This window comes from Apodemus sylvaticus, chromosome 7, assembly GCF_947179515.1.
Source record: "Apodemus sylvaticus chromosome 7, mApoSyl1.1, whole genome shotgun sequence".
Taxonomy (NCBI): Eukaryota; Metazoa; Chordata; class Mammalia; order Rodentia; family Muridae; genus Apodemus; species Apodemus sylvaticus.
The window spans coordinates 92,296,268-92,368,356 of record NC_067478.1 but is presented as its reverse complement, the minus strand read 5'-3'; the positions used below and the strand labels follow the sequence as shown (position 1 = coordinate 92,368,356).

The 72,089-nt window shown below is 38.2% G+C and overlaps 1 protein-coding gene and 3 pseudogenes across 1 annotated transcript; 1 reads left to right on the top strand and 3 right to left on the bottom strand.

Annotated features, from left to right (window-relative positions):
* Positions 1-133: 133 nt before the first annotated feature.
* LOC127689780 (olfactory receptor 147-like) lies at positions 134-1,083 on the bottom strand (annotated as a pseudogene).
* A 25,066-nt stretch (positions 1,084-26,149) lies between these two features.
* On the bottom strand, positions 26,150-27,082 carry LOC127688738 (olfactory receptor 143-like; annotated as a pseudogene).
* A 15,796-nt stretch (positions 27,083-42,878) lies between these two features.
* LOC127689779 (olfactory receptor 8B8-like) lies at positions 42,879-43,565 on the bottom strand (annotated as a pseudogene).
* A 9,225-nt stretch (positions 43,566-52,790) lies between these two features.
* LOC127690049 (olfactory receptor 150-like) lies at positions 52,791-53,732 on the top strand. Its single transcript, XM_052189610.1, has one exon. It carries the CDS (start codon positions 52,797-52,799, stop codon positions 53,730-53,732), a length of 936 nt encoding a protein of 311 aa, XP_052045570.1. The 5' UTR covers positions 52,791-52,796.
* The last annotated feature ends 18,357 nt before the right edge of the window (positions 53,733-72,089 follow it).

The window sequence follows — 72,089 nt, the reverse complement described above, 5'->3', positions numbered from 1 at the left end:
ATTAGGTATGTTGGAGTTACAGAAACAAAATGAAAATATTCATATTTCATAAAGAGAGTTTACCAACCTATACACAGACATAAAAATTCATCTCTACTGAAAATACCAACAAAAATTTAGATGCTTCAATTTCTTACAGATTTATTGATTCCAATTTCAATCTGTCTTTTGTCTGAAACTTAATCAATGATTTCCTTAATGCTATTTTGACATCTTTGTTCCCCAAACTATAGATCTGATGGTTGAGCATGAGCCCACAGTAGTGAAGAAAACTGAAGATATTTTCCCTTGTTCCATAGATCCAGAAGTGTATATAAGATACATGAATGCAGCTCATCTGAAGAAAAGAGAAATTGCCATGATGTTAGAACTACAGGTGCTGAAGGCTTTTGATCTTCCTTGTTTGGATTTGATGTTAGGAATGTTGGCAAGATGAAAACATAGGAAAGGAGGATGGTAAAGCTGGGGACTGTGATGTTAATAACCACAACTATGCGAACCATGACCTCATTGACATAGGTGCTGGCACAGGAAATTTGGAGGAGAGGGAGAATGTCACACAGGTAATGGTTGATGACATTGGCCTTACAGAAGTTCAATCAGAGCATGCAGCCTGTGTGGGCATGCATCCAGCAAACTCCATCTCATAAGCTGCAAAAGATACCAGAACAGACCTAAGGGTACATGATAACCTTATGCAGCAGTGAATTACTGATGGTCACATAGCAATCCGAGGCCATTGAGGTCACCATGTAGAATTCAGACATGACAAAAAAGAGAAAGACCTGAGTCATGAACGCCTCTGGGTGATGGAATTGTCCTGAGAGACAAAGTTCATCAGCATTTTGGGGCTGAAAAGAGAAGAGTAACAGAGATCAATGAAGGAGATGTTGAAGAAAAAATTGTACATGGGGGTGCGCATGTGAGGATTGAGGACAATCAGTTAATCAAATCAAAGTTTTCTACCACTGTGACCATCTAGATTGTTAGAGATAGATATAATAGGGACAGCTAGACCTCTGGATTATCTGTCAAAACAGCAAGGACAAGTTCTGTCATAGAGGAGCCATTTCTAGTCAGCATGCTTATCATTGCAAATCTAGAAGTAAAGAAATTTTTATTAATGAATGGACCAGCTCTGTACCAAGATGTTAACATCAGCAGAATTTATCACAATGGACAAAAGATATGCTTTATAATCTGATTTTCACACTTTACCATGAGTGAAAATGTGGGTTAACCCATGTTCATTCTAATAACCTGCCTACTACAATAGTGTTCTTTTATTCTTGCCTCAACCTATTATTGTAGTGTTCCCGACTTGCACACATATCCATTAATAGTCTTAGGTAGGGATGTGGTTTGCAAAATAAACTCTTTGATCTGGTCTTTCATGTCCTAATCCTTTATTCCATTAGACAACCTAGATCTTCTGTGATATACATAAACAGCTGTTCTGGTAGGCATCAGCTGTACAGATTCATTCCTCAGAGTGTGTGAGGTTTCCATAGCACGTACAACTCAATTCTCTGAAGCTAACAATTGATAGCAGGTATAGAGGATATCTATAACAAGTTTTATCATTTTAATAATATAATATCAATTATATTTTCAGTGTTTCTTCACATTTTCTTTTCCTCTGTACTAGCTTTGCTCATGGATGAAAAAAGAATTTTCTTTCAAAGGTTTATGAAATTATGAAAGAAAAAATAATAACTAATGAGGGTGTAGTTTTGATTAATGATACTTATTTTTAATGGCCAAACCCTAATCTTACTACAAATAAAGTCTTTCTGTACATGGCACTTTAGTATATAGTTTAAATAAATACCAACTCTTTGTTATGGTAGCTTTGTATTTCATGTGTCTCCTGAAACTATTAGCTTGTCCTATAGTCCGACTGAAGAAGAAGCCAAAACAACCAAGTAGAAACACATACAGACAAGAAAAGTGTCTGAGTTCCATACTAGTGATTTGCTGTTTGTTGTTGTTATTTGTTGTTTGGTGTATTTACAATCAAAGGTAATTGGTGACTTAGAAAGACAATGAATGCTATATATACCTCACCTTTACCTTCCAGGCTGTAAGGTGACCAGATGTCATAATAAAATCCTTTGGGGCAAAAGTGGTCTCACAATCTGAATGTTTCAGAATTCACTCTGAGATGTGAATAACACTTCTAACTAGCCATTTCCCCAAAAACCTGTAAAGAAAAGCCATGTATATCACTCCAGATCCACCATTTAAATACAGCACATGTTCTGCTTATAAGTTTTGGAGCTGATGAAAAATTTAGGAATAGGTTCCCCTAAGGAAAACTCTATGATGATCAAGTAGGAAGAAAAAACAAGGTCTATGTTTAAATCTCATGTTGTCATAGTATGCTTAATATTTTCACCAGGGATTTTCTAGTCTACTAGGTATAAACTTTGAAAGATGTTTACAAATAATACCATAAAATTTTTCACTAATTCAGGAGATTGTCTTCTGGGCCAATGCATTCATGGGTATTTCCCACTTTCTCTTCTATGAGGTTTAGGGATCCAGTTTCATATTGAGGTGCTTGATCTCCTTGAGCTTAAATTTTGTACAAAATAATAAACATGAATCTATTTTAATTCTTTTACATGTAGACATCCATTTAGACCACTACCATTTGTTAAAGATAATTTCTTTTTTCCATTTTATGAATGTGGCTTCTTTATCAAAAATAATGTGTCCACAGATGTGTGGCTTCATTTCTGGATCTTGTACTCAATTCCATTGATTAACACATTTACTTTTCTACCAGTACCTTAAAGGTTTTTTTTTTTTTTTTAATCAGTATTACTCTATGTAGTACAGCTTGAAGTCAAGGATAGTCATTCTTCCTAGAGATTTTTTTGTTCAGGAATGTTCTGATTTTGTTTGTTTGTTTGTTTGTTTGTTGAATGAACATGAGAATTGCTTTCTCATGGACTATAAAACTTGTTTGTTTTGGAGTTTTGAAGGGAACTGCATTGAATCTGTAAACTGCTTTTGGCAAGATGGCCATGATATGTACTCCCCTATAAGTGAATATTGCCATAAAATACGAGTTGAATACTGAACTCTGCAGACCCAAAGAAACCAAGAAGAATGAATGTCTAAGTGAGAAAGCTTGAATCTCATTTAGAAGGGGGTATAAAATAGACATATGAAGCAGATAGAGGGAAGGAATTGTCAGGGATCAGAAACCATAAAGAGAATTGTGGCAGGGGTTCAGGATCAGGTGTGACGAAGGACAGGACAGACTGATAGTTGGCCATGAAAATGAATGGAAATCTGAAACTGACGAAGTTGAAGAGGTGACGGGCATATCAAGGAAAAGTCCATAGACTTAGCAAAAAAGAGGTACCCAAGAATCAATGGTGGTGACCTTAGCTATAATTCACAACATTGTGATATTGAACCTGAAGATGCAACCTCTTCTACGAGGCAGGAAACCCTGTGCAATGGTAGAGACATTAACACTCCCACAATACTTTGTAAAAGGTATCATGTCTATAAGTAATGAAGACACAGAGATGGAGCAAACTCTGGGGGGATGGCCATCCAATAACCAAACCAACTTGAGACTCATCTTATGTGCAAGCACCAACGCCTGACACTATTAATGACCCTTTGTTTTGCTTGTGGGTAGGAGCATGTGGTGCTTAGACAGACTCAATCATGCATCTGTCTCAGAATAACACATTCACAGCCTAACAGTGGATAGAATTTGAGGACTCTAATGGGAGAATGTCAGGAATGTTTCAGAACCTGGATTGGGATAAAGACCAACAGTGTTAACTACCATGGAAACGTGAGGCTCTCAAAGACTCAACTACCTAAGTCTAAGCCTCCCCATGTATATGTAGGTAATGTACAGCTTGGTCTTCATGTGAGTCCTGACAGCGAACCAACGTTTAGATAACCCTATGAAATCCAGGTACAAAAGAAGAGACCAAAAATGAAAAATGACATCGAATGATATTCTTCTATACTCACACATTTTCAAGAGTTTCTTCCTCCTTCAACAGATTGACCACACATTACAAAGATGATTAAGATACCACAATATTCAAATGCAATATGTGAAAAGAATTGAACAAAGTCTTACCTGAAACCATAGACAACAGGGGCTAGCTTTCATGGTACTACAAATTGTTATTTGCCAAAGACATTCAATCAATAGTCCAACTCAGTAATGACACCTATGAATCACAATGACTAATATGGCAAGACACTCCTAAAATGAAAAATAGTGCCTCATATCTAGGAGTCAACCAGCAGTTGTCTAAATGGACTCAAGGTCAGTTCAATAGAAGCAGATTATGCTAGACACCGGAAAACTTACCAATACCCAGTGCTAGTGAGGTTATAGATACTAAAGCAGAACATACAATGACCACTTCACTAAAAGAGCATAATTTTTCTTACCTGCATTCTAAATACTTAACTGTGCATGAAATCAACAGGTACACTTCACACCACCCATCAATAAAGCTTCTCTTTTCAATAAATGAAGTATCCTATACAGGTGGTCAAACTGTAAAGAACAACTGATCTTTGTTTCCAAGTCCCAATTTATAAATCTGCAACACAATGTCTATACCTAAGTTCCAAGGAATATCAGAAAAGACAGAATAGTAAGATTATGAGACAGTACAAGGAAATCATTTGAGATTGAGTCACATAGAAAGGACACACCTATGATATTTCAATAGTATTTATGCTAGGTAAGACCTTAATAAGGAAAATACCTTGCTAATAAAAATGTTGATGTGGGAGAAATTTCTTGAGGCATTACTTCTAGACAAATTAGTGCTTACAGTGAAAAAGAATTCATCTTCCCCCAAAATAGACAATTTTACTGGTTCCCAAATTCCAACTCATCTACCAGGCAAGCAGATTTTGTTATCATGAGATCAATGCTACACTTAGAGCAGACAGGTTGTATCTGTATCCTAATTACGGTATTTCAATTTTTTTGTACATATTTCTTTTGAATTGAAACATTCTTTCCTAGGTAGAGGAGTTTACTAAGATTCAGTTTTTATGTAAGTCTGAAGCTCAAAATACTAGTCATAAATATTATTTAATAGGGAGTTGATTTAAATACAAAAAGTATTTAATTTTTCCAGATCAATTAAAGCAATTAAACTTGTAAAATAAACCCATTTACTAAGATGATAGTTTAATAAATAAAGCACTTGTGATGTAAGAGTGATGACTGGAGGGCACAGCTCTGAATCTACATAATTTCCAGGTGGGTACCTTGATCTGCCTGTGGCTGCAGTACTCAGAAGAGAGAGACAGGCTATTTTTGGAGTAAGCTAGTTGTCCCGACTAACTATATTGCTGAGCTTAGAAATCAACTGAGAGACTCTAACTCAATGAATATATGGATAATCATGGTTAAAGTCTCCTTTTTTTATTCGATATATTCTTTATTTACATTTCAATTGAGTTTCCCTTTCTTGGATCCCTCCTCACCAAAGGTCCCATAAGAATGCTTCCCTCCCCCTGTTTCCCAATCCACCCACTTCTCTGTCCTGGTATTCCCCGAAACTGTTGCACTGAGCTTTTCCATGACTGGGGGCCACTCCTTCCTTCTTCTTGGGCATCATTTGATATGTGCATTGTGTATTGGGTATTCCAAGCTTCTAGGCTAATATCCATTTGTCAGTGAGTGAATACCATGAGTGTTCTTTTGAGACTGGGTTACCTCACGTAGGATGATGTTCTCCAGTTCCATCAATTTGTCTAAGAATTTCATGAATTCATTGTTTCTAATTGTGTACATATAGTGCGTTTTCTGTATCCATTCCTCCATTGAGGGACATCAGGATTCACTCCAGCTTCTGGCTATTATAAATAGGGCTGCTATGAACATAGTGGAGCATGTATCCTTATTACATGCTGGGGAATCCTCTGGGTATATGCCTAGGAGTGGTACATCAGAGTCCTCTGGAAGTGTCATTCCCAGTTTTCTTACTTTCTTTTTTATTCTATATATTTTTGATTTACATTTCAAATGATTTCCCCTTTTCTGGCCCCCGACTCCCTGAATGCCCCATAAACCCTCTTCCCTCCCTCTGTTCTACCATCCACCCTTTCCACTTCCCTGTTCTGGTTTTGCTCTATACTGTTACACGGAATCTTTGAAGAACCAGGGGCCACTCCTCCATTCTTCTTGTACATCATTTATGTGTGGATTATGTTTTGGGTATTCCAATCTTCTAGGCTAATATTCACTTATAAGTTAGTGCATATCATGATTAATCTTTTGAGACTGGGTAACCTCACTTAGTATGATGTTCTTCAGTTCCATCCATTTGTCTATGAATTTCATGAATTCATTGTTTCTAATGGCTGAATAGTACTCCATATATACCACATTTTTTGCATTCATTCTTCCGTGAGGGATACCTGGGTTCTTTCCAGGTTCTGGCAATTATAAATAGGGCTGCTATGAACATAATGGTGCATGTATCCTTATTACCTGCTGGGGAATTCTCTGGGTATATGCCCAGTAGTGATATAGGAGGATCCTACGGAAGTGATGTGCCCAGTTTTTTGAGGAACCACCAGACTGATTTCCAGAGTGGTTGTACCAATTTGCAACCCCACCTTCAGCACCTCATGGTATCTTCTCCAAAATCGACCCCATAATTGGTCACAAGACAGACCTCAAGAAATATAAGAATATTGAACTAATCCCATGCCTCCTATCAGATAACTATGGAGTAAGAGTGGTCTTCAATAGCAACAAAAACGACAGAAAGATCACATACACATGGAGGCTAAACAATACTCTACTCAATAACACTTTGGCCAAAGAAGAAATAAAGAAAGAAATCAGAGACTTTTTAGAATTTAAAGAAAATGAAAGCATAACATACCCAAATCTTTGGGACACAATGAAAGTAGTGCTAAGAGGAAAACTCATAGCCCCGAGTGCCTCCAAAGAGAAATGGGAGAGAGCATACACTAGCAGCTTAATGGCATACGTGAAAGCTCTGGAACAAAAAGAAGCTAATTCACCCAGGAGATGACAGGAAATCATCAAACTCTGGGCTGAAATCAATCAAGTGGAAACAAAGAGAACCAAACAAAGAATCAACGAATCCAGAAGCTGGTTCTTTGCGAAAATTAACAAGATAGACAAACCCTTAGGAGACTGACCAAAGAGCACAGAGAAAGTATCCAAATTAACAAACTTAGAAATGAAAAGGGGGATATAACAACAGAAAATGAGGAAATCCAAAAAATCATCAAATCCTACTACAAAAGCCTATACCCAACACAACTGGATAATCTGGAGGAAATGGACAATTTCCTAGAAAGATACAAAATACCAAAATTAAATCAGGATCAAATAGCTAAAACTATTTGCAACAACAAAAGAAATTCTGGCTTCAAGCAATACTACAGAGCAATAGTGTTAAAAACTGCATGGTACTTAGGTAGACTATCAAATCATCTGCAAATAGTGATAGTTTGACTTCTTCCTTTCCAATTTGTATCCCTTTGAATTCCTTATGTTGTCTAATTGCCTGACCTAGAACCTCAAATAAAATATAGAAAAGATAAGGAGAGAGGGGCAGCCTTGGGTACTCCCTGATTTTAGTGGGATTGCTTCAAGTTTCCCCCATTTGGTTTGCTGTTGGCTACTGGTTTGCTATATATTGTTTTTACTATGTTTACATATGGGCCTTGAATTCCTGTTCTTTCCAAGACTTTAAGCATAAATGATGCTGAATTTTGTCAAATGCATTTTCAGCATCCAATGAAATTACCATGTGGTTTTTTCTTTGAGTTTGTGTATTCAGTGGATTGCATTGATGGATTTCCATATTTTGAAACAACCCTGCATCCCTGGGATAAAGCCTACTTGATCATGGTGGACGATCATTTTGATGTGTTCTTGGATTTGGTAAGCATGAATTTTATTGAGTATTTTTGCATCGATGTTCATAAGGGAAATTGGTCTGAAGTTCTCTTTCTTTGTTGGATCTTTGTGTGGCTTTGGAATCAGCGTAATTGTGGCTTTGTAGAAGGAATTGGGTAGTGTTCCTTCTGTTTCTATTTTGTGGAATAGTTTGAAGAGTATTGGTGTTAACTCTTCTTTGAAGGTCTGGTAGAATTCTGCACTGAAGCCATCTGGTCCTGTGCTTTTTTTGGTTGGAAGATTTTCTATGACTCCTTCTATTTCTTTAGGCATTATGGGACTGTTTAGATGGTCTAGTTGGTCCTGATTTAATTTTGGTATTTGGTATCTGTCAAGGAAATTGTTCATTTCCTCCAGATTCTCCAGTTGTGTTGAGTACAGTCTCTTGTAGTAGGATCTGATGATTTTTTGGATTTCCTCAGTTTCCGTTGTTATATCTCCCTTTTCATTTCTAAGTTTGTTAATTTGGATACTTTCTCTGTGCCCTTTGGTCAGTCTGGCTAAGGGTTTATCTATCTTGCTGATTTTCTCAAAGAACCAGCTCCTGGTTTTGTTGATTTTTTGTATGGTTCTCTTTGTTTCTACTTGATTGATTTCGGCCCTGAGTTTGATGATTTCCTGCCTTCTACTCCTCCTGGGCGAAATAGCTTCTTTTTGTTCTAGGGCTTTCAGGTGTGTCATTAAGCTGGTAATGTATGCTCTCCCCATTTTCTTTTTGGAGGCACTCAGGGCTATGAGTTTTCCTCTTAGCACTGCTTTCATTGTGTCCCATAAATTTGGGTATGTTGTGTTTTCATTTTCATTGTGTTCTAAAAAGTCTTTAATTTCTTTCTTTATTTCTTCCTTAACCAAAGTATCATTGAGTAGAGTATTGTTCAGTTTCCATGTGTATGTGGGTTTTCTGTTGTTTCTGTTGCTATTGAATACCACTTTTACTCCATAGTGATCAGATAGGAGGCATGGGATTAGTTCTATCTTCTTATATTTGTTGAGGTCTGTCTTGTGACCAATTATATGGTCGATTTGCTCCTACAGCTGATAAACAACTTCAGCAAAGTGGCAGGTTATAAAATCAACTCAAGCAAATCAGTGGCCTTCCTATACTCAAAGGATAAGCAGGCTGAGAAAGAAATTAGGGAAATGACCCCCTTCACAATAGTTACAAACAGTATAAAGTATCTTGGGGTGACTCTTACCAAACATGTGAAAGATCTGTATGACAAGAACTTCAAGACTCTGAAGAAGGAAATGGAAGAAGACCTCAAAAAATGGGAAAACCTCCCATGCTCATGGATCGGTAGAATCAATATAGTTAAAATGGCCATTTTGCCTAAAGCACTATACAGATTCAATGCAATACCCATCAAAATCCCAACTCAATTCTTCACAGAGTTAGAAAGAGCAATTATCAAATTCATCTGGAACAACAAAAAACCCAGGATAGCTAAAACTATTCTCAGCAACAAAAGAAAATCTGGGGGAATCAGTATCCCTGACCTCAAGCAATACTACAGAGCAATAGTGTTAAAAACTGCATGGTATTGGTACAGTGACAGGCAGGAGGATCAATGGAACAGGATTGAAGATCCAGAAATGAACCCACACACCTATGGCCACTTGATCCTTGACAAAGAGGCTGAAAACATCCAATGGAAAAAAGATAGCCTTTTCAACAAATGGTGCTGGTTCAACTGGAGGTCAGCATGCAGAAGAATGTGAATTGATCCATCCTTGTCTCCTTGTACTAAGCTCAAATCCAAATGGATCAAGGACCTCCACATAAAGCCAGACACTCTGAAGCTAATAGAAAAGAAACTGGGGAAGACCCTTGAGGACATCGGTACAGGGAGAAAGTTTCTGAACAGAACACCAATAGCCTATGCTCTAAGAGCAAGAATTGACAAATGGGACCTCATAAAATTACAAAGTTTCTGTAAGGCAAAGGACACCATCAAGAGGACAAATCGGCAACCAACAAATTGGGAAAAGATCTTCACCAATCCTACATCAGATAGAGGGCTAATATCCAATATATATAAAGAACTCAAGAAGTTAGACTCCAGAAAACCAAACAACCCTATTAAAAAATGAGGTACAGAGTTAAACAAAGAATTCTCACCTGAAGAAATTCGGATGGCGGAGAAGCATCTTAAAAAATGCTCAACTTCTTTAGTCATTAGGGAAATGCAAATCAAAACAACCCTAAGATTTCATCTTACACCAGTCAGAATGGCTAAGATTAAAAATTCAGGAGACAGCAGGTGTTGGAGAGGGTGTGGAGAAAGAGGAACACTCCTCCACTGCTGGTGGGGTTGCAAATTGGTACAACCAATCTGGAAATCAGTCTGGTGGTTCCTCCGAAAACTGGGCACCTTACTTCCAGAAGATCCTGCTATACCATTCCTGGGCATATACCCAGAAGACTCCCCACCATGTAATAAGGATACATGTTCTACTATGTTCATAGCAGCCCTATTTGTAATTGCCAGATGCTGGAAAGAACCCAGGTATCCCTCAACAGAAGAGTGGATGCAAAAAATGTGGTATATCTACACAATGGAGTACTATTCAGCCATTAGAAACAATGAATTCATGAAATTCTTAGGCAAATGGATGGAGCTAGAGAATATCATACTAAGTGAGGTAACCCAGACTCAAAAGGTGAATCATGGTATGCACTCACTAATAAGTGGATATTAACCTAGAAAACTGGAATACCCAAAACATAATCCACACATCAAATGAGGTACAAGAAGAAAGGAGTAGTGGCCCCTGGTTCTAGAAAGACTCAGTGAAGCAGTATTCAGCAAAACCAGAACGGGGAAGTGGGGAGGGGTGGGTGGGAGGACAGGGGAAGAGAAGGGGGCTTGCGGGACTTTCGGGGAATGGGGGGGCTAGAAAAGGGGAAATCATTTGAAATGTAAATAAATTATATCGAATAAAAAAAATGGGGTACAGAGTTAAACAAACAATTCTCACCTGAAGAACTTCGGATGGCAGAGAAGCATCTTAAAAAATGCTCAACTTCATTAGTCATTAGGGAAATGCAAATCAAAACAACCCTAAGATTTCATCTTACACCAGTCAGAATGGCTAAGATTAAAAATTCAGGAGACAGCAGGTGTTGGAGAGGGTGTGGAGAATGAGGAACACTCCTCCACTGCTGGTGGGGTTGCAAATTGGTACAACCACTCTGGAAAGCAGTCTGGCGGTTCCTCCGAAAACTGGGCACCTCACATCCAGAAGATCCTGCTATACCACTCCTGGGCATATACCCGGAGGATTCCCCACCATGTAATAAGGATACATTCTCTACTATGTTCATAGCAGCCCTATTTATAATTGCCAGATGCTGGAAAGAACCCAGGTATCCCTCAACAGAAGAGTGGATGCAAAAAATGTGGTATATCTACACAATGGAGTACTATTCAGCCATTAGAAACAACGAATTCATGAAATTCTTAGGCAAATGGATGGAGCTAGAGAACATCATACTAAGTGAGGTAACCCAGACTCAAAATGTGAATCATGGTATGCACTCACTAATAAGTGGTTATTAACCTAGAAACCTGGAATATCCAAAACATAATCCACACATCAAATGAGATACAAGAAGAAAGGAGGAGCGGTCCCTGGTTCTGGATAGACTCAGTGAAACAGTATTCCGCAAAACCAGAACGGGGAACTGGGAAGGGGTGGGAGGGAGGACAGGGGAAGAGAAGGGGGCTTACGGGACTTTCAGGGAGTGGGGGGGTCTAGAAAAGGGGAAATCGTTTGAAATGTAAATAAATTATTTCGAATAAAAAAAAAATAAAAAAAAAAAGCCAGACACTCTGAAGCTAATAGAAAAGAAACTGGGGAAGACCCATGAGGACATTGGTACAGGGAGAAAGTTTATGAACAGAACACCAATAGCGTATGCTCTAAGAGCAAGAATTGACAAATGGGACCTCATAAGGTTACAGAGTTTCTGTAAAGCAAAGGACACCATCAAGAGGACAGATCGGCAACCAACCAATTGGGAAAAGATCTTCACCAATCCTACATCAGATAGAGGGCTAATATCCAATATATATAAAGAACTCAAGAAGTTAGACTCCAGAAAACCAAACAACCCTATTAAAAAATGGGGTACAGAGTTAAACAAAGAATTCTCACCTGAAGAACTTCGGATAGCGGAGAAGCATCTTAAAAAATGCTCAACTTCATTAGTCATTAGGGAAATGCAAATCAAAACAACCCTAAGATTTCATCTTACACCAGTCAGAATGGCTAAGATTAAAAATTCAGGAGACAGCAGGTGTTGGAGAGGGTGCGGAGAAAGAGGAACACTCCTCCACTGCTGGTGGGGTTGCAAATTGGTACAACCACTCTGGAAATCAGTCTGGCTGTTCCTCCGAAAACTGGGCACCTCACTTCCAGAAGATCCTGCTATACCACTCCTGGGCATATATCTAGAGGATTCCCCACCATGTAATAAGGATACATGCTCTACTATGTTCATAGCAGCCCTATTTATAATTGCCAGATGCTGGAAAGAACCCAGGTATCCCTCAACAGAAGAGTGGATGCAAAAAATGTGGTATATCTACACAATGGAGTACTATTCAGCCATTAGAAACAATGAATTCATGAAATTCTTAGGCAAATGGATGGAGCTAGAGAACATCATACTATGTGAGGTAACCCAGACTCAAAAGGTGAATCATGGTATGCACTCACTAATAAGTGGTTATTAACCTAGAAAACTGGAATACTCAAAACATAATCCACACATCAAGTGAGATAGAAGAAGAAAGGAGGAGTGGCCCCTGGTTCTGGAAAGACTCAGTGAAACAGTATTCGGCAAAACCCGAACGGGGAAGTGGGAAGGGGTGGGAGGGAGGACAGGGGAAGAGAAGGGGGCTTACGGGACTTTTGGGGAGTGGGGGGCCTAGAAAAGGGGAAATCATTTGAAATGTAAATAAATTATATAGAATAAAAAAAAATTAAAAAAAAATGCATGGTATTGGCACAGTGACAGGCAGGCAGATCAATGGAATAGGATTGAAGATCCAGACATGAACCCACACACCTAGGGCCACTTGATCCTCCACAAAGGAGCTGAAAACATCCAGTGGAAAAAAGATAGCCTTTTCAACAAAAGGTGCTGGTTCAACTGAAGGTCACCATGCAGAAGAATGCAAATTGATCCATCCTTATCTCCTTGTACTAAGCTCAACTCCAAATGGATCAAGAATCTCCACATAAAGCCAGACACTCTGAAGCTAATAGATAATAAACTGCGGAAGACCCTTGAGGACATCAGTACAGGGGAAAGTTCCTGAACAGAACACCAATAGCTTATGCTCTAAGATCAAGAATTGACAAATGGGACCTCATAATATTGCAAAGTTTCTGTAAGGCAAAGGACACCATCAAAAGAATAAATCAACAACCAACAAATTGGAAAAAGATCTTCACCAACCCTATATCAGATAGAGGGCTAATATCCAATATATACAAAGAACTGTAGAAGTTAGACCCCAGAAAGCCAAAAACCCTATGAAAAAATGGGGTGCAGAGCTAAACAAAAGAGTTCTCACCCGAAGAACTTTGGATGGCTGAGAAGCATCTTAAAAAATGCTCAACTTTATTAGTCTTTAGGGAAATACAAATCAAAACAACCCTGAGATTTCACCTTACACCAGTCAGAATGGCTAAGATTAAAAATTCAGAAGACAGCAGGTGTTGGCAAGGATGTGGATAAAGATGAACATTCCCAGTTTTCTGAGGAACCACCTGACTGACTTTCAGAGTGGTAGTACCAACTTACAATCCCACCAAAAGTGGAGGAAGGTTCTTCATTCACAAGCACCTGTTTTCTCCTGACTTTTTGACCTTAGCCATTCTGACTGGTGTGAGGTGAAATCTCAGGGTTGTTTTGATTTGCATTTCCCTGATGACTAAGGATGTTGAACATTGCTTTAGGTATTTCTCAGCCTTTCGATATTCCTCAGGTGAAAATTCTTTGTTTAACTTTGCACACCATTTTTAAGGGGGATATTTGGCTCTCTGGAGTCTACCTTCTTGAGTTCTTTGTATATCTTGGATATACGCCCTTTGTCGGAGGTAGTGTTGGTAAAGATCTTTTCCCAATTTGTTGGTTGCCAATTTGTCCTTTTGACAAAGTCCTTTGCCTTACAGAAACTTTGTAGTTTAATGAGGGCCCATTTGTCAATTCTTGATCTTAGAGCATAAGCTATGATATCAACCTCATGCATATTCATTCACAAACATGTACATGCAACCTTTGTGTGTGCAAACACTCATATGAACACTATGTACACATGAAAATGGAAGAAATAAACAAGCCCATTTAATTCACAGAACGGAGCCTCCAGGCTGTGCTGATGACCAGATAAGAACACTCAGATGACAGTTCCTATCTTGAACTTACAACTCAACATATACTTTGTTGTTAAGCACATTTTAGGTTTGGGTTTTATATACCTGACCCTGTGTCCTTAAGGAATCGTACATGTCTATAAAAATACGTGTATGTAAGTATTTTTCTTTTCCTTTCTTCCTTCCTTCCTTCCTTCCTTCCTTCCTTCCTTCCTTCCTTCCTTCCTTCCTTCCTTCCTTCCTTCCTCCCTCCCTCTCTCTCTCTCTCTCTCTCTCTCTCTCTCTTTCTTTCTTTCTTTCTTTCTTTCTTTCTTTCTTTCTTTCTTTCTTTCTTTCTTTCTTTCTTTCTTTCTTTCCTTTTTTGGGACAGGGATTCTCTGTCTAGCCCTGGCTGTCCTGTACCTTACTCTGTAGACCAGGCTGGCCTCAGAAATCCACCAATCTCTGCCTCTCAAGTGCTGGGATTAAAGTCATGTTCCAACACTACCCAGCTGTAAGTACTTTTCAAACAATTTTCACAAATCTTTGAAGTAAAGAAAAAGAATTAAAAAGCATAGAATATTCTGTTTTTCTTTTTTCAATTGGTTGTTTTATTTATTTACATTTCAGATGCCTCCATTCCCAGTTTCCCCTCCAGAGCCCCACTATCCCAACCCTACTTACTCTGCCTCTATGAATGTGCATACCCAGGCACCCACACACACACACACCTACCCATTCCTGCCTCACTGACCTAGCATCCCCCTAAGCTGGGACATCAAGTCTCCATAGGACCAGTGGCTTCACCTCTCATTGATACATGCTAAGGCAATAATCTGCTACATACAGAGCTGGAGCCATAGATCCTTCCATGCAAACACTTTGGGTGGTGGTTTAGTCCCTGGGTTCTCTGGAGTGGGCATCTTCTGCTTACTAGATTGTATTCTTCCTATGGGGTCACAATCTGTTTTAACTCCTTCAGGCCTGCCTCTAACTCTTCTATTGGTGTCCCCACGCTCAGTGTGATTGTTGGTTGCAAGAATGTGTATTTGTATTGTTCAAGCGCTGGCAAAACATCTTAGGGGACAACTATACCAGACTCTTGTCATCAATCCCTTCATGGCATCAGTAATAGTGTCTGGATTTGGTATCTGCAGATGAGATGGATCACTACTTGGGGTGACATCTGGATGGTCTTTCCTTCCGTCTCAACTCTACTCTGTGTCTTTGCATTTCCTTTAAACAGGAACAATTCTGGATTAAAATTTTTGAGATGGGTGGGTGGAGTCATCCCTCAAATGCAGGTCGTGCCAATCCACTGAATAGAGTTTCTACAGGTTCTCTCTCCCTTCTGTTGGGCATTTTGGCTAATGTTATTCATGTTAGGTCCTGGGAACCACTAACATCCTGGAATCTGGGATTTTTTATTGGCTACCTCCAGTTTCCCATCCCCCATTGCTACTTACCTCCATTCAGGTGTCAGGGGTAAAGTACAGAATTCAGGAAATAAAATATTCTTGAGGCATCAGCTTTAAGCACATTTAAAGTAATATAAAGATTATAATAACTAAAAATTCTTAACTCTATTACAAATAATTTTAATCAAATTGATTCAAAGATTTAACTGGTATAATGATTTTTCAGGCTATATTTCCAAAGAAATATTTAAGAATTTTCAAATATTATGTTCAAGATAAATAAAAGAATCACAGTTAAAAGTTCATCAGAGTACTCATACCCACCGTTTTTTATAGTATTTCCTCTAATAAGCAGTCTCTCATTGTGGAAAAGGCTATGCTCCTAATAATCAGGAAGCTCATAATATTCACAATTGGATGCCACATGAAACGGTTGCAAGTAAGTGGTCCCAAAAGGAAGAAAGCTCTACATAGACTTGACTGCCTGTCAGTTTGGGGATTTAGTGAGCAATTTCTTGTCATGGCCAGGAATTATCAGTGATGTAGCTGTACATGTGTCTCTCATATTCCTGTCAGTGTCCCATCATCTACACTCCAGTGAGCAATCCCAACAAATACATTGGTTTACCAGCTTGACTTGGGTTCACTTGTTTCTTTGATCTGTTGTTGATATCCTAATTAGAATAATGAAATGTATATACTTGTGTCCCCAGAAAAAGTCTTATCATGTATATGAAAAATTTTGTGTTTTGAACTGATTCTGGTAATATGAAGACACACAAAATGATATATTGCACAATACAATTAACTGCTTTGTGTGTGTCAGTCTAAGTCATTTTTCTCTATAAATAAATATGTCACATGAGACAGGCTACATGAATGCACATTTAACTAAGAGAACATGACTCATTGGAAAATCCTTTACAATCTCTGCAGTCTTACCATCCTAGAAAAAGGATGCTGTAAAAACATTTGCATTTTTAAAATGAATTCTAAATATTTTTATTTTCTCTATATTAAGGCACCATCACTGAGTCTGTTTATTGACAGAAACACAACTTCTAAAATGATTATGAAACAACTCTGCATAAGGTCTGCCTGTTTTTTTTCCTATCATCTGCCTTTGTATTTCCTCAGCTATACACAATGAGTATGATCCTAGTTTCTGAATCATAGGCTGTGTGCTCTTAAAAGTGTTATATAACTACTTCTTTGTCTAGTTACTTATAGAAATAACAATATAGATATCCATATTACTCTTGGACATGAAAATCAATCTCAAACAAAAGTATGTTTACAATTTAATCCAAACACTTAAGCACAGCTGTGGCTTGTTTTATATAGGAAGCAAATGCATTGTTCTTACAAAACTGTATCGATCATACATAAAGTACAGAGGAAATAAATTGCCCTGTCTTCTTTTGCCAGGAATTTAAGTACATTATTTACATAACAATCATAGACCTAAGGATAAATGAGAAGAAGTCTGAATAAAGTAAAGAATTTCATTATAAATGTGATATTATAAGTCTTGAATAACAATCTATTCTAAAGAACAGAAAACAATCTTGAAAATTTGGTAACTATATTATATCTACACTTAGTCTTCTTTTTTTGTTTTTTTGTTTTTTTTGTTTTTGCTTTTGTTTTTTTTGTTTTTTTTTTGTTTTTTGTTTGTTTGTTTGTTTGTTTCTTTTTGAGACAGAGTTTTTCTGTGTAGCCCTGGCTGACCTGGAACTCACTCTGTAGTCCAGGCTGGCCTCAAACTCTGAAATCCACCTGCCTCTTCCTTCCAAGTGCTGGGATTAAAGGTGTGTGCCACCACCGCCCTGCCACTTTGTCTTCTTTTATCTCATCTAAGTAACTTAGTTAATGAAACTCCCTGTTGTCTCTGGAAAAAACAAGCAAAAAAAAAAAAAGCAAAATTGTCAAAGAAAAGCAAGAAACAAAAAAAAAAGAAGGAAGGAAGGAAGGAAGGAAGGAAGGAAGGAAGGAAGGAAGGAAGGAAGGAAGGAAGGGAGAAAGAAAAAAGACATAAAGATCATGTTCACAAATTACTGCAGGAAATCCAAAGGAGAGGGAGATGCCACACATGTAGTGGTTGATAATATTCCATTTATAAAAACTGAGCCTAATTATAAATCCTGTGTGAATCATGGCCCAAGTAAAACCTATCATGTAACACGCAGAAACCAGCAGACAGCAGATATTGGGGAACATGACAGTGCTGTACTGGAGGGAAGGACAGATGGCCACAGACTGTGATCATAAGCCATGGATGTCAGCACATAACAATCAGAGTTTACAAAAAAACAGAAGGAAAACATTTGACTCATTCATCCTTCATAGGAGATGGTGTTCTCTCTTAAATCAAACTCATCAGCATTTTGGGGTTATGTGCAAATAAAAACAAAAATGAATGCAGGACACATTGAAGATGAAAAACTACATTGCAGTTGGAAGATGTGAATTTAGGCAAATGAGATTCATTAATCTCTGTTTTCCCACCATAGTGACTGTGTAGTTTAACAGGATCAAAATAAGGTGCAGGCAAAACTCCACTGTCTCTGAATATTACTTCCATTGGTTTTCCTAGGCTTTGCTAAGAATGAGTGCATAGGAGTGAGGTGTACCTAACACACAGTGGTTTGAAGAGAAAGTGAAAAAGTAAGGATCATTTACTGTTCAACTTGATTTTCTAGAGCCTTATCTACTATCAAAACTCATGATGTCTCCTCCTCGCTGTCCAGAGATGGTTTAAGGTAACCATAATGAAGCAGGTTATAATTACTAGCATGACTATTCCTCTTGCTTGCTAGGAGTAGGATAATAGGAAGGAACATGTTCTGTACTTGAGAATTCCACCAGATATTTATTTTCTCATAAACAAAAGAAAATAAGTATCTCTAGACTCTCTGAAACATCACTTGAGTTAAATGAAAATTGTACCTTAAGATCCGGATTTTTGAAAAAAAAATTCATTGGCAGTCCAGGAAATTATTCTCTTTGCTATGGGACTTCTTCGGATGCTGGGTGAACCCTCAAGAGATGTCACTGAGCTTGTGTTTGCATCCAGTGTGATAACTAGTGTTGAGTATTTAGAAATGATAGAATTTCTCAGGAGGAATACCCGAGCCTCCAGACAGATTTGTGACTGGTCTCCTTTCTTATTCTACTCACTATCCTTATAATAACTCTGAAATAAATGTCCAGGGACATGCCATCTTGACATTTGAAATTTTCCAATGATTACAGTAATAAACAGAGAGCATTGAGTAAAATCATACAAAAATTTACTACAAGAATTGCAAGTCTATAGAAATTTAAATACTGATTTCCATCTTGTAACCACAAAACTGCAGACTTCTTTGATCCCTTTTTATGTATAGTGGTAAAACATGCTAATAAAAATGATTTGGTTTTATACCAGTGTAGAAATTTTTCCCTAGCGTAGAAATCTGTGGTTCAATTTTAGGATTGCAAAAAACACTTATATAGTTAAATAAAAGAGCTATCTTGTATGCATTCCTCCGTTGAAGGACACCTGGGTTCTTTCCAGTCTCCGGTTACTACAAATAGGGTTGCTATGAACATAGTTGAGCATGTGTCCTTATTGCATGCTGAAGAATCCTCTGGATATATGCCCAGGAGTGGTATAACCGGGTCCTCAGGAAGTGTCATGCCGAGTTTTCTGAGGAACCGCCAGACAGATTTCCAAAGTGGTTGCACCATCTTGCAATCCCACCAGCAATGGAGGAGTGTTCCTCTTTCTCCACATCCTCGCCAACACCTGCTGTCTCCTTAGTTTTTGACCTTAGCCATTCTGACTGGTGTGAGGTGAAATCTCAGGGTTTTTTTGATTTGCATTTCCCTAATGATTAATGATGTTGAACTTTTCTTAAGGTGTTTCTCAGCTCTCCTAAGTTCTTCATGTGAAAATTCTGTTTAGCTCTGTACCCCATTTTTAATGGGGTTATTTGGTTCTCTGGGTTCTACCTTCTTGAGTTCTTTGAATATATTAGATAATTGCCCTCTGTCAGATTTAGGGTTGGTGAAGATCCTTTCCCAATCTGTTGGTTGACATTTTGTCCTTCGCCTTACAGAAACTTTGTAGTTTTATGAGGTCCCATTTGTCAATTCTTGATCTTAGAGTGTAAACTATTGGTGTTCTATTCAGGAACTTTTCCCCTGTGCCCATGTCCTCAAGGGTTTTCCCCAGTTTCTTTTCTATTAGTTTCAGTGTGTCAGATTTTATGTGGAAGTCCCTGATCCATTTGGGGTTGATCATAGTATAAGGAGATAAGAATGGATCGATTCACATTTTTCTGCATGCAGACCTCCAATTGAACTAGCACCATTTGTTGAAAAGACTTTTCCACTGGATGCTTTCAGCTCCTTTGTCAAAGATCAAGTGACCATATGTGTGTGGGTCCATTTCTGGGTCTTCAATCCTATTCCATTGATCAGCTTGCCTGACATTGTACCAATACCATGCAGTTTTTATCACTATTGCTCCGTATTAAACAAAAAATGTGGTATATTTACACATGGAGAACTATTCAGCCATTAGAAACAATGAATTCATGAAATTCTTAGACAAATGGATGGAGCTGGAGAACATCATACTAAGTGAGGTAACCCAGTCTCAAAAGATCAATCATGGTATACACTCACTGATAAGTGGATATTAGCCTAGAAACTTTGAATACCCAAGACATAATCCACATATTAAATGATGTCCAAAAGGGATGGAGGAGTGGCTCCTGGTTCTGGAAAGACTCAGTGCAAGAGTATAGGGGAATTGCAGAACAGGGAAGCGGGAAGGGGTAGATGGAGGAACAGGGGGAGGGAAGAGGGCTTATGGGACTTGTGGGGACCCAGAAAAGGGCAAATCATTTGAAATGTAAATTAAAAATATATCAATAAAAAAGAGGATATTAACTAGAAAAAAAAGAGCTATCTTGCTTGTAATTAAATGAAATGAATAACCAATGTATTAGAACCATCATATATGATATTGGCTGATAAATGCTAGCTACCCTTTATAATACATTCTTATTCAGATAAACTGTTTCTCAGATTTGTACTATTGGCATTTGTAGTAGGTAACTTGTGGCTCCTTAGAATGGAATGGAGAAGAAACAGTATCTATAAACTCTGCCCGCTCTATGTTAATATCAACTCACTTCATTACATACACCAGCTGACACACTAAAGGATTTCTGTAACTATTTTAAGACATTCTATGAGTATTACTGTGGCAGAGAAACTCAGGTGATAAAGCAAGGTGCATTGTTAGGGTGAGTACTTTGAAAGTAAGAACTTATAAGAGTACATTTAAATACAATTCTTAGAAAAATTATGAAGCTGTTATTTCCTCAGTGTTCTTAAAACAAATGGTTAATGCTTTTTATAATTATACTTTGCATGGTTTCTGAGCTATCTATCAATGGATGAACTTACTATGTACTACTTTTGTTGGTGAGATGATAAGTTCTCTACTCATTCTTAATTCATACCTAAAACATGAGATTTTATATTTTATATAAGTGATATTATGAAGTAAATTATTTGTGTCATATAAATGTGCTCTATTTATATAAAGCAATTTAACTAGTTTTATATGAATTTGACATGCACTTTGTACTTGGGTTCTGGAGATGAAAATTGAAACTGGACTATGTGTCTAGCTCTGATTTACTTATTAATTTTAAATTTTTATATATTTTGTAGTATATTGACTCAGTTTCTTTTTTAAATATATATAGATTACAATTTTACTACCCTGTACTCCACTCAGTTCCTCCCATCACTTCTAATCCTGACCCTCACATCTAGACCCACTCCCTTTTTGTCTCTTATTATAGACAAATATGCTTTTAAAAAACAAAAGCCAGTGTACATGAGGTCAAACAAACAAAGAACCTACTACATCAAAATCATAAAATGTAAACTGACAAAAGAAAAAGAGGCCCAAGAAGGGTAAGAGATCCACTAAGTTACACATGCAGGGGTACCATAAAAATACTGAACTGAGTGCTAGAATATATATGCACGGAACTGGAGGCAAACCAGTGTTGTCCCTGTGCTTGCTACTTTGTTCTGTGATATCTGTGAACTTTGCTCAATAAACTTAGAAAAACTTGTTCTTCTTTCGTCCTCCATTCTGTCTGGCTCTTACACTTTTTCTGGCTCTTTGTCTGAGGATATTTCTGATACATAAGTGAGGAGATTTTATGGAGATGTCCAGTTTATAACTCTGCTTTCTGATACTCTTACTCTATGTGTAATGTGTCTCTGAATTTGTTCCCAACTGCTGTAGTAGAAAGCTTTTTTGATGACAACTAATAATATTAATAACATTATGAGTCACTTTTAGTTACTATTATTTTTAGACTAGTATTATTTGCATTATCCCTGGTTTTAAGAGCTCTGTAATCCCTGGTTCGTGTTCACAGAGATATTATTAGCTATGACTTCTATTCAATGAGGTGCCCTTGAATCAAACAAGATTGTTTGGATATTCTCTCTAGCTTTGTATTACCATTGCATAGCATATTTTTAGGTATGAGAGATTATAGATTAAAGGGTTTGTGACTTGGTTGGTGATTACATTTTCTTTTGGTAGCCTTCAAAGAAAGTCATATCCACACCAAGGATGTTAGAGAGTAGGGATAAAGGTTCCATGTGGGAACAAGCTCTTCCTCTACTGTGTGTTAGGTACACCTCACTCCTATGCACTCATTCCTAGCAAAGCCTAGGAAAACCAATGGAAGTAATATTCAGAGACAGTGGAGTTTTGCCTGCACCTTATTTTGATCCTGTTAAACTACACAGTCACTATGGTGGGAAAACAGAGATTAATGAATCTCATTTGCCTAAATTCACATCTTCCAACTGCAATGTAGTTTTTCATCTTCAATGTGTCCTGCATTCATTTTTGTTTTTATTTGCGCATAACCCCAAAATGCTGATGAGTTTGATTTAAGAGCAGAACACCATCTCCTATGAAGGATGAATGAGTCAAATGTTTTCCTTAAGGTACTGGAAAGAATTGTTTAACATCTTTAATAGTGAGGGAAATGCAAATCCAAACAACCTTTAGACTATACTTCCTATCAGTCAGAATAGCTAAGATCAATAATTCATGGGACAACAGATGCTGCAGAGGATTTGGAGAAAGAGGAACAATCCTCCATTGCTGTTGGGATTGCAAGGTGGTAAAACCACTCTGGAAATCAGTTTGCAGTTCCTCAGAAAAGAGGATATAGGACCCAGCTATACCACTACTGGGTATATACCCAGAAGATTCTCCAACATATAATAAGGACATATGCCCTACTATATTCATAGCAGCCTTATTTATAAAAGCCAGAAACTGGAAAAAACCAGAAATCGTTCAACAGAGGAATGAATAGAGAAGATGTGGTACATTTACCCAATTGAGTACTACTCAGCTATTGAAAATAATGAATTCATGAAATTCTTAGGCAAATGGTTTGATCTGGAAAATATCATCCTAAATGAAGTAACCCAATCACAAAAGAATACACATGGAATGCAATCTCTGATAAGTGGATATTAATTAGCCCAGAAGCTCTGAATACAGAAGGCACAAATCGCATAACAAATGACTCCCATGAAGAAGTATGGAGAGGGTCCTGATCCTGAAAAGGATTGATCTAGCCTTGGAGGGGAATATAAGGAGAGAGAAAAAGGAGGGTGGTGATTGGAAAATGGGTGGAGAGAAGAAGGTTTATGGGATATATGGGGAGGGGAGATCTGGGAAAGGGGAAATCATTTGGAATGTAAACAAAGAATATAGAAAATAAAAATATTAAAATAAAAAATAAATACATTTAGGATATAATTGAAAAAAAAAGATTCATGATGGAAGAACTTTGAAAGAGTTCAGCCAGTTCTGTGATGACTCTCTTTCTATACCTCCATTTCCTCATAGAATTCAGTGTTGAAAACCTGAGATTCTAGAGGCCTGCCTTTATTCTCTCACACCATCAACTGTGTACACTTAAGTCATTTTTTTAACAATTTTCACATCCAAAGTTCTGGAAAAAAATTAAATTTAACAGTATATTTTAAAATGTGACATGTGGAATGATATTTCAGGTATTTTTAATCAAAAGAAAAAATGTGAAAAACAAAGCTTAATATTAAAAGAAAAATTGTTGATTGCTCCTTTTTGAGATATAAATACATGTACACGAGTATAGCCTTAATGTATTTACTAATATGTTGACATATACTTATTGATAACAAACATACCTAAAATGTACCTAAAATACATATATATTTGATCAATGGTATATAATCTCAGCTGTGGATTATTTTTAGCATTAGAAAATTCTAGTCATATAATAAGGAAAACAGCAATTTTGGCATTATATGTAATATTCTGTTCAATAAGCAGAAACTTTTAAAAAATAACCACATACATAATCTACAGATGAATCTAATGATAATTATATTTAGATTATTTGAATTGTCAGCACAGAAGTATCTGATGGATTTGAAGAAAGTCATGGGCAGTAAGGTAATTAAAATCTATCTTCAAATATCTGGAAAAATTAAATATTATTTCAAAAAATAGGTAGCATCATTAAAGGCACATGGCTTAAAACCCCAAATAAGAAGTAACTTTACAAGACTCTGAATTTTTTTTTACAAGAATCTGAAAATGATTGATGACTTTATACTCTAAAGTTTTTATATTCTATCTTCACTTTTAATGTGAATAAAAATAATTAATACCCCCAAACAGGAAATGGATTTATAGGCCTCTATAAGGAAATCAAAACAATGATGAATTTATTTAGAAAAATGGTCAATTCCCTTACACTTTTTTGGATAGATATTATATATTAGAAAAAAATTGATAGTATTAGGTTAAGATAATGAAATAGCAACTCTAGGACATTTCTTTAAATTCTGAAGAGCACAGTGTCAAAAGCAATAGGACCTTGCTGATAAATATTTAGAGTCAACTAAGGGCCATAGGAATACCACAAATTACTGGGATTCTTTTCAACCATTTTGAACAACAACTCAAAAGAATGCTTCCCAAAACTGGAACTGAACTTTCTTGTGGAGGACTATCTCTCAGAGTATCAAAATGTTTAATATAAACTGACAAGGTATAAAACACTCAATAGTCCTATCTAGCTGCAAATCCTTGAATAGCAATGACCATTATAGCAAGGTATCCCTAAGGGTGCAATAATGACACCAGCCAATAGCTGTCAAATGCTCATAAGTCATGAGGGAATTGATGTCTGATACTCTAAACCTACCCAAACAACTAGTTGATTAAGCCAAGGACCCAAGAGGACAGCCTACTACTGTGATTTTCCTAAACTAGTATATTTTCTCTCTATATTCATGATACATTTTTATACCCACAGGTACTGACCATCATTAAAGACATTTCTTTTTGAAGCAGATAGAGACCATTATACAAACCCAAAGCTGAGCAATATGTAAAGAAAGACTGCATTTGAGTTTTCCATCTCCAATGAATATATAATCACCCTAATTACTATACCAAAGGCTCACAGGACATTAGAGGTAAAGAATGAAAAGATTTCAAGACACAGAAACCAGATGTTTGCTTTGAGATAATATCTTCTTTATAGAACAGGGAGTTATACACAGGAAATCTCAAGGAGATGGCTGCTTAAAAAAGACTTGCACAAATAAAACAATTCCAACATTTAACACACCAAAAAGGATAGATTAAATTTCTCAAGCTACAGACAATGAATAGCTGCTGAGTATAATAGAACTCTGTCTTCTTCTGAGATGATTTTGTCCATAGGCTATTTGAATTCTAACAGTCAGCTATAAAAATATATAAATATAAGTAACCCTAAATAAAAATAAATGGCTCTATTTGCACAAATACATGCAAATATACTTTGTTGTACAGTGTATATGTTAAATAAATTATAGCTCATAAATTTGAGAGAGACATGGGGAACATGTTAGGAGTTGGAGGGGAACAATTAGATAAAAATTACACACACACATATTTTATATACATATATGTATATAAATGATTTTATATACATGATTATATATAAGTGATATATATGCATATCATGACTGTCTCTAAATAAGTACTTGAAAATGTGTAGAAAACTACCCCACAAAGTCTCTATATGTAAAGTGGAGCCACAGTCACATAAAAGCTGTGCAGAGAGAGGGAAAATTGTTACTTCATTTTGTGAAGAAAGAGAAAAAGATAATAATGAGAAAATTTTCATATCCTACTGTAATCATATTCAAGAAATGAAAAGAAGGAAAGTGCACCATAGGAGAAGTGGAAAGCGAAGAGAAGTGGCAGGAAGGAGAAAAATTAGAGATATGGTATATAGCTACAACACAAACACTTCCCTTAGAGTGTGACTCTCTTTAGTGTTCTATTCAAAGCAAGTTTGACATCCTTGTTCCAGAGGCTGTAAAAGAAGGGATTAAACAAAGGCAGCAAAAAACGTGTAAACAAACTATTGAAAAAATTTCCTCGGAACCACATATTCTACAGATGATGGTTTGATATGGGCAAGCAAACAAAATCCATAAAACATGGCAACAGTTATAATGTGAGAACCACATGAGCTCAGAGCTTCAGGCCAACTCTCAGATGATGACAAATTGATAACATTGAGAAGATTCAAAGCATATGATGATACAATAATGAGGCTAGATATAACAACAACAGCCACAGAAACAGAACTCATAAGTTCATTGGCATGGCTGCTACTACAGCAGGACTCAAGGAGTGGTAAGTATCACACATGTAGTAGTTGATGAGTTTGAAACCACAAAACATCAGCTGAATTATACATCCTGTGTGGATAATAGCAGAAGAGACACCCATTAAATGTTCAGCAAGCATTAGCAGGGAACAAACTCTGGGAGACATGACTACTGTGTATAGCAGAGGCCTATAGATGGACACATATCTACTATAGACCATAGCTGTCATCACACAGCACTCAGTTACCAAATAGACAGAAAGAAATAGCTGAGTCATGCATCCTGTGAAGCCGATGGTGTTGTGTTCTAAGACAAATCCCATCAGCATGTTAGGAGTAAAACAAATGAATAAAAGAAGTCAATGAAGGTTAAATTAAGGATAAAATGTACATTGGTGTGTGCAGATTTGAATTCAGAGAGATGAGAGCCATTAACTTCAAGTTTCCCATCTCAGTGATTGTGTAGTTCACCAAGAATAGGACAAACAAGGGCTACCAGAAATCAGGCCTTTGTCAGTTCCATAAGAATGAATTCAGACTATAGAGTTATTTTCCATAGTCATTGGCTTCATGTGTTGCATCTGTAGAAACACAAACAAAACCAGGTCACTTTAGCAAGGAAACCTGCATCTTAAACCCGGAGAGAGAACTGAAGTTCAGTCTTTCCAAGCTCAGTGTTGTCTAGAGAAATGCAGCAAGGCATCCAAAGAAGATGACAACCTCTATTTCTCTAGTCCCCACACACAATGAGTGACTGTCCTGACATAATGCTGAGAGAAATGTTGCTGAACATTTTCCCATTATTTAGCTTCTACTCATGACTGGAACTACAAGAATTCATCTGCTTTATTTTTGTCCAATTCCATGAATTATACTGCTTTGTATTTGAAAGGAAAATTATCAAGCCATGCTTGGGTGATTTAAGACTTGCTTTTTTATCCTGGTTGCTTTACTGCTGTTGAAGTACAAGACCACTTTCTTCCCAGTTTCTTAAATATTCTAGTGTCCCATGCTCCACTATGTTCATAGCAGCCCTGTTTATAATAGCCAGAGCTGGAAAGAACCCAGATATCCTTCAACAGAGGAATGAATACAGAAAATGTGGTATATTTACACTATGGAATACTATTCAGCTATTAATAATGATAATAATGAATTCATGAAATCCTTAGACAATTGAATGGAACTAGAAAATATACTTTGTGAGGTAATGGAATCCTAAAAGAACACACATGGTATGCACTTATCAGTGGATATTAGTCCTAAGGCTCTGCAAGACACAATTCACAAATAACATGAAGCTCAAGAAGAAAGAGAAAAAGTGTGGGTGATTTGGTTCTCTTGAGAAGGGGAACAAAATTCTCACAGGAGCAAATATGTAGCTTAAGTATAGAGAAGAAAATGAAAGAAAAGCCATCCAGAGACTGTGCCACCTGGGGATTCATCCCATATATAGTCACCAAACCCTGACATTATGGTGGATGCCAAGAAATGTTTGCTGAAAGGAGCCTTATATGGCTGTCTCCTGAATGGCCCTGCCAGAGCCTTACCAATACAGAGGCAGATGCTCACATCCAATCATTGGACTGAGCATGGGGTTGCCAACACAGGAGTTAGAGAAAGGACTAAAGGACATGAATGAATTTGCAACCTCATAGGAAGAACAACAATATCTGCCCACCAGACACCCCAGAGCTCTCAGGGACAAAGCCATCAACTCAGTGGTGCATATGGCTCTAGCTGCATATGTATCAGAGAATTGCCCTGTCAAGCATCAAGGGGAGGAGAGGTCCTTGGTCCTATGAAGACTCAATGTATGGCCCCTTGTAGGGGACTCTAGGGCATGGATGTTGGAGGGCTTGGGTGGAACAACCTCATAGAAGTAGGGGAAGAGAGGATTGGATAAGGGTTACCTGGGGTGGGGGGCAGAAACTGGGGAAAGGGATAACATTTGAAGTATAAATAAGGAATATATCCAATAAAAATTTTATAGAAGATTCCGGTGTCTTACCATAAATGTATTAATATCCATCAGAACAGATTCATCACCGGCCTTGAGAAAACCAAACACTTGGGGAAATGACATGATTTCTGTTTGAAAATGTATCTCAAATGTTCTCCTTACCTACATGATGGCATAACAAATGAACCTGCATGATGCTGCAAACATCTCCTCATTCAGTTTCCAATTTCTCTGATGGGCCAGCATAGAAATTTTTTGTCATTTTTATGACTTCCTGACAGTTTGCATTACCGTTTGCTGGTAGATTCTATTGAGCCTATTTACCAGAGATGCTATAAACCTAACATTAAATCATTGCGAATTTTAAGTTCTACGCAATCTCTAATTTCCCTCCTGTAGTACGTAGTTCCCAGGGCAGAATTCATGATGTCCTTTGGAAATTTTTCTACTATGTAAGAACAAATCTAAAAGAGGAAAATCCAAAGATAGAGTAACTTGCCATTTCTGAGGATTTCCTACACTGCTCTGGGATTTTGTTAATAAATATGCAATTCTTTAACTTTCACCAGACATTTTGTAGAGAGTAGATTAAAGAATAAAGAAGGAACTTTAAAAGCTTCTAAGTTAAACCAAAGTTGTGAGCTTTCTTATTGTATGAGCCAAGAAATAACATAATATTCCTGAGTTTTATTTATATTTATAGTTGTCTATTTCTATGTGTATATATGAAATAAGGCTCATAAAATGTATTCTGGCATGCATGTCAGTGGTCCCCTATGTTTCAACACAATGGATCTAATTGTATGCTAATGAAAGGAAGTCCTTTTCAAGAAATGCTATTGGGAAAACTCATTATCTACAGACAGAAGATGTAACTTAGATTCCCATCTTTTATTTTTTACAAAAGTCAATTAAAAACTTACCAAAGTTCTTTAAATAATACATAAATGTTTGAAAATTTTAGAGAAATATAGCAGAAATATGCTTTAGTATCAGACAATCTTGTTTTGAATAAGACTGCACTAGCAAATATATTGAAAACAAATCATCTAAAAATTATGATGGCTAATAAATATATGAAATATCATTCACTACTCTAGCCATCAGGAAAATAGCAAATCAAGAATACATTAAATAGTACATGGGTTTAATCCTATAATCCTTGCATAGGAGGAAGGAGCTTGGATTTTTATATTTTGTGACACCATTGATTACAGAGTAACTGCCCATGGAAGTTGCAGGAAGATAAAATAAAAACAATACCAACCACAACCACCACAATAGAATAAACACACACACACACACCATACACACACACACATACACTCCTATTGGGATTGTCTCCTCCTCCATTCTAAATGACTGTAAGCAAGAAAAATAATAACTGGCTAGGATGTCAAGAGAAAGCAACCCTTACGAAATCTGTGGAAATGTGAAGTAGTTCAGGCTCTATGGACATGATTGTGGAGGCTTCTTCAGAAGAGCTTAAATGAGATCCATCATGTGATTCTCTTCAGTCATCACTGTCATCCAGTAGGTATACCTGTACATCTACCTTCATTGTTAATTTTTTTCTAGATAACCTACAGAACCAGTATAGAAATATAGAATGGAATTAATTAGTGGATAAAGTAAATATATTGTGGATTCATGACAGAGTGTTATTATGAACTATGTTCTAGAAAGTGAAGAAACAGCATGGAATTTCAGATCAAGTCAAGAGAAATGTTGCATTCAGAGAGATACCATGTATTTTGTCCTATACAGAGTGGTTGTACCAATTTGCAACCCCACCAGCAGTGGAGGAGTGTTCCTCTTTCTCCACACTCTCTCCAACACCTGCTATCTCCTGAATTTTTAATCTTAGCCATTCTGACTGGTGTAAGGTGAAATCTCAGGGTTGTTTTGATTTGCATTTCCCTAACGATTAATGAAGTTGAGCATTTTTTTTTAAGATGCTTCTCCACCATCCGAAGTTCTTCAGGTGAGAATTCTTTGTTTAACTCTGTACCCCATTTTTAATAGGGTTGTTTTGTTCTCTGGAGTCTAACTTCTTGAGTTCTTTTACATATTGGATGTTCGCCCTCTATCTGATGTAGGATTGGTGAAGATCTTTTCCCAATTTGTTGGCTGCCGATTTGTCCTTTTGATGGTGTCCTTTGCCTTACAGAAACTTTGTAATTTTATGAGGTCCCATTTGTCAATTCTTGATCTTAGAGCATATGCTATTGGTGTTCTGTTCAGAAACTTTCTCCCTGTACCCATGTCCTCAAGGGTCTTCCCCAGTTTCTTTTCTATTAGCTTCAGAGTGTCTGGCTTTATGTGGAGGTCCTTGATCCATTTGGATTTGAGATTAGTACAAGGAGACAAGGATGGATCAATTCGCATTCTTCTGCATGCTGACCTCCAGTTGAACCAGCACCATTTGTTGAAAAGGCTATCTTTTTTTCCACTGGATGTTTTCTGCTCCTTTGTCGAAGATAAAGTGACCATAGGTGTGTGGGTTCATTTCTGGGTCTTCAATCTTATTCCATTGATCCTCCTGCCTGTCACTGTACAAATACCATGCAGTTTTTAATACTATTGCTCAGTAATACTACTTGAGGTCAGGGATACTGATTCCCCCAGAATTTCTTTTGTTGTTGAGAATAGTTTTAGCTATCCTGGGTTTTTTTTTTTTTTTTTTTTTTTTTTTTTTTTGATTCCAGATGAATTTGAGAATTGCTCTTTCTAACTCTACGAAGAATTAAGTTGGGATTTTGATGGGTATTGCATTGAATCTGTATATTGCTTTTGGCAAAATGGCCATTTTAACTATATTAATCCTGCCGATCCATGAGCATGGCAGGTTTTTCCATTTTTTTGAGGTCTTCCTCTATTTCCTTCTTGAGAGTCTTGAAGTTCTTGTCATATAGATCTTTCACATGTTTGGTAAGAGTCACCCCAAGGTACTTTATACTGTTTGTGGCTATTGTGAAGGGTGTCATTTCCAAAATTTCTTTCTCAGCCTGCTTATCCTTTGAGTATAGGAAGGCTACTGATTTGCTTGAGTTGATTTTATAACCTGCCACTTTGCTGAAGTTGTTTATCAGCTGTAGGAGTTCTCTAATGGAGTTTTTTGGGTCACTTAGGTAGACTATCATATCATCTGCAAATAATGATAGTTTGACTTCTTCCTTTCCAATTTGTATCCCTTCAACCTCCCTTGTTGTCTAATTGCCCAAGCTAGTACTTTAAGTACAATATTGAAAAGATAAGGAGAAAGTGGGCAGCCCTGTCTAGTCCCTGATTTTAGTGGGATTGCTTCAAGTTTCTCTCCATTTAGTTGAATGTTGGCTACCGGTTTGCTGTATATTGCTATCTTTTTTTCCATTGGATGCTTTCAGACCCTTTGTTGAGGATGAAGTGGCCATAGGTGTGTGGGTTCATTTCTGGATCTTCAATCCTGTTCCATTGATCTGCCTGCCTGTCAGTGTACCAATACCATGCAGTTTTTTAACACTGTTGTTCTGTAGTATTGCTTGAGGTCAGGGATACTGATTCCCCCAGAATTTCTTTTGTTGCTGAGAATAGTTTTAGCTATCCTGGGTTTTTTGTTATTCCAGATAAATTTGAGAATTGCTCTTTCTAACTCTGTGAAGAATTGTGTTGGGATTTTGATGGGTATTGCATTGAATCTGTATATTGCTTTTTTTTAAAGTCCATTGTTATTAGAAAATGGGAAGACCAGCAGTCTCAATTAATCTGGACCCCCACAGATCTCTCAAACCCTGTATACAGGCAGCATACATCAGCTGATATGAAGCCCCTAGCACACATACAATAAAGGACTGACCGTTCTGTGTTCATTCAGAGATGATTCACTTAACGCTCAAGAGACTGGAAGCCCCAGGGAGTTTAGAGGTCAGATGAGATGGGAAGTGGGGACATCCTAATAGAGACAGGGGGACGGAAGGTGGTATGAAATGTGGAACATTTGTAGGGTAGACAAGGGTTGGCGGGGTGGGGAATAAAATATAGAGTGCATAAAATAATTAATACAAAATACTTATTAAAAAAGAAAGTAAATTATGAGTCTTCCACTTTGGTGATTGTCATTTAAAAGGTTCTTTCCTGTGTCACTAAATGTTTCATTTGAAGAAAATAATATTCTTCTTTTTTCTGAATTAGGTATTCACATTTTAAATTTTTTTTGAAGAATGGACTTTTATCGGATATTTTATTTATTTACATTACAAATGTTATACCCTTTGGCTATTTCACCCCCAGAAATACCCTATCCCATCGCCCCTCCTCCTGCTTCTATGAGGGTACACCCCCACACACCCACTCTGGACTCTTCACTCTCGCATTCCTCTACACTGGGGCATCGAGCCTTTATAAGACCAAGCAAGGGTCTCTTCTCACACTAATATCAACAAGGCCATCCTCAGATGCATATATGGCTGGAGCCATGGGTGCCTCCACATGTACTCCTTAGTTGGTGGTTTAGTCCCTGGGAGCTCTGGGGCATCTGGTTGGCTGATATTGTTGTTCTTACTGTGGGATTGCCATCACCTTTAGCTCCTTCAGTGATTTCTCTAACTTCTCAATTGGGGACCCTGTGCTCAGTCTAATGGTTGGCTTTAAGCAATCACCTATGTATATGTCAGGTTCTGGAAGAGCCTCTCAGGATACCACTATATCAGGCTCTGGGCAACATGTACTTCTTGACATCCACAATAGTGTCTGCATTTGGTGATTATATATGAGATGGATCTCCATTAATACAGACAGGCAGGAAGATCAATGGAATAAAATTGAAGACCCAGAAGTAACGTTACATTCCTATGGTCACTTGATCATTGACAAAGAACTTAAAACCATCCAGTGGAAAAAAACAGCAGTTTCAACAAATGGTGCTGGGTCAATTGGGGTCAGCATGTAGAAGAATGCAAATTGATCCATTCTTATATTCTTGTACAATCCTTAGGTCCAAGTAGATCCAGGACCACCACATAAAACCAGATACACTGAATCTAATAGAAAAGAAATTGGGGAAGAACCTGGAATGCATGCACACCGGGAAAGTTCCTGAACAGAACACCAATGACTCATGCACTAAGATCAAAAATTGACAAACAGGACTACATAAAATCAAAAAGTTTCTATAAGGCAAAGGACATTGTCAATAGGACAAAACAGCAACCAACCATTTGGGAAAAGATCTTTCCCAATCCTATATCCAATACAGTGCTCATATCCAATATATACAAAGAACTCAAGAAGTTAAACTCTAGACAATCAAATAGCCTTATTAAAAATGGGGTAATGAGCTAAACAATGAATTCTCAACTGTGGAAACTTGAATGCCTGAAAAGCACCTAAACAAATCTTCAACATCCTTATTCATTGGGGGAATTCAAATCAAAACAACCTGGAGTTTCTACCACATACCAGTCAGAATGACTAAGATAAAAAACATGGATGACAACAGATGCTGGCAAGGATGTGGAGAAAGAAGAACACTCCTCAATTTTTGGTGAAATTACAACCACTCTGGATATAATTCTGGTGGTTCCTCAGAAAATTTGACTTAGTACTACCTGAAGAACAAGCTATAACACTCTTGGGCATATTCCTAAAAATGCTCCAACATATAACATGGACACATGCTCCAATATGTTCATAGCACCCTTATTTATAATAGCCAGAAGCTGGAAAGAACACAGATGTCCTTCAACAGAGGAATGGATATAGAAATTGTGGTACATTTACACAATGTATTACTACTCAGCTATTAAAAACAATGAATTCATGAAATTCTTAGGCAAATGGAAGGACTAGAAAATATCCTGAGTGAGGTAAGCAAATCACAAAAGAATACACAGGGTATATATTCACTGATGTGTAAATATTAGCCCCAAAGCTCAGAATATCCAAGATATAATTCTGACCAAGCCCACTCAGTCAGTCAACAGGTTCTCCAGGGCAGGAGTGAAGATTGAAAAAAATGAGTCAATTAGACAAAACTGCAGCATGACACCAGTCAAGTCTGAGACTGAAGTGCAGGTTTTGTAATTCTGAAACCATTTTTTTAACGATTTAATTACGTGCAGGAATTAAGGTCAAAAGTAGTAAAATGAGGAATAAGCAAGACAGTAAACACAAAACTGTCAAGGCAGTAAGCAAAGTCCCACATTACTGCAGTGACAGTTGTTTCCAAGGGTGTTTAAGGAAGACCAAAATACCTGAGCCTACTTCCTTGTCCAAGCCCAGAATCTTGCCTGAAGCTTGCTTCTGCCATAACCTACTTCCTTATTATGCCCTAACATCAGATTCCTGCTTGAAGCCCTTGTCCTTGGTCATTGTCAGGCTACTGCCAGGCAGAACGACACCCCAATAAGGCTCTCCACATAATTCAAAGACCACATGAAACTCAAGAAGAAGGAAGACCAAAGTGTGTGTGCTTTGGTACTTCTTAGAAGGCATAACAAAATACTCATGGGAGCAAATACAGACACAAAATGTAGAGCAGGAACTAAAGGAAAGGTCATGCAGATATTATTTTTGGCTAAAACTAATTACTAGATTAGTCACTAAAGATGGTTTTCATAGAACAGATGTGCTATGGGTTCCCCTTTCAATGTCCTCGAGGAGGCATGAGACCTATCTTTAATAACACATAGATGGAAAGTCCCTGTTTTTAGTGTTGCCAAATTATAGTGATGCTCCAGAGCTGATGACATTAGTTAGGAACTCTCATCTTATACATCTTTCAAAGCCACATAGTGGGCATAGATTAGTGTGATCACTATGATTCCCAGTTCTATAACTTCTCATGGATAAGGCTAAGTGATTGAGTGTAAAATACATTTCCTGGAATATTTCAGCTGTTAATGTAAATTTCATATGACATTCAAGATATCTTCATTGGGTTTCATTATGAAACTTTGTCATAGCCCACTGGGTTGGGAATAATACAAATTGGAATATAAGAATGAATGTTGTACATATGGAATACATTGATTATGGACATCTGCAATTTTTCAGCCATGCTATAAAACAATTTGATAGAACAAAAAGTAAATTACTATAATGACTAGGAACACTGTCAAATCAAAGGATATATGGTCACTAGAGAAAGATAATCAGGAATAGAGACAAACTATTTTGATTCACAACTTAAAAAAAGACAAATAATAACTGTACCATCATCCAATGACATGCTTTTATTTATTATTTATGTAATCTTTGTTTGGACCTGTTCTAACAAGTAATACTTTTTTTCTTAATTTTTTTATTAGATATAATTTATTTACATTTCAAATGATTTCCCCTTTTCTAGCCCCCCCACTCCCCGAAAGTCCCGTAAGCCCCCTTCCCTTCCCCTGTCCTCCCACCCACCCCTTCCCACTTCCCCGTTCTGGTTTTGCTGAATACTGTTTCACTGAGTCTTTCCAGAACCAGGGGCCACTCCTCCTTTCTTCTTGTACCTCATTTGATGTGTGGATTATGTTTTGGGTATTCCAGTTTTCTAGGTTAATATCCACTTATTAGTGAGTGCATACCATGATTCACCTTTTGAGTCTGGGTTACCTCATTGAGTATGATATTCTCTAGCTCCATCCATTTGCCTAAGAATTTCATGAATTCGTTGTTTCTAATGGCTGAATAGTACTCCATTGTGTAGATATACCACATTTTTTGCATCCACTCTTCTGTTGAGGGATACCTGGGTTCTTTCCAACATCTGGCAATTATAAATAGGGCTGCTATGAACATAGTAGAACATGTATCCTTATTACATGGTGGGGAGTCTTCTGGGTATATGCCCAGGAGTGGTATAGCAGGATCTTCTGGAAGTGAGGTGCCCAGTTTTCGGAGGAACCGCCAGACTGATTTCCAGAGTGGTTGTACCAATTTGCAACCCCACCAGCAGTGGAGGAGTGTTCCTCTTTCTCCACACCCTCTCCAACACCTGCTGTCTCCTGAATTTTTAATCTTAGCCATTCTGACTGGTGTAAGATGAAATCTTAGGGTTGTTTTGATTTGCATTTCCCTAATGACTAATGAAGTTGAGCATTTTTTAAGATGCTTCTCCGCCATCCGAATTTCTTCAGGTGAGAATTCTTTGTTTAACTCTGTACCCCATTTTTTAATAGGGTTGTTTGGTTTTCTGGAGTCTAACTTCTTGAGTTCTTTATATATATTGGATATTAGCCCTCTATCTGATGTAGGATTGGTGAAGATCTTTTCCCAATTTGTTGGTTGCCGATTTGTCCTCTTGATGGTGTCCTTTGCCTTACAGAAACTTTGTAATTTTATGAGGTCCCATTTGTCAATTCTTGCTCTTAGAGCATAGGCTATTGGTGTTCTGTTCAGAAACTTTCTCCCTGTACCGATGTCCTCAAGGGTCTTCCCCAGTTTCTTTTCTATTAGCTTCAGAGTGTCTGGCTTTATGTGGAGGTCCTTGATCCATTTGGATTTGAGCTTAGTACAAGGAGACAAGGATGGATCAATTCACATTCTTCTGCATGCTGACCTCCAGTTGAACCAGCACCATTTGTTGAAAAGGCTATCTTTTTTCCATTGGATGTTTTCAGCCTCTTTGTCGAGGATCAAGTGGCCATAGGTGTGTGGGTTCATTTCTGGATCTTCAATCCTGTTCCATTGATCCTCCTGCCTGTCACTGTACCAATACCATGCAGTTTTTAACACTATTGCTCTGTAGTATTGCTTGAGGTCAGGGATACTGATTCCCCCAGATTTTCTTTTGTTGCTGAGAATAGTTTTAGCTATCCTGGGTTTTTTGTTGTTCCAGATGAATTTGATAATTGCTCTTTCTAACTCTGTGAAGAATTGAGTTGGGATTTTGATGGGTATTGCATTGAATCTGTATAGTGCTTTAGGCAAAATGGCCATTTTAACTATATTGATTCTACCGATCCATGAGCATGGGAGGTTTTCCCATTTTTTGAGGTCTTCTTCCATTTCCTTCTTCAGAGTCTTGAAGTTCTTGTCATACAGATCTTTCACATGTTTGGTAAGAGTCACCCCAAGATACTTTATACTGTTTGAGGCTATTGTGAAGGGGGTCATTTCCCTAATTTCTTTCTCAGCCTGCTTATCCTTTGAGTATAGGAAGGCCACTGATTTGCTTGAGTTGATTTTATAACCTGCCACTTTGCTGAAGTTGTTTATCAGCTGTAGGAGTTCTCTAGTGGAGTTCTTTGGGTCACTTAGGTAGACAATCATGTCGTCTGCAAATAATGATAGTTTGACTTCTTCCTTTCCAATTTGTATCCCTTTGACCTCCTTATGTTGTCGAATTGCCCGAGCTAGTACCTCAAGTACAATATTGAAAAGATAAGGAGAAAGGGGGCAGCCTTGTATGGTCCCTGATTTCAGTGGGATTGCTTCAAGTTTCTCTCCATTTAGTTTGATGCTGGCTACCGGTTTGCTGTATATTGCTTTTACTATGTTTAGGTATGGGCCTTGAATTCCTGTTCTCTCCAAGACTTTAAGCATGAAGGGATGCTGAATTTTGTCAAATGCTTTTTGAGCATCCAATGAAATGAACATGTGGTTTTGTTCTTTGAGTTTGTTTATATAGTGGATTGTATTGATGGATTTCCGTATATTGAACCAACCCTGCATTCCCGGGATAAAGCCTACTTGATCATGGTGGATGATCGTTTTGATGTGTTCTTGGATTCGGTTGGCAAGAATTTTATTGAGTATTTTTGCATCGATGTTCATAAGGGAAATTGGTCTGAAGTTCTCTTTCTTTGTTGGATCTTTTTGTGGCTTTGGTATCAGCGTAATTGTGGCTTCATAGAAGGAATTGGGTAGTGTTCCTTCTGTTTCTATTTTGTGGAATAGTTTGAAGAGTATTGGTGTTAACTCTTCTTTGAAGGTTTGGTAGAATTCTGCACTGAAGCCATCTGGTCCTGTGCTTTTTTTGGTTGGAAGACTTTCTATGACTCCTTCTATTTCTTTAGGCATTATGGGACTGTTTAGATGGTCTAGTTGGTCCTGATTTAATTTTGGTATCTGGTATCTGTCAAGGAAATTGGCCATTTCCTCCAGATTCTCCAGTTGTGTTGAGTACAGGCTCTTGTAGTAGGATCTGATGATTTTTTGGATTTCCTCAGTTTCCATTGTTATATCTCCCTTTTCATTTCTAAGCTTGTTAATTTGGATACTTTCTCTGTGCCCTTTGGTCAGTCTGGCTAAGGGTTTATCTATCTTGTTGATTTTCTCAAAGAACCAGCTCCTGGTTTTGTTGATTTTTTGTATGGTTCTCTTTGTTTCTACTTGATTGATTTCGGCCCTGAGTTTGATGATTTCCTGCCTTCTACTCCTCCTGGGCGAAGTAGCTTCTTTTTGTTCTAGGGCTTTCAGGTGTGTCATTAAGCTGGTAATGTATGCTCTCTCCATTTTCTTTTTGGAGGCACTCAGGGCTATGAGTTTTCCTCTTAGCACTGTTTTCATTGTGTCCCATAGATTTGGGTATGTTGTGTTTTCATTTTCATTGTGTTCTAAAAAGTCTTTAATTTCTTTCTTTATTTCTTCCTTGACCAAGGTATCATTGAGTAGAGTATTGTTAAGTTTCCACGTGTATGTGGGTTTTCTGTTGTTTCTGTTGCTATTGAAGACCACTTTTACTCCAATGTGATCAGATAGGAGGCATGGGATTAGTTCTATCTTCTTATATTTGTTGAGGTCTGTCTTGTGACCAATTATATGGTCGATTTTGGAGAAGGTACCATGAGGTGCTGAGAAAAAGGTATATTCTTTTGTTTTAGGATAGAATGTTCTATATATATATGTTAAATCTAATTGGTCCAAAGCTTCAATTAGTTTCATTGTGTCCCTGTTTAGTTTCTGTTTTCCTGATCGGTCCATTGAGGAAAGTGCAGTGTTGAAGTCACCCACAATTATTGTGTTAGGTGCAATGTGTGCTTTTAGTTTTAATAAAGTTTCTTTTACGAAAGAGGGTGCCCTTGCATTTGGGGCATAGATGTTCAGGATTGACAGTTCTTCTTTTTGTATTTTTCCTTTGACCAGCAAGAAGTGTCCCTCAGGGTCTCTTTTGATGACTTTGGGTTGAACGTCAATTTTATCTGATATTAAAATGGCTACTCCAGCTTGTTTCCTGAGGCCATTTGCTTGTAAAATTGTCTTCCAGCCTTTTACTCTAAGGTAGTGTTTGTCTTTGACCCTGAGGTGTGTTTCCAGTAAGCAGCAAAATGTAGGGTCCTGTTTACATATCCATTCAGTTAGTCTGTGTCTTTTTATTGGGGCATTAAGTCCATTGATGTTAAGAGATATTAAGGAATAGTGATTGTTACTTCCTATCATTTTTGACGTTATTTTTTAAATTTGATTGCTTAACTTCTTTTGGGTTTGATGAAAAGTTACTATCTTGCTTTTTCCAGGGTGAAGTTTCCCTCCTTCTATTGGTGTTGTCCTCCTATTATCCTTTTTAGGGCCGGGTTTGTGGATAGATATTGGGTAAACTTGGTTTTGTCATGAAATATCTTAGTTACTCCATCTATGGTGATTGAGAGTTTTGCTGGATATAGTAGTTTTGGTTGGCATTTGTGTTCTCTTAGAGTCTGCATGAGATCTGCCCAGGAACTTCTAGCCTTCATAGTCTCAGGTGAAAAGTCTGCTGTGATTCTGATAGGTCTTCCTTTATATGTTACTTGGCCTTTTTCTCTTACTGCCTTTAGTATTCTTTCTTTGTTTAGAACATTTGGTGTTTTGATTATTATGTGACGGAAAGTATTTCTGTTCTGGTCCAGTCTGTTTGGAGTTCTGTAGGCTTCTTGTATATTCATGGGCATCTCTCTCTTTAGGTTAGGGAAGTTTTCTTCCATAATTTTATTGAAGATATTTGCTGGCCCTTTAAGTTGTAAATCTTCACTCTCATCTATGCCTATAATCCTTAGGTTTGGTCTTCTCATTGTGTCCTGGATTTCCTGGATATTTTGGGTTACAAGCTTTTTGCATTTTGCATTTTCTTTAACTGTTGCGTCCATGGTTTCTATGGAATCTTCAGCATCTGAGATTCTTTCTTCTATCTCTTGTATTCTGTTGTTGATATTTGTATCTCTGTCCCCTGATTTCTTCCCAAGGCCTTCTATCTCCAAAGTTGTCTCCCTTTGAGTTTTCTTAGTTGTTTCTACTTCTGATTTTAGATCCTGTATGGTTTTGCTTAGCTCCTTCACTTGCATGTTTGTGTTTTCCTGTAATTCTTTAAGAGATTTTTGTGTTTCCTCTTTCATGAGCTCAGCCTGTTGACCAAAGTTCTCCTGTATTTCTTTAAGAGATTTTTGTGTTTCGTCTTTCATGACCTCAGCCTGTTGATCAAAGTTCTCCTGTATTTCTTTAAGTGTTTTTTGCGTTTCCTCCTTGTTGGCTTTTGTATTCTCCTGGATTTCTTTCAATGATTTTTGTGTTTCCCTTGCAAGGGCTTCTAACTTTTGATCCATTTTCTCCTGAATTTCTTTAAGTATGTCCTTCATGTGTTCCTGTACCAGCATCATGACCAGTGATTTTAAATCCAAATCTTGTTTTACTGGTGTGCTGGGGTATCCAGGACATGTTGGTAGAGGAGAATTGGGTTCAGATGTTGCCATATTGCCTTGATTTCTGTTAGTGACGTTCCTGCATTTGCCTTTTGCCATCTAGTTCTCACTGGTGTTAGTTTTTCTTGTCAGTGCTGGACTCACCAGTGCAAGCTGCCCCTTCCCAGTTGGCCTCTGGTGCACAGCTTACCTCCTGCGCTGCTTGTAGACAGGGTGCTGCTGCCCAGGCTGTTCAGATCCCAAAGCAGACACCAGAAGGCTCCCGCTGGGGCCCGCTGGATTCACTGGAGCACACTGACTTCTCCCAGCTGGCCGCCCGGAAACCCAGCTAGCCACTTGCAGGACTTGGATATGTGGTGCTGCCGCCCAGGCTGATCTGGGCAGCAGAACTCCCAACCGGGTTGGTGCACACAAGGCTAGCCTAGCTGCTCAGGCCCTGAGTCTAGGCAAAAGCCTGGCAGGCCAATGTTGGTGCAAAGCTCCCCTCAGCTGTGGGTGCTAATTGGGTGTGTCAGGTGGCTAGGATGGTGGCATGCGCGAGTTCCCTGAGAGTGCTGGGAGAGTCTGCTGGGCTAACAACCTCCTGGCTGGGTCAGCACACAGATGGCCCAACGAGCAGCCCAGGGCCTGGGGGCAGTCCAGGGCCTGACCGTCTGAGACCCCTGCTATGTCCTCCTTGGGCTATGCCTGTTAGCTGGTTTGGTTTTGCCTGCTAGGTCTCTCTGGCTTCCCGTAGTCAAAATGGCGGTGGTGTGCAAACCGGCCCGGATAAACAACCTCCTGGCCGGGTCGGCACACAGATGGCCCACCGAGAAGCCCAGGGCCTGGGGACAGTCCAGGGCCTGACCGTCTGAGACCCCTGCTATGTCCGCCTCGGGCTATGCCTGTTAGCTGGTTTGGTTTTGCCTGCTAGGTCTCTCTGGCTTCCCGTAGGCAAAATGGCGGTGGTACGCAAACGGCCCCGATAAACAACCTCCTGGCTGGGTCGGCACATAGATGGCCCACCGTGTAGTCCTGGGCCTGGGGGCAGTCCAGGGCCTGACCGTCTGAGACCCCTGCTATGTCCGCCTTGGGCTATGCCTGTTAGCTGGTTTGGTTTTGCCTGCTAGGTCTCTCTGGCTTCCCGTAGGCAAAATGGCGGCGGTGCGCGCCGGCCCAGGCAAACAAGCTCCTGGCTGGGTTGGCACACAGATGGCCCGCCGAGCAGCCCAGGACCTGGGGGCAGTCCGGGGCCTGACCGTCTGAGACCCCTGCTATGTCCGCCTCGAGCTATGCCTGTTAGCAGGTTTGGTTTTGCCTGCTAGGTCTCCCTGGCTTCCCTTAGGCAAAATGGTGGTGGTGTGCGCGCCGGCCAGGGAGGAAAAGAACCTCCTGGCCGGGTTTGCACCCCGGTGGACCTCCGATCAGCCCAGGGCCTGGATGCAGGCCAACGCCCGTCGGGCTTAGACCCCCGCGATGTTGGTCTCGGGTTATATTTGCGTACCTCAGTCTGATTTCTCTGGCGACCGAGAACCAATATGGAGCCCTGGTAACTGACTGGCGGGAGGCAGAGTTCTCCAAGTAATACTTTTGATAGCATGATATAATGATAATGAATGTGAGATAATTATTTTCTGATATTCTGAAATTACTAAATAGTGAAGAAAGCAAGTTTTCCAATGTTATGGATAAAAGAAAACCTACTAAAAATGAAAGAAGTGCCAAATTCTCCCCTCCAAGGTAATCCCTTCCCCACACAGTGCAGAGAATAATCCAAAGAAATATATTAACCAGTACACAATAACATTTGTTGATACAACTAAAACTAAAAACAAGAGTAAATTTTGTTTAAAACTTTCTTTTGGTTAAAGTTTTTTTCAGAGCAATTTTAACATCTTTGTTCCTAAGACTATAGATTAATGGATTCATCATGGAGACCACAATGTTATAAAAGACAGATGATATTTTTCCCAGCTCCAATGACCCAGAAGAAAAGGGCTTTAAATATATATATGTACATGATCCAAGAACAGAGAAATAGCTATTATGCGAGGGCTACAAGTACTGAAGTCTTTGGACCTACCTTCTGTGGAATGTATTTTAAAGATGCTTGAGAGGATGAAGCCATAAGAGGTAAAGATGATGACAGTAGGTACAATGATGTTTTTCCTCCTACAATGAACAGCTCTATCTCAATAACATAGGTGCTGGTGCAGGAGAGCTCTAGCAAAGGGAGGAGGTCACAGAAAAATATTGGTTGATGGTGTTTCCATCACAGAAGGTCAGTCTCAGGACACATCCAGCGTGGATCATTCCATCAGAAAACCCCATCAAATATGAGCCAAGCATAAGATAGGAACACACCTTAGGAGACATGATAATGTTATACAAAAGTGGATTGCAAATGGCCACATAGCAGTCATAGGCCATGGCTGTCAGCACATAACATTCAGAAATGATAAAAAAGCAAAAGAAGTAGAACTGTGTAATGCATCCCTCATAGGGAATAACATTTTTCTTTAGTAAAATGTTCATCGGCTTCCGGGTCTCCAGGAAGTGCAGGAGACCTGGTGTGCACCCAGAGGCAATCTGGGAGCACACAGCACAGCTTGTTTCTGTGGCACGGAGCTAAGGTTCCAGTCCGGAGGCCTCTAGTGGGAGCCCTCAGATCTCTCCGCTTCCGGATCCAGATCAACCTGGGCAGTAACACCACATCTCCAGGTCCTGCAAGAGGCAAGTGGGGCTTCTGGGCAGCCAGCGGGGAGAAGTCATGTGCTCCGGTGAATTCAGCGGGCCCCAGCTGGAGCCTTCAGGTGTCTGCTTTGGGATCTGAACAGCCTGGGCCACAGCACCCTGTCTCCAGGCAGTGCAGGAGATAAGCTGTGCACCCAGAGGCAGTCTGGGAGCTCACAGCACAGCTTGCTCCTGTGGCACGGAGCTTAGGTTCCAGTCCTGAGGCCTCTGGCAGGAGCCCTCAGATCTCTCTGCTTCCGGATCCAGATCAGCTTGGGCAGCAACACCACATCTCCAGGTCCTGCAAGAGGCAAGAGGGGCTTACGGGCAGACAGCGGGGAGAAGTCTTGTGCTCCTGTGAATCCAGCCGGCCCAAGCAGGAGCCTTCAGGTGTCTGCTTCGGGATCTGAACAGCCTGGGCAACAGCACCCTGTCTCCAGGCAGTGCAGGAGATAAGCTGTGCACCAGAGGCCACCTAGGAAGAGGCAGCTTGCACTGGTGAGTCCAGCATTGACAAGACCAACTTACACCAGTGAGAACTAGATGGCAAAAGGCAAAGACAGGAATGTCACTAACAGAAATCAAGGCAATATGGCAACATCTGAACCAAATTCTCCTTTACCAGCATGTCCTGGATACCACATCACACCAGAAAACAAGATTTGGATTTAAAATCACTCGTCATGATACTGGTAGAGGAACACATGAAAGACATACTTAAAGAAATTCAGGAGAAAATGAATCAAAAGTTAGAAGCCCTTGCAAGGGAAACACAAAAATCATTGAAAGAAATACAGGAGAATACAAAAGCCAATAATGAGGAAATGCAAAAAACACTTAAAGAAATACAGGAGAACTTTGGTCAACAGGCTGAGGTCATGAAAGAGGAAACACAAAAATCTCTTAAAGAATTACAGGAAAGCACAAACAAGCAAGTGAAGGAGCTAAGCAAAACCATCCAGGATCTAAAATCAGAAGTAGAAACAACTAAGAAAACTCAAAGGGAGACAACTTTGGAGATAGAAAGCCTTGGGAAGAAATCAGGGGACAGAGATGCAAATATCAACAACAGAATACAAGAGATAGAAGAAAGAATCTCAGATGCTGAAGATACCATAGAAACCACGGACACAACAGTTAAAGAAAACGCAAAATGTAAAAAGGTTATGACCCAAAATTTCAAGAAATCCAGGACACAATGAGAAGACCAAACCTAAGAATTATAGGCATAGATGAGAGTGAAGATTTAAAGTTAAAGGGCCAGCAAATATCTTCAATAAAATTATGGAAGAAAACTTCCCTAACCTAAAGAAAGAGATGCCCATGAATATACAAGAAGCCTACAGAACTCCAAACAGACTGGACAAAAACAGAAATACTTCCCGTCACATAATAATCAAAACACCAAATGTACTAAACAAAGAAAGAATATTAAAGGCAATAAGAGAAAAAGGTCAAGTAACATATAAAGGAGGACCTATCAGAATCACAGCAAACTTTTCACCTGAGACTATGAAGGCTAGAAGATCCTGGGCAGATCTCATGTAGACTCTAAGAGAACACAAATGCCAGCCAAAACTACTATATCCAGCAATACTCTCAATCACCATAGATGGAGAAACTAAGATATTCCATGACAAAACCACGTTTACCCAATATCTATCCACAAACCCAGCCCTACAAAGGATAATAGGAGGAAAACACCAATACAAGGAGGGAAACTTCACCCTGGAAAAAACAAGATAGTAACCTTTCATCAAACCCAAAAAAAGTTAATCAATCAAATTTAAAAAATAATTTCAAAAATGACCGGAAGTAACAATCACTATTCCTTAATATCTCTTACCATCAATGGACTCAATGCCCCAATAAAAAGACATAGACTAACTGACTGGATACATAACCAGGACCCTACATTTTGCTGCTTACAGGAAACACACCTCAGGGTCAAAGACAAACACTACCTTAGAGTAAAAGGCTGGAAGACAATTTTACAAGCAAATTGTCTTACGAAACAAGCTGGAGTAGCCATTTTAATATCAGATAAAATTGACTTTCAACCCAAAGTCATCAAAAGAGAATCTGAAGGACACTTCTTGCTTGTCAAAGGAAAAATACAACAAGAAGAACTCTCAATCCTGAACATCTACACTCCAAATGCAAGGGCACCCACTTTCATAAAAGAAACTTTATTAAAGCTCAAAGCACACATTGCACCTAACACAATAATTGTGGATGACTTCAACACTGCACTTTCCTCAATGGACCAATCAGAAAAACAGAAACTAAACAGGGACACAATGAAACTAATTGAAGCTTTGGACCAATTAGATTTAACAGATATATATAGAACTTTCTATCCTAAAGCAAAAGAATATACCTTTTTCTCAGCACCTCATGGTACCTTCTCCAAAATCGACCATATAATTGGTCACAAGACAGACCTCAGCAAATATAAGAAGATCGAACTAATCCCATGCCTCCTAACATATCACTATGGAGTAAAAGTGGTCTTCAATAGCAAAAAAAAAAAGAACAGAAAACCCACATACATGTGGAAACTGAACAATATTCTACTCAATGATACCTTGGTCAAGGAAGAAATACAGAAAGAAATTAAAGACTTTTTAGAACACAATGAAAATGAAGACAAACATACCCAAATCTATGAGACATAATGAAAACAGTGCTAAGAGGAAAACTCATAGCCCTGAGTGCCTCCAAAAAGAAAATGGAGAGAGCATACATTACCAGCTTAATGACACACCTGAAAGCCCTGGAACAAAAAGAAGCTATTTCACCCAGGAGGAGTAGAAGGCAGGAAATCATCAAACTCAGGGCCGAAATCAATCAACTAGAAAAATGAGAACCATACAAAGAATCAACAAAACCAGGAGCTGGTTCTTTGAGAAAATCAACAAGATAGATAAACCATTAGCCAGAGTGACCAAAGGGCACAGAGAAAGTATCCAAATTAACAACCTTAGAGATGAAAAGGGAGATATAACAACGAAAACTGAGGAAATCCAAAAAATCATCGGATCCGAATACAAGAGCCTGTACTCAACACAACTGGAGAATCTGGAGGAAATGGACAATTTCCTTGGCAGATACCAAATACCAAAATTAAATCAGGACCAAATAGATTATATAAACAGTCCCATAATGCCTAAAGAAATAGAAGGAGTCATAGAAATCTTCCAATCAAAAAAGCACAGGACCAGATGGTTTCAGTGCAGAATTCTATCAGACCTTCAAAGAAGAGTTAACACCAATACTCTTCAAATTAGTCCACAAAATAGAAACAGAAGGAACACTACCCAATTCCTTCTATGAAGCCACAATTACGCTGATACCAAAACCACACAAAGATCCAACAAAAAAGAGAACTTCAGACCAATTTCCCTTATGAATATCAATGCAAAAATACTCAATAAAATTCTTGCCAACCGAATCCAAGAACACATCAAAATGATCATCCATCATGATCAAGTAGGCTTTATCCCGGGGGTTGGTTCAATATACGGAAATCCATCAATGCAATCCACTACATAAACAAACTTAAAGAAAAAAACCACATGGTCATTTCATTGTATGCTGAAAAAGCATTTGACAAAATTCAGCATCCTTTCATGCTTAAAGTCTTGGAAAGAACAGGAATTCAAGGCCCCTACCTAAACATAGTAAAAGCAATATACAGCAAACCGGTAGCCAGCATCAAACTAAATGGAGAGAAACTTGAAGCAATCCCACTAAAATTAGGGACTAGACAGGATTGCCAACTTTCTCCTTATCTTTTCAATATTGTACTTTAGGTACTAGCTCAGGCAATTCGACAACATAAGGAGGTCAAAGGGATACAAATTGGAAAGGAAGAAGTCAAACTATCATTATTTGCAGACGACATGATAATCTATCTCAGTGACACAAAAAACTCCACTAGAGAACTCCTACAGCTGATAAACAACTTCAGCAAAGTGGCAGGTTATAAAATCAACTCAAGCAAATCAGTGGCCTTCCTATACTCAAAGGATAAGCAGGCTGAGAAAGAAATTAGGGAAATGACCCACTTCACAATAGCCACAAACAGTATAAAGTATCTTGGGGTGACCCTTACCAAACATGTGAAAAATCTGTGTGACAAGAACTTCAAGACTCTGAAGAAGGAAATGGAAGAAGACCTCAAAAAATGGGAAAACCTCCCATGCTCATGGATCGGTAGAATCAATATAGTTAAAATGGCCATTTTGCCAAAAGCAATATACAGATTCAGTGCAATAATCATCAAAATTCCAACTCAGTTCTTTCAGAGATTTAGAAAGAGCAATTCTCAAATTCATCTGGAATAACAAAAAACCAAGGATAGTTAACACTATTCTCAGCAACAAAAGAAATTCTGGGGGAATCAGTATCCCTGACCTCAAGCAATACTACAGAACAATATTGTTAAAAACTGCATGGTATTGGTACAGTGACAGGCAGGCAGATCAATGGAACAGGATTGAAGATCCAGAAATAAACCCACACACCTATGGCCACTTGATCCTCGACAAAGGGGCTGAAAACATCCAATGGAGAAAAGATAGCCTTTTCAACAAATGGTGCTGGTTCAACTGGAGGTCAGCATGCAGAGGAATGCGAATTGATCCATCTTTATCGCCTTGTACTAAGCTCAAATCCAAATGGATCAAGGACCTCCACATAAAGCCAGACACTCTGAAGCTAATAGAAAAGAAACTGGGGAAGACCCTTGAGGACATTGGTACAGGGAGAAAATTTCTGAACAGAACACCAATAGCATATGCTCTAAGATCAAGAATTGACAAATGGGACCTCATAAAATTACAAAGTTTCTGTAAGGCAAAGGACACCATCAAAAGGACAAATCGGCAACCAACAAATTGGGAAAAGATCTTCACCAATCCTACATCAGATAGAGGGCTAATATCCAATATATATAAAGAACTCAAGAAGTTAGACTCCAGAAAACCAAACAACCCTATTAAAAAATGGGGCACAGAGTTAAACAGGGAATTCTCACCTGAAGAACTTCGGATGGCGGAGAAGCATCTTAAAAAATGTTCAACTTCATTAGTCATTAGGGAAATGCAAATCAAAACAACCCTGAGATTTCACCTTACACCAGTCAGAATGGCTAAGATTAAAAATTCAGGAGATAGCAGGTGTTGGAGAGGATGTGGAGAAAGAGGAACACTTCTCCACTGCTGGTGGGGTTGCAAATTGGTACAACCACTCTGGAAATCAGTCTGGCGGTTCCTCCGAAAACTGGGCACCTCACTTCCAGAAGATCCTGCTATACCACTCCTGGGCATATACCCAGAGGATTCCCCACCATGTAATAAGGATACATGCTCTACTATGTTCATAGCAGCCCTATTTATAATTGCCAGATGCTGGAAAGTACCCAGGTATCCCTCAACAGAAGAGTGGATGCAAAAAATGTGGTATATCTACACAATGGAGTACTATTCAGCCATTAGAAACAACGAATTCATGAAATTCTTAGGCAAATGGATGGAGCTAGAGCATATCATACTAAGTGAGGTAACCCAGACTCAAAAGGTGAATCATGGTATGCACTCACTAATAAGTGGATATTAACCTAGAAAACTGGAATACCAAAAACATAATCCACACATCAAATGAGGTACAAGAAGAAAGGAGGAGTGGCCCCTGGTTCTGGAAAGACTCAGTGAAACAGTATTCGGCAAAACCAGAACGGGGAAGTGGGAAGGGGTGGGCGGGAGTACAGGGGAAGAGAAGGGGGCTTACGGGACTTTCGGGGAGTGGGGGGGCTAGAAAAGGGAAATCATTTGAAATGTAAATAAATTATATCAAATAAAAAAAAAGATGTAGTGGAGCTTGTGTTTTAAGAACCTTGGTTTTCCAGCGCAACCTTGTCAGAGGCTGAGAACAGAGAAAATAGCCAGGTGTCCAGTCAGAACTGTAGAAACTATGAATGCATCTGCTTTTGTATGAGTCTTGCTCTGCTTTGTGCTGTAGTGATAGAAAACTACATTGAACAAGGGTTAGTTGATTTGACTCAAGTCTGTAGCACCTGGGAAGCTGAACGTGCAGACGCCTCATGGCCTGTTGCTTAACTGATGATTGTGCTTTATGACCCTTCTCAAGTAGAAGACATGAAAGAGAAACTCTAGGTTATGTGTCTATCTTTTGGCTTTAACTCATATTGCATTGAGAGCACTTATTTTATTTTTTTAAAATTTAGGATTAGAAGCATAAATATAACCTGTGATAGTATGAATTGAATACTGAACACAAAAGTGGACTGTGGGACAGAGAAAACCTCAATATTTTGATATAAATTACAAGGTATACACGAGGTTGACAAATGTGGATAGGGATTCCAGGCACATAGAAAGGTACTAGGATGTACTGGAATCTTTTTACTGGTCAGTATATTTGACTACTCTTTAAAAACATATTCTATATTACGACATATTATAAAATTTACATTCTTCAATGTAATTTAGTGTTTTAATATAGCTATTAAATTATACAATCCTCATCATGTTTTATTGTAGAATGTTTTCATCTCTACCCTAAACAAAAGTCTATGAGCAGTGACATCAGAACTTCTCTTTCTATCCTACAGTATGTTGAAGACATTGAGCTTCTTTCTATCTGGATTATTACCCTGTTCTTGATACTTCATAAAATAGCCCCTGACAATCTATTGTCTTACATTCTTGGTCCCTTTCACTTACACTTTCTTTCTTCCTTCCTTCCTTCCTTTCTTCCTTCCTTCCTTTCATTCTTTTTTTATTTCTTTCTTTTCATATTTTTGTAGGATATTTTCTTTATTTACATTTCAATTGTTATCCCCTTTCCAGGTCTCCCCTCCAGAAATTCAGTATCAGATCCCCCCACCCTCTATGAGGGTGATAACCCACCCACCCATTACTACCTTCCAGCCCTGGTATTCCCTTGCACTGGGCATTGTACCCCCTCAGGCCCAAGGGCTACTCCTCTTACTGATGTCCAACAAGGCCATCCAATGCTACCTATGTGTAACAACAGTTACCTCATGTGTACTCTTTGGTTGGTGGTCCATAACTGGGAGCTCTGGGAAGTCTCGCCAGTTGACACAGTGTTCCAAGCTCTTCAGGGCGATGATTCAGAGCCAAAAGACTTTAAGGCTCTTTGTTGCCGAATAGTGCAAAAAGTATACCTTGCCTGTTCATTCATCAGTGGATGAACATCTGGGTTTTTCTCAAATTTATGATATCATGAACACTGATACTTAATCATTACTGTACAAATTTTTGAGTGAATGTATGTTTTCAATTCTTGTGGATGTATCACTAGACTGAAATTTCTGAGATACATGATAATACCATGGTTTATATTTTGAAATGTTTTCAATTGTTTTCCAGTCTGTAATATTCTAAAATACTATCAAAATATATGAAGATTCTAATTTGTTTAAATCCTTGTAGTACTTACAGCTTTAACTGCAATCATCTTGTTCACTGTGAAACATTATTTCACTATAGATTTTATTTGAATTTTCTTAATAATGAACAATAAAGCTTCCAATGTTTATTGGTTAAGTGAGCATCTCCACTAGAAGAATGACTATTACCATCTTTTGGCCTTTATAAATTGCTTCATTTGACCTTTTTATTTTTAAATTATATTAGTTATAATGTGCACTATCTCAATTTTTCCCATATTTTAATTTTTTTCTGTGCTACATGTCATGTTTACAGATATTATGTTATATTCATTTTATTAATTTTGTATGATAGCCTCTGATTTTAGCACTTTATCTAGTAAAGTTTAGCAATTTCCTATTGGTAAAATGTTGGTCATTTTTTCCCTCAATATTGATATAGATTTATCTTCTATGTTTACTTCCAATGAACCACTTTGAATTAGTTTGAATGAGTGTCAGGAGAGTTACATATTAACAACAATTACCTCATATCATATGTTTAAAATATTTCTACACTGACCTTATAGATATAAATTTGCTTCTGGTATGTCAAATTTGTCACAGTCACTGGCACATCTATACATATGACAATACTATACCCTGAAATCTATTAGAGTATTACAGTGAGATTCAAGAGGGGAGAGGTCATTATTCTGCCATTTCAGGTTAGTTCTCATTTTCTCGGACCACAAAGTATTCATGAATATAAATTCATAGTGGTATAATACCTCATGCACAAGCAAATTTAAAAGAAAACAAGTCAGTTGATAGTGATATGACTAAGTTAGGAGATTGATAGGGAAAGTACGTCTATTTTCATAAAAATTTTCATTGACTAATGAGCATAGATGCCTTTCTTTTTCTGTATGTCTTTAATTCCTTTCCACGGAAACTTACAGTTCAAAGTGAAATGGCAGTTATTTCTCCTATTTAATGTGAATATAAGCAAATTATGATTTTATTATATTATTAATGAATTTAATAGTTGTTGAGTTTGACTTTAATCATCTGCTCTAAAATTTGCTGAGCATTTAAATGTTCAATTAAATATTAATTGGAATTTTTCTATACAGAATATTACATTACTAAATTGCTAAAAACTGTTTCATTTCTTCCTTTACAATGAAAGGAGCTTTATTTTCAGTGTCTAATTTACATTCTAAATCTAAAACATACACTTAAACATTGAATAAATGTGTCAATATTGCTTCATTTATTCACTTATTGTGAAAGTGTTCCATAGATTTTTGGGGGGAAGTTCTTGTTGGTACTGATGTTTTGATTTAAAGCAATATTTACAAGATAGGCATAAGGTGCTATAAAACATTAAATTTATTATATCAGTTCCACGGATGTTCATGGAACAAAAATAGACATAGATACTTTAGATAATGTATTTGTATGTCACATGTAAAATCTTGAACTGTTAACATACATGAAGAGTTGTTGGCAACAGGAAAAACCAGAATGAAAAACTTTAATTCAATGTCACACACCAAGAGCAGAGAGATAAACATTTTTTCTTACTTCCTACATAAAACATCCAGGTCCATATGGCAGATAGAAATCACTCCACACTGACTGAGTTCATCCTTGCTGGGTTAACAGACAAACCAGAGCTGCAGCTGCCTCTGTTTCTCCTCTTCCTTGGCATCTACCTGTTTACAGTGCTGGGGAACCTGGACATGATCATCCTGATCCTGCTAAGCTCCCACCTGCACACACCCATGTACTTCTTCCTCAGCAGCCTGTCCTTCATTGACCTCTGTTACTCCACTGTTATTACCCCGAAGATGCTGGTGAATTTTGTGACAAAGAAGAATGTCATCTCCTATCAGGAATGTATGACTCAGCTCTATTTCTTCCTTGCTTTTGTAATATCTGAGTGCCACATGTTGGCTGCAATGGCATATGACCGTTATGTTGCCATTTGTAACCCCTTGCTTTACAATGTCACCATGTCTTACCAAGTCTGTTCCTGGATGGTAGGTGGGGTGTATGGCATGGGCTTCATTGGTGCAGCAATTAGTACTCTCTGCATGCTAAGAGTGGTTTTCTGTAATGCTAATATAATAAACCATTACTTCTGTGATCGTTTCCCATTGATGGAGCTTGCCTGCTCCAGCACTTATGTCAATGAGATAGTTCTCCTGTGTCTCAGTGCTTTCAATATCTTTATTCCAACCCTGACCATTCTGGGTTCTTACATCTTCATCATCGCTAGCATCCTCCTTATCAAATCCACTGAGGGCAGATTCAAAGCCTTCAGCACATGTAGCTCCCACTTCTCTGCTGTTTCTGTCTTCTTTGGCTCCCTGGCATTCATGTACCTACAACCCTTCTCTGTCACGTCCAAAGAAAAAGGCAAAGTGTCCTCTGTGTTTTATACTACCATTGTGCCCATGCTGAACCCCATGATCTACAGCCTGAGGAATAGGGATGTCAAACTTGCTCTAAATAAGTTGTTTCAAAATAAGTTCCATGTATAAAGAAGTATTTACCTTCAAAAACCATACAAATTACAATCAATAAATTTTATTTTCTAACACTATTCAATTAGGCTCCAAACAAGAAACTTTATTTCTGTGTCAAATAGAATCATCCACATCAGGAAGTCTCAGTATCTGTTAGTGGAATACACCTTTCATGTCTTCCCCTGAAGGTGGCAGCAGCAGCAGCAGCAGCAGCAGCAGCAGCAGCAGCATGACTTTTCTGGTTTATGCTTAGGATAGATTCTCCTAGAAGAGGGCACTTTTACATTGCCTAAGAAACTTCTAGACTTCATGATTGCTGTGAACTTCAAAGCCTTTAAACATATTGCATTAAGTACATTAGCATGTAGATTTAAGTAATACATGGTACCTGTGCTCATTTTATTAATCTGTGTGCAGCATGAAAACATTAATCGTTCTTCCTAGTATTAATTATTTAACTACTTAATTAATTTTAAACCTGATTACCTTGTATCTATCATTTCATCTGAATCCTGTAGTAGGCAAAGATCATTGGTGGCTTTGTCTTTAATTACATGACAAAACTTCGTTTTGGATGTCTCCTCTACTTCATTCTGTAATATCACAATTAGAAAGAAGAGATCAGTTTTTTTTTTTTTTTTAATCAGAATAAAGGCTACTACTTTTCTACAACCCTTGGCTTTTCTTCATCTTATATGTTCTTTCTCTTTTTTTAATAGGAAATTTTCTTTAATTGCATTTCAAATATTTTCCCCTTTCTGGGTCCCCCCAAAGCCCTATTTCATTCCTCCTCCCCCTGCTTCTATGAGAGTGTTCCCCCACAGTCCCACCCACACATTCCACCACATTGGGACATCTAGCCATCTCAGGAACAAGGGCCTCTTCTCTAATTGATGCCTGACAAGACCATCTTTTGCTACATATATGACTGGAGCCATGGGTTCCTCCAAGTGTACTCTTTGGGTGGTGCTTTAGTCCCTGGGAGCTCTAGGGGGGTCTAATTGGTTGATGTTATTGTTCTTCCTATGGAGTTGCAAACCTCTTCAGCACCTTCAGTCCTTTCTCTAACTTCTCCATTCAGAACCCCGTGATTAGTCCAATGGTTTACTGCAAGCATCCACCTCTCATTTGTCAGACTCTGGCAGAGCCTTTCAGGAGAAAGCTATATCAGGCTCCTGTCAGCATGTACTTCTTGGCGTCCACAAAAGTGTCTGCATTTGGTGACTGTGTATGGGATATATGCCCAGGTGAAGCAGTCTCCAGATGGCCTTTTCTTCAGTCTCTGCTCCATACTTTGTGTCCATATTTGCTCCCATGAGTATTTTCTTTCCTTTTCTAAGAAGGACTGAAGCTTCCATACTTTGGTCTTCCTTCTTCTTGAGCCTCATGTGGTCTGTGAATTGTATCTTGGATATTCTGAGCTTTGGGCTAATATCCACCTATCAGTGGGCAGATGCCATGTGTTCTTGTGTGATTGGGTTATCTCACTCAGGATGATATTTTTGGTTTCATCCATTTGCCTAAGAATTTAATTAAAGCATTGTTTTTAATAGCTGAGGAGTACTCCATTGTGTAAATGTACCAAATTTTCTGTATCCATTCCTCTGTTGAAGGACATCTTGGGTTCTTTAAAACTTCTAGCTTGTATGTTCTCTTATCTCACAAACTCTCTCTATATACTCCATTGCAATGGCTTGCTAACATTACATGCCATATGAGTCACTTATCACATACTAGTACAAAATAGTTTTGATAATTGAAGAAACTGTAAATGAGACATAAATTTCCATGTAAAAATATTTGAGTACTTAAGTTCAATTACACCTAGAATGAAACCTTAGTGTATGTCAGATCATAATAAACTTTAGTCTCTGGAAATTATAAGAATATATTCACAGTAACAGAAAATGATCACTCATGTTCTGCAATGAGTTTATTTATGAAAACCAGAAATGATCTTTTTCCTATTTCAATTCACATTTTTTTTCTAGGCATGTGTGGTTGTTTGATAGGAATGTTCACATAGACTCATGTGTAAATGCTTGGCTCATAGAGGTGGCACTATTAGGAGCTGTGCCCTTGTTGGAGGAATTATGTGATTGAAAGGGTTGGCTTTGAGGTTGCCTATGCTTAAGATATGCTCAATGTGGCATATCTCCTGATACTTGTGAAACAAGATGACGATCTTTCATCTCCTTCTCAAGTACCATATTACCTGCATGCAGTCACATTTCCCACCATAATGGTAATGGACTAATGCCCTGAAACTGTAAGCTTTACCAAATTATTTTTCTTTATAACAGTTGCTACTGTCATAATATCTTTTCAGAGCAATAAAACCATAACTAAAGTGGAGTCCTTAATGATAATCTTAATTTTGATATTAACACAAACAATGAATTCATGAAATTCTTAGGCAAATGGAAGGAACTAGAAAATGTCATGCTAAGCAAGGCAACCCAATCACAAAAGAACACACATGGTATGCACTCATTAATAAGCAGATGTTAGCCCAAAAGCTCAAAATAAACAAGTTACAATTCACCAAGCTTAAGAAGAAGGCAAAATTAAGTTAGGATGCTTTGTATCCTCTATGAAAGAGGTCAAAATAGTCATAGGAGCAATTTGTGGAGCAAAGACTGAAGTAAAGGCCATCCAGAGACTGCCCTACCTGGGGATTCATCCTATAAACAGTCAACAAACCCTGACACTACTGCAGATGGCAAGAAGTGTATACCAAAAGGAGCATGGTTGTCTCCAGAGGAGCCCTGCTACAGCCTTACAAATACAGAGGCATATGCTAACAACCAGCTATTGGACTGGGCATGGGGTCCCAAATGGAGGAGCTGGAGGATGGTTCAGAGGAGCTGAAGTGGTTTACAGCCCCATGGAAAGAACAATGATTTCAGCCACCCAGATGCCCCAGGACTCCCAGGGACTGAACCATCAACCAAGGGGCACACCTGGTTCCAGCTAAAAATGTGGCAGAGGAAGGCCTTGTTGAGCATCAGTGGGAGGAATGGTCCTTGGTCAGGTAAATGCTCAACAGAAGCCCTAACAAAGGGAAACAGAGAGATGTGGGGAGGAGGGAGTGTGTTGGATGGAGAGGCATATAAGTGGAGGCAGGGGGAAGTAGGAAGGGGAGGCACTGGGAGTCTTAAGGGAGGAGGGATATCCAGAAAGGTTTTACCACTGGCAATGTAAATGAAGATGATATTCAATAAAAAAATTAGAAAACCAAACCAAAACAAAACAAAACCTAAGGAATAAATTTATTTTCTAGTATTTTTAGAAAAAGTTACTTATTGGAGAGGATTCTCAACCACTGCCATCCAGTCCTCCCCATTGTCTGGGACCTCAAATATCTTAAGGATTGGGCAAATCTTCTTCCACCAATGGCAATCCTCTGCTATACACCTGTCTGGGACCTAGGAACAGCTCCTTAATGCTGCCTGGTTGGTGGCTTCATGTCTAAGAACTCCTAGAACTTTGGGTTAGTTGAGACTGAGGTGTGGGCCTCTCAGAGGACAGCTATACTAGGTTATTTTCTGTAAACACATCATAGCATTAGTAATAGTGTCAGGCCTTGGTATCTCCCCATGAGGAGGATCCAAAATTGGGATGGTCACTGGACCACATTTTCCTCAGTCTCTTCTCCATTTTTGTACCTGCAGGTCTTTAGACATAGGAACACTTCTAGGTCAGACATTTTGACTGAGGTTTGGTAACATCATCCCTTCTCCTGAGGGCCTACCTATCTACTAGAGGTGGTGTCTTCAAGTTCCCTCTTACGATTGTCAGTCATTTCATGTGAGGTTATTCCCATTGAGTCTTGAGAGTCTCTCCATTCTTAGGTTTCTGGTACTTTCTAGAGGGTCTACCATCCTTCCACCTTGTGAGGCTGCATTTTTCCATTCATTCTGCTGGCCCTCTGGGCTTCTCTCTTGCTCCCACCCCCATACCTGATCCTGTTCCCCTTTACATTCCTCCTTCCCTCTACTGAACAAATGTCTCCCTCCCACTGCCTCCCACTGTGATTATTTATGCCCCTATTGAGTGGATTGAAGGATCCTCAATTGGGGTTTCTGCTTACTAAACTTCCTAAATTCTGTGGCTTGTACTCTAAGTATTCAGTACTTTTTGACTAATCATCCACCTATTAGTGAGTGCATACAATGTATGTCCCTTTGGGTCTGGGTTAGTTCACTCAGGATGATATACATTACATTTCCATCCATTTGCCTGCAAAACTCTTGAAGTCCTCATTATTAATAGCTGAATAATATTCCATTGTGAAAGTGAACCACATTTTCTGCATCCAATCTTTATTTGAGAAACATCTGGGTTGTTTTCAGCTTCTGGTTATAATGGATAAGGATGCTATAAGCATCATGGAACAGTTGTCTATACTGAGGAATCTTTTGGGTTTATGCCCAAGAGTGGTATTGCTGGGTCTTCTGTTAAAACTATTACCAATTTTCTGAAGAACCACCAGATTTATTAAAAGAGTGGTTGTACCAGTTTGTCCTCCTACAAGCAATGGAGGAGTGTGCCTCTTTCTCTACATCCTAGCCAGTATGTGCTGTCCCCTGAACTTTTGATCTTAGCCATTCTGATTGGTGTAAGGTAGAATCTTAGGGTCATTTTGATTTACATTTTCATGATGGCTAAGGAATTTGAACACTTCTGTAAGTACTTTTTGGCCATTTGAGATTCCTCTGTTATGAATTCTCTGTTTAGTTATTTGCTTCATTTTTTTAGTTCGGTATATTGGATTATTGGAAATTAGATTCTTGAGTTCTTTATATATTTGTAGATTAGCCCTCTGCCATGTTTGGGTTTGTGAAGATATTTTTTCCCATTCTGAAGGCTGTTTATTTGTCCTATTGACTGTGTGTTTTGCCTTATAAAAACTTTTCACTTTCATGAGATCCCATTTATCACTTCTTTATCTTTGAGCCTGAGCCATTGGAGTCTCTTGAGGAAATCATCCCCCACCACCATCCCCCACCCCTCACCCCACCCCCATGCCAATAATTTTGAAGCTTTTTTCTACTTTCTCTTCTATTCAATACAGTATACCTGGTATTATTCTGAGGTTCTTGAAGCACAGGAACCGGAACTTTTTGCAGTGATAACTATGGATTGTTTTCATTTTTTCTACAAAAGACCAGCCAGTTAGACCAGCACTATTTATTGATGATAGTTTCTTTTTGCATTGTATAATTTTTGTTTTTTTGTCAAAGATCAAGTGTCCATAAGTGTGTGTGCTCATTTCTAAGTTTTCAATTTTACTCCATTGATAAATTTGTCTGTCTCTGTATCCATATCATGCAGTTTTGTTATCACTATTGCTCTGTTGTATAGCTTGAGATCAGCGATGGTGTTTCCCCAAAAATTTCTTTTATTGTTGAAAATTGTTTTCAGTATCCTGGGTTTTTTACTTTTCCATAAGAAATTGAGAATTGCTTTATCTATGTCTGTGAAGACCTGGGTTGGAATCTTGATGGGAATTGTGTTGAGTCTGTGCATTGATTTTGGTAGGATGGCCACCTTTAATATGTTAATTCTACCACTCCATGAGCATGTGAAATCTTTCCATCTTCTGATTTCTTCAATTTATTTTTCCAGGGAACTGAAGTTCTTGTTGTACATATCTTTCATTTGCTTTTTTTTTTCAGGTAATATTCATTTTTTTTATTCGATATAATTTATTTACATTTCAAATGATTTCCCCTTTTCTAGCCCCCCCACTCCCCGATAGTCCCGTAAGCCCCCTTCTCTTCCCCTGTCCTCCCTCCCACCCCTTCCCACTTCCCCGTTCTGGTTTTGCCGAATACTGTTTCACTGAGTCTTTCCAGAACCAGGGGCCACTCCTCCTTTCTTCTTGTATCTCATTTGATGTGTGGATTATGTTTTGGGTATTCCAGTTTTCTAGGTTAATAACCACTTATTAGTGAGTGCATACCATGATTCACCTTTTGAGTCTGGGTTACCTCACTTAGTATGATGTTCTCTAGCTCCATCTATTTGCCTAAGAATTTCATGAATTCATTGTTTCTAATGGCTGAATAGTACTCCATTGTGTAGATATACCACATTTTTTGCATCCACTCTTCTGTTGAGGGATACCTGGGTTCTTTCCAGCATCTGGCAATTATAAATAGGGCTGCTATGAACATAGTAGAGCATGTATCCTTATTACATGGTGGGGAATCCTCTGGATATATGCCCAGGAGTGGTATAGCAGGATCTTCTGGAAGTAAGGTGCCCAGTTTTCAGAGGAACCGCCAGACTGATTTCCAGAGTGGTTGTACCAATTTGCAACCCCACCAGCAGTGGAGGAGTGTTCCTCTTTCTCCACACCCTCTCCAACACCTGCTGTCTCCTGAATTTTTAATCTTAGCCATTCTGACTGGTGTAAGATGAAATCTTAGGGTTGTTTTGATTTGCATTTCCCTAATGACTAATGAAGTTGAGCATTTTTTAAGATGCTTCTCCGCCATCCGAAGTTCTTCAGGTGAGAATTCTTTGTTTAACTCTGTACCCCATTTTTAATAGGGTTGTTCGGTTTTCTGGAGTCTAACTTCTTGAGTTCTTTATATATATTGGATATTAGCCCTCTAGTATGAGTCATACCAAGATATTTTATGCTATTTGTGTCTATTTTGAAGGGTTTTTTTCCCTAATTTTTTTCAGCCTGTTTATTATTTTATAATGGAAGGCTATTGATTTTTTGAGCTAATTTTATATCCAGCCACTTTGCTGAAGTTGATTTTGAGCTGTAGAAGATCTTTTGTAGATTTTTTTTTTTTTTTGGAAGTACCTTTTGAAAACTATCATGCCATCTGCAAATAGTTATACCTTGAAGTCTTTGCCAATTTATATCCCCTTAATCTACTTTTGTTGTCTTTTTTTATTAGGTATATCCTTTATTTACATTTCAAATGTTTTCCCCTTTCCTGGTTTCTTCCCTGAAAGCCCCCTAACCCATCCTCCTCTCCCTGCTCACTTCCACTTCCCTGTCCTGGCATTCTGCTATACTGGGGCATCTAACCTTCTCTTATTGCTGTGGCTAGAACTACAAGTATCATATTGAATAGATAGGAGAAGAGTGGTAATCCTTGTTTTTAGTGGGATTGCTTGAAGTGTATCTCGTTTTAATTTGATATTAGCTGTTGGTTTACTGTATGTTGATTTTATTGTGTTTAGGGAAGGGCCTTAAATTCCTGTTCTTTCCAATACTTTTAACATGAAGGTACATTGTATTTTGTCAAATGCTTCTCAGCATCTAATGAGATGATCGTGTTATTTTTTTTCTTTAAATGTGTTTTTATAGTGGATTAAGTTATTGGACTATTTTATGGTGATCCATACTTGCATCCTTTGAGTGACACCTACTTGATTGTGGTGAATAATGGTTTTGATGTGTCCTTGGATTTAGTTTTCAAGAATTTTATTGAGTATTTTTGCATCATATTTTGTATTCATAAACAAAATAGGTCTTACTTTCTCTTTGTTGAGTCTGTGTGATTTAGGTTTCAGAGTAACTGTGGCTTCATAGAATAAATTATGTAGGGTTCCTTCTGTTTCTATTGTATGGAATACTTTAGGAGTGTTGGTATTAGCTCTTGTTTGAAGGTCTGGTAGAACTCTGAACTAAAGTCATCTGACCCTGGGATTTTTGGGTTGAGAGGTTATTATTGACTTCTAATATTTTAGGGGACATGGGAGCATTTAGATAGATTATTTCCTCTTGAATTAACTTTGCTACATAGTATCTGTCTAAAAAGTCATTTCCAGTTTTGTTGAGGAAAAGCCTTTGAACTACGATTTGATATACTTTTTAATTTCCCGAGTTTCTATTGTCATGTCTGCTTTTTCATTTCTGATTTTGTTAATTTAGTATTGCCTTATTACTTATACAGTAAGTAATTTATCAATGAGTAAAATTATATAATAGTTGAAAGAACAAGAACAACTTGTAAAGATGATGTTGTATGGTATAATTTTTATAGTTAATAATTTGATATTTTTTACTTAAAACTTAAAGAGATAGTTCTCATAGTAAACATTTAGAATACAGAAATTAAGGCAAGCAAACAGAAAACATGAAATGACATGAAAAGGGTTTGGGATGTGATGGAAATATTACTATGATTGTCATGATCTCAAGATGATTTGGATTTGCAAAAATGGATTATATCATAGAGACAGTATTTGCCACGCATTGCATAGACATTATACTATCTACTTTAACAGCTGTATTAAAAGATGAACAAATACAACTTTGTTCCATGAAATTATCTTGGAATTTCGCTAATGAACATTTGTCTCTTAGAAGTGTCAGAGGTTAAGGTATAGGAGAAAAAATTTGAAATTCCCTACATTGCCAAAATCATGAAAACATGTAGCCAGTTTTCTGAAAATAGGAAGCAGCTGCCTTTAGAGAATGTGCCAGACTCTAACTTTTGAAAGGCTGGTCACCCAAGTTTGATCAGAACTCCACAATTGAAGTCAAAGCCACAGAGACTGTGGAGAAGAGAATGCAGCTCCTATGGTAGGATCAGTATCTATTGAGTCTTGTAAGAGGCAATAAAGAAAGAAAATACTTGACTCCTGTTTGCAAGCATGGCAGAGTATCATTAATAATGACAGAGACTGACTGTCTTATATGGGATGTGCTTCAAGTTGCACCATTCGTTTGTTGGCCATTCCCTCAATCTCTGTTCCATCTTTATACCTGAGGATCTTGTAGGCCGGACAAATTTTGTGTTAAAAGTTTTATGGATAGATCAATGTTCCCCTACCTCCAGGGAAGTCCTAGAAGTCCCACCTGGCTACAGAAGGCAACCACTTCAGTCTCTATATCCTGACCCGTCCAGCAGGTCCAGTTATTCCAGGGTCTCGAAGAGGCACTACCTGAGGGTCAAAAATGGGGGTGGGGAAAGAAAAGGGAAGCCAAGCACACTAAGAAAGACAAGTCAGTTTGGGTTATGTCAAGGCTTCATTTAATGCCGGGGAGGTAAGTGGGTTTTAAGGCTTACAGAGAAGGAATTACCCTTCACACCAGACAAAGGAGGGAAGGGCAGAGACACCCCTAGCGATGGAAGCAGGAAGCTAGGAGGTCATCTGGTTATCTGGAGGGGACACCCAGAGTTAACGCTGGCAGGAACATTCCACGGTTAGGGCAGGAACAGCTTGTGGTATTCTCGGGAATCTTCTCGCACCGATAGCTCAAGGGGAAGGCTCTAGTTAATTGTTTTCATATTTTAGCAGCTACCACCTTAGGGCCATGAGTAAGCATAAGTCCGAATAGCTCAGGATGGCTTCCCCCCAATATCCCCTATTGGAAGGGGTCTCCTGTAGGATTGCTCTCACAGATTCCCCAAAATCTCTGCTGTTCCATGTCTCCAGCTACTGTCAGAGATATCCTCCTACTGCTTGCTTTTCTCACTTTAGACCTCTCCTACAATTCTCCCAACACCTGATCCCCATCCCCTTTTATCTTCTTACACTTCTTCCATCCAGATCCCTGGCCCCATCTACATCTGATGACTTATTGTTTTCCTCTTCTGTGTAAGATTTATATATTCTCACTTGGACATCCTTATTACATAGTTCCTTTGGATCTGTGGACTTTAGCGTGGTTATCCTATATGTTATGACTAATGTTCATTTATAAATGAGTACATACACTGTGTGTTATTATGAGTATTGGTTACTACACTCAGGATGATATTTTCTAATTTCATCCACTTGGCTGCAAATTTCATGTTGTCTTTGTTTTTAGGAGCAGACTAATATTCCATTGTGTAGATGTACCACATTTTTTTATCCATTCTTCAGTTGAGGGACATCTAGCTTGTTTACAGTTTTGGGCTATTACAAGTAAAGCTGCTATGAACATATTTGAGGGAGTATCTTTGTGGTATATTGGGGAATCTATTGGGCATGTGCTCAAGACTGGTATAAGTGGGTCTTGGAATAGAAATATACCCAATTTTCTGAGTTTGAAAATCAACTACCAAATTGATTTCCAAAGTGGTTGTACCACTTTGCATACCTACCAGCAATGGAGGAGTGTTCCTATTGCTATATATCTAAACCAGCATAATTTGTCACTTGAATTTTGATCTTAAACATTTTAATGGGTATAAGGTGGAATCTCACAGTTGTTTTGATTTATATTTCAGTGGTTCTTGGTATTTAGAGATTCCTCTATAGAGAATTCGTTATTTAGCTATGGACTTTTAAAAAAAAAATTAATTGTGTTTTTTGATTTATTGTTATCTAATTTCTTGAGTTCATTATATATTTTGAATATTAATTCTCTGTCAAATGTAGGGTTGGTGAAAATCTTTTCCCATACTGAACCATAACATAACTGTGTACTAAGAGGATTCACTGAGCAGCAGATGAAATCAGAAGCAGAGACTCCAACCAAACATCAGACAGTGCTCTGATAGTCTTGCCAAAGAGTATGGGGGAAAATTGGGAGATCTGGAGGGGTCAAGGGCACCATGAAAAGACCTACAGAGTCCACTAACTTGGGTCCACAGGCCTCACAGAGTCAGAAGTAGCAAGCAAAGAGCATGCATGGGCTGGATGAGGCTCCCTAACTATATGTAACAAATATACATCTCAGTCTTCATGCAGCAAGTGCCATAACAGTTAAACCAGAGGCTCCTCCAATTCAGTTGCCTGTCATTAGACCCCCTTACCCTAACTAGACTACCAGGTTGGACTTCAGTGGAAGAGGATGTGCTTAGGCCTACTGTGAAGGGATGTCCCAGGGTGGGGTGGTACCCAAGGGTAGCTTCCCCTTCTTTCTAATTAAAAGGGAATGGAGACAAGTCGGGGAGGGATTTGCAAGTGTGGTACTGGGAAGAGAGGAGAGAAGGAGTCACAACTGAGGATATAAAGTAAATAAATAAATAAATAAATAAATAAATAAATATTGAAAATGTAGAGAAAAAGAGAAATGAGGTAAATGTGATGTGTTAGGCAAAAATGATAATGGTAATAAGAGTGACTATAATAGATTGAAAAGTGTTTTAAAGATTTTCAAGTATTGATTTACTTAAACTCATAAGCATTACTTACCTCATAAAAAGTGAAGGGAAAGAGAGAGAGAGAGAGAGAGAGAGAGAGAGAGAGAGAGAGAGACAGACAGAGACAAGAGATAGAGAGAAAGAGAGAGAGAGAGAACGAGAGAGAGAGAGAATGCACCTGTCTGACATTTGAAAACAGTCAAAAACACAACAGAAGGATGTGTGTTTTTGTCTTCTTTTTTATTTTGCTGCTGGTACAGAGTATCATATGTATAGTACAATGATCAATAATCTATTGGGCTCAGTTCTGGAGTGGAGATATCCAGCATCACTGGACCACATCTAGTAAGCACTTTCCTGCTGAATTAGGCTGTACTGAAAGCTTAGAAAACCTGAGAGAATCTGGGTAAACAGAAATATCTGGCTTCATCCCGACTTTAGTAATAGACACATGTGGCAATTAATTTACTTCAATAAGACACTACATAAGTAGCCTCATAATTTATTATCCCTAGAATACACCCAACTTATGCACTATTATATTAAAGAGTAAGTTTCTAACATAGAATTTGGAGGATACATTCTGTTTATTACTACATGCAAACTCAACTTAATAATTAGGGAAAAGCTAGAATATATATTAAAATAATGATAGATATTTTATAAAAGTATATAAGACCAGCAAAGGACACCTGTAGTGGGATGGCCTATTATTCCTTATATTTTAATATTAATGTTGGTTCTTCAAGACCTAGTTGTCCCAAAGATGAGAGAGCCCCCACATAGATGCAAGTGATGCTATGTGAACTTGCTTCCCCAAGTTATTTATGATTGGTGAATAAAGATGACAGCAATCAATTGTTGAGCAGAAGATATATAGGCGAGACTTATGATTCCCACACTTGGTGATCAGCAGAGAAGCATGAATGGGAGAAGAAGGTGAACAGAGGAGGGAGATGCCAAGCATTAGGTGAGTCATGAAAACTTTGCCCTGAGGGCTGGCCAATTGGAGTTAAGAGCAGTACAGATGAAACATAGTAAGTAATATTTGGGGGCTATTGATAGGAATGTAGATTCCTATAGCATAAAGATAGATATCTGCCCAGCTCTTTTGCTTATTAAAACTTACTGTAAATATAGAGGTTGTGTGTATCCTTTAGGCAGAAACTAAATGTTCAAAGGTGGTGTAAAAACCACAGATTGGGATTTAAAATTTCTACAACAGACACCAAAGTACAAAATAAAAATTTTAACATCTAAATATAATTTCACATTTATAGTAAAATAAGAACTGTCATGGAATTTGGGATTTTTTTTCAGGCAAGATTATGGTCAGCTATAATTTTGACAGCACAAAGGGGTCAGGCAGTAAATTTGAGGTATTGCTGTTATTGTTTTGTTATTGACAATTTCTTAACTTATCTTACAGTTTTAGTCCTTTAAATTATTTACATGTGTATGCTATTTTTCTTTCTTCTATCATATAAAAACAAAAGAAAAATATTTGTACTGTATATTTGTATTGAATAATATACTCAAGAGTTACACTGGACCAGCTTATGGTTTCATTTTTATATATTGTAGACTAAAAGTGGTAATCTTTGCCTATGAGTTAATATGACAGTTTCTGTTTCTCATGGGACTCATATATGACACAGTTTTGAGAAAAATGATACATACATTTGGCATAAATCAAGAGGTACCTGCTGTATGCACCCTAGATGGGGAAGATTTCCAGAAGGCTGAGAAAGCAAAAGGTTGTGATGGACCTGTGTGGCACATGTGATGTCAGTATTCTTTTGACACATTTGTAAATTTCTTTTTTTGCTTTTTTTTTTTTTTTGGTTTTTTCTAGACAGCTTTTCTCTGTATAGCCCTGGCTGTCCTGGAACTCACTCTGTAGACCAGGCTGACCTTGAACTCAGAAATCTGCCTGCCTCTGCCTCCCAGACTGCTGGGATTACAGGTGTGCACCACCACCGCCTGGCCATTTGTAAATTAATAAAATTTCATTTATTACACATATGTGTTTGTATATATGGTGTGTGTGTGTGTGTGTGTGTGTGTGTGTGTGTGTGTGTTTGTGTGTGTGAATGTGAGCACATATACAATGTGTGAGTATATTCAGATGGATGTCAAAGGACAATAATGAAGAGTTGGTCCTCTCCTTCATTTTTAAGTAGGCTTCATGAATAGATCTCCAGCCAACATGCATGTAGTATGGTTACCACCAGAACAATCAATTGCAATATCGCATATTTGAAATGTTTATGACTCATTTGTTACAATGTATTTAATGCATTTGAAAATTCATAGATTTCACAGTGCAGCTCAGAGTTTTACATATCCATGAGTTGTGCCAATGTTTCCATATTATACTAGAGATTCTTTTTGTCACCTAAAGTCTCATAACCACATAAGGTCAAGTAACACCTTCTTATCCATATGTCAGAAACCACTAAGCTTCTTTCATCTCTATGAAACTGTTCCTAACATTTTCTATACAGGACACCACACTATGTATGACCCTCTTTTTGCATTCTCTTGGCATGCTTCAGGGCATTTGAAGCAATGAAATATCTCAGAACTGCAAGCTTCTTTATTATATAAAATTCTCTATCCCATGGCTCAATTACACTCTTCCTATCTATGTATCACTGGATGAATACTTGGATAGCTTTAAATGTGCTTCAGAATTGGATGGCTGAAGAAGTGATTCTATTCATATCCTGCACTAAGAAATCACACACAAGTTGTCTTGGACATGCACATTTTCAGTTTTGGGATTTTTTAAAATTGAGCCATAGATTAAGTTAAACAATTTTATTTGTGAGCTCTATGAAACTGTCATTAACCTCCAAATGCTGATAAGCTCTATAGTAGAAAAAGACTCTCTTATTTCCTAATTTTTGTTACAATGTTATATATTGGTTACAATGGCATGTACCCATTAGGTTGCCATCTGTAACTCCTTTATTATTTCATCAGTCTTGCCAAGTCTGTTTCTGGATTAAGTGCATGGCATGAACTTCACTGTAGACATCTGTAGAGGTAAATCTTTAAATGCCACCAGAAATTCCAAGAAGGTGCCCAGAGTGGCTTCACAATTGTTCAAGAGCTCAGGATTCATGAATGAAAGACACACAAGCAGCCTTACTTTTAATATCACTAAACTAGATAAATGGCTGGGCCTCTCCTCAACCTCCACCTCCACGTGGCTAACACACTCCCCTCCAAAATTCCTGAGTTAAAATTTACTATATATATATATTTTCAATATTTTTATTTTCTATATTCTTTGTTTACATTCCAAATGATTTCCCCTTTCCCGGATCCCCCATCCCCATATGTCCCATAACCCTTCTTCTCTCCATCCCTTCTCCAGTCACCTCCCTCCTTTTTCTCTGTCCTTATATTCCCTTCCCATGCTAGATCAATCATTTCCAGGATCGGGACCGTCTCCATACTTCTTCATGGGAGTCATTTGTTATGCAATTTGTGCCTTGGGTATTCAGAACTTCTGGGCTAATTAATATCCACTTATAAGAGATTGCATTCCATGTGTACTCTTTTGTGATTGGGTTACCTCACTTAGGATGATATTTTCCAGATCAAACCATTTGCCTAAAAATTTTGTGAATTCATTGTTTCTAATTGCTGAGTAGTATTCCATTGTGTAAATATACCACATTTTCTGTATCCATTCCTCCTTTGAGGGACATCTGGGTTCTTTCCAGCTTCTGGCTATTATAAATAAGGCTGCTATGAACATAAAGGAGCATGTGTCTTTATTGCATGCCGGGGAATCCTTTGGGTATATGCCCAGGAGAGGTATAGCAGGGTCCTCTGGAAGTCTCATGTCCAGTTTCTGAGGAACCTCCAGACTGATTTCCACAGTGGCTGTACCATCTTACAGCCCCACCAGCAGTGGAGGAGTGTTCCTCTTTCTTCACATCCTCGTCAACACCTGCTGTCTCCTGAGTTTTTGACCTTAGCCATTCTGACTGGTGTAAGGTGAAATCTCAGGGTTGTTTTGATCTGCATTTCCCTAATGAATAATGATGTTGAGTACTTCTTAAGGTGTCTCTCGGCCATCTGAATTTCTTCAGGTGAAAATTCTTTGTTAAGATCTGTACCCCATTTTTAATAGGGTTATTTGGTTCCCTGCGGTCTAACTTCTTGAGTTCTTTGTATATATTGGATATTAGCCCTCTATCAGATGTGGGGTTGGTGAATATCCTTTCCCAATTTGATGGTTGCAGTATTGTCCTTTTAACAGTGTCCTTTGCCTTACAGAAACTTTGTAATTCTATGAGGTCCCATTTGTCAATTCTTGATCTTAAAGCATAAGCTATTGGTGATCTGTTCAGGAACTTTTCCCCTGTGCCCATGTGCTCAAGAGTCTTCCCCAGTTTCTTTTCTATTAGTTTCAGTGTGTCTGGTTTTACATGGAGGTCCTTGATCCACTTGGAGTGAAGCTTAGTACATGGAGATAAGAATGGATCAATTCGCATTCTTCTGCATGCTGACCTCCAATTGATCCAGCACCATTTGTTGCAAAGGCTATCTTTTTTCCACTGGATGTTTTTGGCTCCTTTGTCGAAGATCAAGTGACCATAGGTGTGTGGATTCATTTCTGGATCTTCAGTTCTATTCCATTGGTCCACTTGTCTGTCACTGTGCCAATACCATGCAGTTTTTAACACTATTGCTCTGTAGTATTGCTTGAAGTCAGGGATACTGATTCCCCCAGCATTTCTTTTGTTGTTGAGAATAGTTTTAGCTATGCTGGATTTCTTGTTATTCCATATGAATTTGAGAATTGCTTTTTCTAACTCTGTGAAGAACTGAGTTGGGATTTTGATGGGGATTGCATTGAATCTGTAGATCGCTTTTGGCAAGATAGCTATTTTAACTATAGTATTCCTGCCAATCCACGAGCATGGCAGATTTTTCCATTTTCTGAGGTCTTCTTCGATTTCCTTTTTCAGAGACATGAAGTTCTTGTCATATAGATCTTTCACTTGTCTGGTTAGAGTCACACCAAGATACTTTATATTGTTTGTGGCTATTTTGAAGGGTGTCGTTTCCCTAACTTCTTTCTCAGCCTCCTTATCCTTTGAGTATAGGAAGGTAACTGATTTGCTTGAGTTGATTTTATAATCAGCCACTTTGCTGAAGTTGTTTATCAGCTGTAGGAGTTCTCTGGTGGAGGTTTTCGGGTCACTTAAGTAGACTATCATGTCATCTGCAAATAGTGATAATTTGACTTCTTCCTTTCCAATTTTTATCCCCTTGACCTCTTTATGTTTTCTAATTGTTCTAGCTAGAACTTCAAGTCCTATATTGAAAAGATATGGAGAGAGAGGACAGCCTTGTCTAGTCCCTGATTTTAGTTGGATTGCTTCAAGTTTCTCTCCATTTAGTTTGATGCTGGCTACTGGTTTGCTGTATATTGCTTTAATGATGTTTAGGTATAGGCCTTGAATTCCTGTTCTTTCCAATACTTTTAGCATGAAAGGATGCTAGATTTTGTCAAATGCTTTTTCTGCATCTAATGAGATGATCATATGGTTTTTTTCTTTGAGTTTGTTTATGTAGCAGATAACATTGATGGATTTCCTTATATTGAACCATTCCTACATCCCTGGGATGAAGCCTACTTGATCATGGTGGATGATCCTTTTGATGTGTTCTTGGATTCGGTTGGCAAGAATTTTATTAAGTATTTTTGCATCAATATTCATAAGAGAAATTGGCCTGAAGTTCTCTTTCTTTGTTGGATCTTTGTGTGGTTTTGGTATCAGTGTAATTGTGGCTTCATAGAACGAGTTGGGTAGAGTTCCTTCTGTTTCTATTTTGTGGAATAGTTTGAAGAGTATTGGTGTTAGGTCCTCTATGAAGGTCTGATAGAACTCTGCACTGAAGCCATCTGGTCCCTGTTTTTTTTGGTTGGGAGACTTTCTATGACCCTTTTTATTTCTTCAGGTGTTATGGGACCATTTAGTTGATCTATTTGATCCTGATTTAGTTTTGGTGTCAGATATCTGTCTAGGAAACTGTCCATTTCCTCCAGATTCTCCATTTGTGTTGACTATAGACTTTTCTAGTAGGATCTAATGAATTTTTGAATTTCCTCAGTTTCTCTTGTTATATCTCCCTTTTCTTTTCTAAGTTTGTTAATCTGGATACTGTCTCTGTGCCCTTTGGTCAGTCTGGCTAAGGGTTTATCTAGTTGATTTTCTCAAAGAACCAGCTCCTGGTTTTGTTGATTCTTTGTATGGTTCTCTTTCTTTCTACTTGATTGATTTTGGCCCTGAGTTTGATGATTTCCTGCCTTCTACTCCTCCTGGGTGAAATAGCTTCTTTTTGCTCCAGGGCTTTCAGGTGTGTCATTAAGCTGGTAGTGTATGCTCTCTCCATTTTCTTTTTGGAGGCACTCAGGGCTATGAGTTTTCCTCTTAGCACTGCTTTCATTATATCCCATAGATTTGGGTATGTTGTGTCTTCATTTTCATTGTGTTCTAAAAAGTCTTTAAGTTCTTTCTTTATTTCTTCCTTGACCAACGTATCATTGAGTAGAATATTGTTCAGGTTCCACGTGTATGTGGGTTTTCTTTTGTTTTTGTTGCTATTGAAGACCACTTTTACTCCATAGTGATCTGATAGGAGGCATGGGATTAGTTCGATCTTCTTATATTTGTTGAGGTCTGTCTTGTGACCAATTACATGGTCGATTTTGGAGAAGGTACCATGAGGTGCTGAGAAAAGGGTATATTCTTTTGCTTTAGGATTGAATGTTCTATTTATATCTGTTAAATCTAATTGGTCCAAAGCTTCAATTAGTTTCATTGTGTCCCTGTTTAGTTTCTGTTTTCCTGATCGGTCCATTGAGGAAAGTGAAGTGTTGAAGTCACCCACAATTATTGTGTTAGTTGCAATGTGTGCTTTGAGCTTTAATAAAGTTTCTTTTACGAAAGAGGGTGCCCATGCATTTGGAGCATAGATGTTCAGAATTGAGAGTTCTTCTTGTTGTATTTTTCCTTTGACCAACAGGAAGTGTCCCTCAGAGTCTCTTTTGATGACTTTGGGTTGAAAGTCAATTTTATCTGATATTAAAATGGCTATTCCAGCTTGTTTCCTGAGACCATTTGCTTATAAAATTGTCTTCCAGGCTTTTACTCTAAGGTAGTGTTTGTCTTTGACCCTGAGGTATGTTTCCTGTAAGCAGCAAATTGTATGGTCCTGTTTACGTATCCAGTCGGTTAGTCTATGTCTTTTTATTGGGGCATTGAGTCCATTGATGTTAAAAGATATT

Coding starts and splice junctions, on each gene's coding strand:
- LOC127690049 (XM_052189610.1), top strand. CDS start 52,797: ATGGCAGATAGAAATCACTCCACACTGACTGAGTTCATCCTTGCTGGG.